We start from the raw sequence: 65,272 nt of genomic DNA on the forward strand, positions 1-65,272 counted from the left end.
AAACAAAGAAGCCTTTCCTACGCACTTGTTGGCTTTGCTCTTGGCACGTGCTCCCCTCCCCCAGGATAACGCAATTTCTGGAAGTGCATTCAGGCTTCAGGAGGATGTGAAATTCCTGAAGAGCTGCAGCTCTCTACCACTAATGTGGACCCGAGGAGAGAGGTGATGGCAAACGTGGTGCTGCCTTGCTTATGAAAAAGAGCATGGTGCTGTTCTCTGCCAACACGTGCGCGCTCTTCTTCCTGACCTGTGGAGCAGAGGCAACGTTGCCGATTCCGACCTTGCGTTCAGCAGGAGCCACGGTCCAAGGGTAGCAGGAGTTGGCAGCACCGTAGCGGTGCAGGAAAGCTCTGCTGCAACTCACTGACGGGGCAGCTTCTCTTGCAAGAACTGTGGTGAGCAACGTGAGCGCTGCAGAGAGCCCGAGCTGCCAGACCCTCGACTGAGAATAGGTTTGGCAGACTGCGAGGCAGCCCTCCTGCACACCACCACTCGAAAGGAGCTGTGCAAAGCAGCACTCCCCAACTGCAACAACTGGCAAGCAAGAAACGTGGGTGTGTTCCCAGGCACTTGAAAGCAAGTGCTCAAACCTTCCCGTTTCTACCAGCCTGAAACCAATACCACGCTAGGGAAACAGTGCGGCGCTAGGTTTCCCGAGGAGCAGAGTCTCACGTAGGTCTCGCAGCAGAATTAATTCTTTCTTTAAATGACGGTGCAGCAAAGTAACAGCTGGAGCTGGGTGCCTCTGGGGAGGGACTCCGGACAAAGACATTTGGGGGTAATGAGACTCCTTACAGTCTCTTCCAGTCTTCTTTATCGAGTCAGCGGTCTCTGTCCCTTGGGTTCTGCATCTTATGCAAAGGTCAACCGTTACTTTAAGCACTAGTGCTAAGCTGGGCTAGAGGTAAGTTAGCCGCCTTTTCTGACGTCCCACGTGTCCCCCAAGAAGGAGCAGTGTGTAGAGAACGGAGGGTCACTTCCCGAGCTGTTGAGGAAGCCGGGAGGGAACTGTTTCTCCCAGGTCCCCCCCAGCTCTGAAGCACCAGGTTTGTCCAACCTCAGAAGGCAGCAGGATGTGTAAGGGGAAGCTGTGCGGGATATTTGCCTAATTCCTGCAGGTCTTTGCCAGAACAAGAAGGAAAAGGGATGTGTGAGTGTGTAACTCTGCGTAAGGATACATGCCAGCTAATAAAGTGAGCGCTGCAGGCAGGCGTGTTTGGTGTGTTGAAAGAGAGGGAAAGAAAGAGGGAGAGGCGGGAGCGGCGGGCAGAGAGGCGGGCTGGGAGCGCGGGGCGGCGGGGGCCGCCGCGGAGGGAGCGCGGGGCGCGGCGGGGGGGCGCGGCCCCCTGGGCCCCCGCGGAGGCGCGCGGAGGGCGGCCGTGAGCTCACAGAGAGCCCCGCGGTGCGTCGCGCTGCGTCGCGCTGCGCTGCGCTGCGCTGGGTCGGGTTGTGTTGGTTTGTGTTGCGGCGGGTGTGTTGGTCTGCGTGGTGGTGTGCTGAGTTGCTGGGGTTGTGTTGTGGTGCGCGCTGTGCTGTGGGGCTGTGTGCGCGGCGCGGCGCGGGCCCGGCAGCGGCGCTCGGCGCGCGTGGGCTCGAGGGCGCCGGCGGGGGCGGCTGGTGGCGGCGGGCAGCATGGTGCGAGCGCGGGCGGCGGCGGCGGCCGGGCGCCGCCTCCTGGTGCTCGTGGCCCTGCTGGCGGCCCTGCGCGCCCGGGAGAGCCGCGCTGCTCGGCGGGCAGCGCCGCGCGCAGGTAGGGCGGGCGGCGGCGGAGGCGGCGGCGGGGCGGCGGGGGCCGGGGGGCGGGAGGCGCCTGCGGGCTGCGGCCGGGGCGGCAGAGCCGGCGGCAGAGCCGGCGGCAGAGCCGGCAGCGAGCGGGCGGCCAGCGGCAGCGGCCCTGCAGCCGCGCCTGGCGCTGCGTGACGGCCGCTCTTCTGGCCCGCGTGGGCTCCCAGCGCTGCCTGGCGGCGAGGGCGATCCGGCTTCCTGGCCGCACGCCGCCTTGGAGCCTCGGGGAGCGGCTGGCGGTGAGTGGTCGCGGGCTGTCCCCGGGAAGACGAGGAGCACTGCTTCTCTCGCGCTGCTTCTGCCTTTGCCTGGCCGGGGGGCTCTTGCGCCCGCGCAGCGGGAACGAGCCTTCGTGTGCCCCGGAGCGGAGGGTTCCCTGTTCGTAGAGCTCCGGCGTCCTTGGTGCATCCCCCTTGCCCCTGGAGGGGAGGATGCCCCTGTTATTTTGTCCCGGGGGTCCTTTGGGGGGCTGTTGGGTAGCGCCTGGAGGGAGGATTTGGGGAGCTGCCAGGTGCCAGCCAACGAGTTCCCCCAGCCCTCCTGCCGCTGGGGGACTCTCGAGCCACGTGGGTGCCCCCCGTTCCCCTTCCGTTCCCTGCAGTTCCCTTCTGCGGAAGCATGTGGCAGCACATAATGAAAGCGTATAATGATTACATACATACATACATACATACATACATAATGATTACAGGTGTTCCTGCAGGCAGTGGCCTTGCAGCTCCTCAGCTGCATCCTGGTTTTGGACCTGTGTGGGATGCCAGTGGTAAGTAGTCAAGAAGCATTCACATCGTGGAACGAGCAGGTTTTTGCAAGATGTTATTCCTGGGACATTTAACTGAGCGCGTCGTTGGCCAATGCTCAGGCACACAAAGGAGCAGAGTGGAACTCCGAAAGGCTTTGAGAGATCTGGGCTGGGTGTTTTGGCTCGCAAAGCGCTGTTGGCCAGTTCCACCGAGCCTGTGCTGCTTGCAGTGCCTGCTGCAAAGCCAGGGGGCAGGATGGGGTGGAGTTTACAGGTTTGGTGAGCGCCAGGGCGTCCTTTCCCCCAGCAGCTCAACATGTGCATGAAGTGAATGAATGGCAGGGAGGGACAGGTGCTAGGGCGTAATTACACGTTCCCATCCCACACGACCATTCAGACCAGAAGGCTGTGCAAATATAAACCAAAAGCTGTTGCCATCTGTGTTTGGTTCCAGAAGTGGCCGAAGCTGATGGTTATCCAGCTTCTCATCTGGATCGCATTGTTGAGCCTCGGGGTCTTCCCAGGGGTACGTAGTCCACTCTTACTGACGTGAAAGAAGAAGAACTTCCTTTGTAATATTTTGTTGACGTGAAATGGTACCTACTATGTCCTCTTCAGGTCCTCTAAGGGCTTTTGAGCCGCGGGGGGACGCCAGGGGTAAGTTGTGAGCGCTTCTTTACTTTGAGAGCTGCCAGGTGCCAGGCAAAAGGTCATCTCTGCCCCTCCGCAGCTTTGAGCCTATTGACCTCCATATATGTCCCATGTCACGACATGCCCCCCCCCCCCCCGCCACTGACTACCATTGCTTTGTGAAGAAGTTGGTAGCTAAGCTTGTAAGGAAAGCGTGCCACCTATGTGTGGGCTTTCTGCCCTGCCTGTAGGCAATGGTTATCGATTTTCTCGGCCGTATCCTGTTCTCGAGGCTCGGGAGGATCCCCGGGGAAAGTGGTCCAGATTTATGCCCTTCACAGAAGAAGCTATTACATGTCAAAACTTTCCTGGTGTGGAGTGTAACTGAATAAGTCCTTGGCTGATCCTGAGACACACAGAAGAGCAGAGTGGGACTCAGGAGGCGTCCAGAGATCTTCCCCAGGGTGCTTTGGCTGGCAAAGCCCCTGTGCTGCTTCCAAAGCCTGCTGCAAAGCCAGCGAGCTTGCTGGAGTTGAGTTTAGAGCTTGTGTGAACTCCAGTGGGTCCTTTTCCCCGACAGCTCCATTCATGCTTACAGCTATACCCACATGGTGCCTGCGCGTGCACCCAGTACACGTTTGCAAGATGCTCACAAGCAGAAGGGCAAGACCAGTGCCTTAGTGTAATTCTAGGTTCCTCGTCATTCACAAGCACTCACGTCTGAAGAAGGCTGTTGAAGTATACATAACGGGAGCTGTTCCCGTCTGTGTTTGTTTCCAGATGTGGCTGTAGATGGTGGTTATCCAGCTTCTCAGCTGGATCCCAGTTTTGAACCTCAGGGTGATCGCACAGGTACGTCATGAATATTTACTTTCTTTGAGAGCTCCCATGTCACATACAAAGGGTCAGCCAGGTACCTCGCCAGCTTTAGATATGTAGACCTATCTGGGTGTCCCTTTGTCCCTTTCCACGTGCTGCCGTTGACTTGAAAATCTACGTTGCCCGCTAATAGGGACGTTTCTCATGTGTTTTTGATTACAGCTGCTTCCCTGCAGAGAGCTTATCCAGCTTCTCAGCTGGATGCCGTTGTTGAGCCTCGGGGTCATCCCAGGGGTACGTAGTCAAGTTTTTCTTACCTGAAAGAAGAAGAACTTACTTTAGAATATTTTGTTGATGGGAAATTGTTCCTACTACTTTGCCTGGAGGTCATCTAAGGGCTTTTGAGCCGCAGGGGGATGCCCGGGGTAAGTTGTGAGCATTTCTTTACTTTGAGAGCTTTGAGGTGCCAGGCAAAAGATTGTGGGAACTCCAAGGTGTCCTTTCCCCCGGGAACGCCCACGCATGCTTAGATCTACACCCACGTGGTTCTTGTGCACGCACCCAGTACACGTTTGCAGGATGCTCACAAGCAGAAGGGCAAGACCAGTGCCTTAGTGTAATTCTAGGTTCCCGAGCACTCACGTCTGAAGAAGGCTGTTGAAGTATACATAACGGGAGCTGTTCCCGTCTGTGTTTGTTTCCAGATGTGGCTGTAGATGGTGGTTATCCAGCTTCTCAGCTGGATCCCAGTTTTGAACCTCTGAGGGGGGCCACAGGTCAGTAATCAAGATGTATTCTCTTCCTGGAATGAGCGTTTGTTTTAGTGTATTTTATTCCTGGGACATTCAACTGAATAAGTCCTTGGCCAATGCTCAGACACACAAAGGAGCAGAGTGGAACTCCAAAAGGCTTGAGAGATCTGTGCTGGGTGTTTTGGCTCGCAAAGCGCTGTTGGCCAGTTCCACCGAGCCTGTGCTGCTTGCAGTGCCTGCTGCAAAGCCAGGGGGCAGGATGGGGTGGAGTTTACAGGTTTGGTGAGCGCCAGGGCGTCCTTTCCCCCAGCAGCTCAACATGTGCATGAAGTGAATGAATGGCAGGGAGGGACAGGTGCTAGGGTGTAATTACACGTTCCCATCCCACACGACCATTCAGATCAGAAGGCTGTGCAAATATAAACCAAAAGCTGTTGCCATCTGTGTTTGGTTCCAGAAGTGGCCGAAGCTCATGGTTATCCAGCTTCTCATCTGGATCACATTTTTGAGCCTCAGGGTCTTCCCGGAGGTACGTAGTCAACTCGTACTTAGGTAATAACCCCAAATGGTGCAAGTGCATTCACCCAGGAAGCGTTTGCAAGATGCTCACAAGCAGAAGGGCTAGACCAGTGCCTTAGTGTAATTCTATGTTCCCCGTCATTCACGAGCGCTCACATCTGAAGAAGGATACGGAAGTATACATAACGGGAGCTGTTCCCGTCTGTGTTTGGTTCCAGATTTGGCGGTAGGTGATGGAGGTTTCTCTTTTGATCTGGACTCCCGATTTGAGCGTCAGGGACATCCTGGAGGTGAGTAGTCAGCAGATGCTCCTTTGAAAGAATAAGCATGGCTTTCCTCAGTTTGTAGGGCCCTCCTGATGAAGGCAAGGTACACAGCACACATCCCGCGACTGAAGGGCAGAAGAACACCTAGGGGGAGCGCTGGTTCAGGCTTCCACTGGGCGGTGGGCTCCTGTGCAGGAGGAGCGTAAACGATCCCTTTTGTGGTGTGGTGCTGAGGGTTGCCTGTTTGTCAAGCTCTGGCTTCCTTGGTGTATGTTAGAGACCCCCCTGGAAGCGGGCACGGAGGGAGTGTGTGTTTGTGCTGGGGGTGCTTGGGGGGGGCTGTTGGATAGTGCCTGGAGGGAGGATGTGGAGAGCTGCCAGGTGCCAGCCAACAAGTTCCCCCAGCCTGCCCACCGCTGGGAGACTCTCGAGCTACGTGGGTGCCCCCCGTTCCCCTTCCATTCCCTGCAATTCCCTTCTGTGGAAGCATGTGGCAGCACGTAATGAAAACGTGTCTGTGTGTGATTCCAGGTGTTCCTGCAGGCAGTGGCCTTGCAGCTCCTCAGCTGCATCCCGTTTTTGAGCCTCAGGGGCATGCCAGTGGTAAGTAGTCAAGATGTATTCACTTCCTGGAACGAGCAGTATTTTATTCATGGGCCATGCAGCTGAAGTCCTTGGCCGAGGCTCATACCTGCAGAAGAACGGAGTGGCCTTGGGGAGGGCTTCAGAGATCTGCGCTGGGTGCTGTGCGTGGCAAAGCGGTGTTTGTCTGCTGCTCTAACCTTGTGCTTCTTCCAGTGCCTTGCACAAAGGCAGCAGGCTTGCTGGGTTGAGTTTAGAGCTTGTGTGAACTCCAGCGTGTCCTTTCCCCCGGCAGCTCCATTCATGCTTACATGTGCACCCGCGTGGTGCCCGTGCACGCACCCAGGAAGCGTTTGCAAGATGCTCACGAGCAGAAGGGCGAGACCAGTGCCTTAGTGTAATTCTGTGTTCCCTGCCATGCACGAGCACTCACAGCTGGAGAAGGATAGTGAAGTATACATAACGGGAGCTGTTCCCGTCTGTGTTTGGTTCCAGATGTGGCCGTAGATGGTGGCTATGCAGCTTCCCAGCCTGATGCCAGTTTTGAGTCTCTGGGGAATGCCACAGGTGAGTCGTGACTCTTTGTTTCCTGTGTCCGTAGCCAAAGGTCAGGCAGGCCCCTCTGCTGCTGTGCGAATCTAGACCTGTCTAGATCCAGGCAGGACAACATCCCTTTCCACGCAGCAGAGTTCCTTTCCAAACCCGTGTACCGCCACAGGCATTGTAACCTTTTCTCCTCCGTGTGTGATTCCAGATATCCCTGAAGGCCGTGCTTATCTTCATTTCCCTTGGACTTGTTTTAGTAGCTTTTCCATCTTTTGTTGCCCTCCTGGTGAAGCCAGGGTCCCCAGCACACATCCCCCCACTGAAGCCTAGAGGCACAGTTAGGGGTAGTGATGGTTCAGGCTTTCCCTGGCCAGGGGGCTCTTTTGTCCATGAGAAGCGTAAAAGAACGTTGTGGTCCGCCGGTGCCAAGACCCCACAATCAGCGACGGTACCACCATGGAATGTAAGATTTCCTGGGAATCCCAAACCCATAGTGAGATTGTCCAGGAGTGCAGAAGCCAATGACGTATGGAATTGTCTCCTTTCCTCCAGGTTTTGGTGGTGAGAAAGAGGCAAAGGCCGCACATCATAAAGACCTAGAAAAGCACCGCTTGATCTTCACTGCCGCGGTGTCGGCTTTCGTATTGCTTGGGGTAGCATTGAGTTGTGTGTCTACTTCGCTGCTGAGGAGGAGAAAACAGTGAGTTATTCCTTTCCAACGTTGTTGCTCCTTTCTATCTTTTAGCAGTGAAGCAGGTGTAGTGATAGTATCGTGGAGTGCCTGGTTAGCTGTTGAGAGCACTCTGTTGAGATGTCTGCTGCAAGATATTTTTACCTGGGGTCTTCCTTCCTAGCAGTGAGTACTCTTTCCTGAAAGGCACTTTCCTGAAAGGCCTTCTCCTTGTTGCAGAAAACGGGCACTAGCTAATACTGCGGCTGCCTCCAACCCCGAAGAGCCACGACCAGAGGAAGGCAGAGGAAAATCAGGGAGAGAAAGGACAAAGGAGGAGCTGGCCATAAAAAATGAAAATCTCAACAACAGCTGGAGTCCGCTTGCGGTGAACTTTGCAACACAGCTTGCCCAGTTATCTAAGGGCAGGAATGCAAATGGTTCGCTTCAGCCGAGATGCCAGAGCAGCTCAGATGGTGGTTATGGCTCTTGCTCGGCTGGCCGCGTTTCCCTGGACTCACCCCAGGCTCATCACTCCAAGTGTGTGTGTTTTCACTACCAACAGGGATATTGTACTTCGGATGAATATTCCGAATAGAATAATAAAAGTGGTGCGAGTCCTTGGCAGTTTTGGTCCTTTCCGTCTGGGTGTAGCGCACAGCGCTTGTGGCAGGGTTGGATGTGGGAGAGGAGCTGTCGGAGAGTGGCACTGCATCAAGGGATGCCCTCGGTCCCGGCATCAGTGTAGTTTCCCAGCTCAGGCTGTCCTGAACGACAAATGAACTCAAAGGCCCGGATCCTATGCGCTCTTTTTAAAGTGAGCCCAAGTTGACTCCGACCTTTCCAGAGGAGCACGGTAAAACAGTGGCCGACTCTGAAAACTCTTTTCACCCCTGTTGCCAGCTTCCAAGAGAGGGAAAGGAATGAAGTCCCTAGGAGGCTCCAGTATGAATGCCATGTCAAGGTGCAGCCCCGCCACCTGCAGTGTCCCTGGGGAAGCTCACACCGCCATGAGAAACCTGGTGAGGGAAGGGCATAGGACAGGAAAGGCAAGCGGTGAGATTTTAGGATGTTTGCAGGTGACCCAGCAACCCTTTGCCTCTGGCATAGGAAGAACCAGCTCCTCCACCTTCCCCGCATGTTCCTCAAGTCCTGCACGATTCGCTCTCCGCGCGGCACTAAGGGGCAGGCATTCAAGCGGCAGGCTCCTCTCACAAGGGTCAGCCAGCTCGGGACAAGGAAAACCACTCCCACAAGTGGCACGTCTCACAGGAAGATGTTCAGGCCCTGGGTCTCAAAGCACAACCCTCCCAAACATTCGGGATCGTTCCCCCGCCGGGCCCGAGGTGACAGGCAGGGAATGTTGCGGTGGCTCGTCAGAGGAACGAGAGGCAAGGCGAGGAAGGAGCTCAGCGTTAGGACACTTGTTGTCAAGGACAACAAGAAAGGCTTCTTCAAATGCATCAATAGCAAAAGGAAAGCTAGGGAAAAATTGGGCGCCCTGCTGAATGGGGCGGGTGCCCTGGTGACAAAGGATAGAGAGAAGGCAGAGTTACTGAATGCCTTCTTTGCATCAGCCTTTACTGCTAAGGCCAGCCCTCAGGAATGCCAGACCCTGGAGACAAGAGAGGAAGGCTGGAGAAAGGAGGACTTTCCCTTGGTTGAGGAGGATCGGGTTAGAGATCATTTGTCCAAACTTGACATCCACAAATCCATGGGCCCTGATGGGATGCACCCACGAGTGCTGAGGGAGCTGGCGGATGTTATCGCTAGGCCACTCCTCATCATCTTGGAAAGGTCCCGGAGCACAGGAGAGGTGCCTGAGGACTGGAAGAAAGCCAGTGTCACGCCAGTCTTCAAAAAGGGCAGGGAGGAGGAGCCAGGAAACTGCAGACCTGTCAGCCTCACCTCCATCCCGGGAAAGGTGGTGGAACAGCTCCTCCTGGAGGTCCTCACTAAGCATATGGAGGACGAGACGATGATCAGGAGTAGTCAGCATGGATTCATCAAAGGGGAATCACGCTTGACCAATCTGATAGCCTTCTAGGAGGGAATGACTGGCTGGGCAGATGAGGGCAGAGCAGTGGATGTTGTCTGCCTGGACTTCAGCAAGGCTTTTGACGCTGTCCCTGGAAGGGACTCCAGAGGTCCCTTCCACCCTTTATCCTCATAGATAAAGTCAGGAAGTGTGAGTTGGATGAGTGGACGGTGAGGTGGATTGATGGCAGAGCAACTGGCTGGATGGCAGAGCTCAGAGGGTCATGGTCAGTGGCGCAGTCTAGTTGGAGGCCTGTAGCTAGCGGTGTCCCCCAGGGGTCAGTCCTGGGTCCAGTCTTGTTCAATGTATTCCTCAACGACCTGGATGAAGGGACAGAGCGCACCCTCAGCAAGTTTGCTGAGGATACTAAACTGGGAGGAGTGGCTGACACACCAGGGGGCTGTGCTGCCAGTCAGAGGGACCTGGACAGGCTGGAGAGTTGGAGGGCTACAAAGATGATTAGGGGACTGGAGCATCTCTCGTATGAAGAAAGGCTGAGACAGCTGGGCCTGTTCAGCCTGGAGACGAGAAGGCTGAGGGGGGATCTCATCAATGTATACAAATATCTACAGGGAGGGTGTTAAGAGGATGGGACCAGGCTCTTCTCCGTGCTGCTCAGCGACAGGGCAAGAGGCAATGGACACAAATTGAAATACAGGAAGTTCCATCTGAACCTGAGGAGAAACTTCTTTCCTGGGAGGGTGTCTGAGCACTGGCACAGGTTGCCCAGAGAGGTTGTGGAGTCTCCTTTGCTGGAGATATTCAGAAGCCCGCCTAGATGTGATCCTGTGCAATGTGCTCTAGACCACCTTGCTCGGGCAGGGCAGTTGGACTAGATGATCTCCAGAGGTCCCTTCCACCCTTGGCCATTATGTGATTCTGTGACACATTCCCAGGCCTCCCCAATCACATAAGCCAAGGCCTATTTCTGCCCCGGACTCCTGGAGAGACAAGGGAAAAGCCCACCTCCTCGCGGGCTGCTCTGAGAAACGCCCCGCGTGCCACCGTTTCTCAAGCAGAGGCTCTAACACACAAACTCCCACCTCCAGGCAACCTAGAGAGCGTGGCCAGGGGAAGGGCAACTTGCAATGCCTCGCACATGCCAGTGCCCGTGGTTTTCGGACTTCAAAGCTGCACTATTGCCCCACCAGGAACTGAGGAGCAAAAGCAAGCCTCACGCCCAGCCCTGGGCTCCCCAGCGAAACAGCAAGTAGCACGCAGCACTCCCTCTTCGCTTCTGGGGCCTTGCAGAGGCACCTTGCGTTATTTCAGCCGGAGGAGGAGGTATGGATCAGCACAAGTAGCTGCATAAGCCTTAGCTAACACAGAGCATGTCCTAGATGAAGGGCCTCAGCCACCACCAGCCCCTTACATCTTTAGTGTAATTCCTGCTGCGATCCCCCCAAATCGCAGCAGCACCTACACACTTTAAGGACTGCCTTGGGCCTCCAGGCAGACGGGCCCATGTGGCCAGAGCACACTGTTCGGTGCTAATGGGAAAGCGGCAGTGTGCCCCTGCCTCTTCAGGGAACGGCAGCTGCAGTCTCCAAGCCTCCAAAATAAGCATGCGTTCAGCCGTGACCTGGGGCTGCGCGATCACGCAGCCAGCACCTCCAGGCCTCGTTAGCCCCTGAAAGAGGCTAGCCCTTTGGCCTGGCGAGTGTGCTGTGCTCAGGGGCACCGCCAGGAGAAGAGCCTGGAAGTCGGGTTGTCTGGGCACTGCTGGATTTGTTTTGGCCCCAAAGGTAACAAAACCTTCAGCTGGAACTGTTCATTTGACTTCTGCTCGTGCTTTCGGCCCAACAAACGGCTTATGCTAGGGCCTGATGTACATTTGGAGCAGTGCCGTTAGGCTAGAGCGAGAGCAAAAGATTGATTTACACAGTACCTAGTCCTGTAAACTGGAGAGATGCAAATGAACTCAGGCACAGAACGAGCTGTGACGAACTTGTCGGCCAGGGGTGACGTCTGTGCAGTGTTTCTGGCAGGTGGATTCTCTAGGGACACATGGCATCACATAACAGCTCCCTCAGGCAACAGGCCCAAAGGCTCCCTCTGGAGCTGTCTTTTTCTAAACGGAATTGCGGAGGGGAGGTAAAGTCACAAGCACATATTGTCAGCAAGACCGAGAACTGCTGGACGATTGCCTGAATGAGAAAGAAAAACCCAAGAGATACCTGAGAACACGTCCGATGTGTTTCACACGGGGATGCGAGGTGCTACATAAGCCTGGCCAAGAGGCAGTGAGAACACACGAAAAGGCAAGCACAAGCACTTATGCCTACATGTTAGCAACAGAGTTACACTGTAGTCTGGCTTTTTGCAAAAACTCAGAAGCTTCATTATGCCTTTCAACTGCTACCATACACACTTCAGTGTCTCCAGCAGAGCCAGCTCAGCCTTTCAAGCAGAGCAGCCCCCTTGCCTGGCCAACACTCTCCGGCCTGTCCCAGGGCTCCCGCGCTGGGGGCTGCAGGGCAACTGCCCCGGCACCACTGCCCCGGCCCTCCCAGGCCAGCCCCACAAGACTTGGGAGACCACGCAGGCCCCGAGCCATGCAAACAGCACACCTGGAGCCAGAGAGGCGCTTCCTGGGACAGGGAAATGACAGTAAAGTACATGCCATTTCCCAGAAACAGCAAGGAAACCTAGTCACTCGGTGAAGTCCCACAGACCAGCCCTGGCAATCGGAGCAGACTCAACAAGAGCCTGTCTCCCAGCGACCTCCAGAGGCAAAGGAGCGAGCAAAGTACCTCAGAGCAGAGGTACAGAGTGCAGCCTTTGACTCTGCACAGGAGGAGGCAACAAGCTCCTAGAAGACACAAGTACTGGGCCAGCGGCTGCATGTCCAGCCTTTCTTCCACAGCCACCTCCTTGCCATGGGATTCGCTGTTTTTCAACGCAGAACTGCCTCAGCCCTGACAGCTTGGTCACTGGCACTTCTCAGACTTCGCAGGGAGCCTGATATTGCAGGTCAGCCACGGAACAAGGGGCAGCCTTGAGAGGAGGAACGTGGGTGCCAGGGATGGGCCAGCCGGAGAGAAAAGCAGGTCCTGCTCTCGGTTGCGTGCTGGAGGAGGTCCTGCACGGAGGGCTCCCGGTAGCCTAAACAAAGAAGCCTTTCCTACGCACTTGTTGGCTTTGCTCTTGGCACGTGCTCCCCTCCCCCAGGATAACGCAATTTCTGGAAGTGCATTCAGGCTTCAGGAGGATGTGAAATTCCTGAAGAGCTGCAGCTCTCTACCACTAATGTGGACCCGAGGAGAGAGGTGATGGCAAACGTGGTGCTGCCTTGCTTATGAAAAAGAGCATGGTGCTGTTCTCTGCCAACACGTGCGCGCTCTTCTTCCTGACCTGTGGAGCAGAGGCAACGTTGCCGATTCCGACCTTGCGTTCAGCAGGAGCCACGGTCCAAGGGTAGCAGGAGTTGGCAGCACCGTAGCGGTGCAGGAAAGCTCTGCTGCAACTCACTGACGGGGCAGCTTCTCTTGCAAGAACTGTGGTGAGCAACGTGAGCGCTGCAGAGAGCCCGAGCTGCCAGACCCTCGACTGAGAATAGGTTTGGCAGACTGCGAGGCAGCCCTCCTGCACACCACCACTCGAAAGGAGCTGTGCAAAGCAGCACTCCCCAACTGCAACAACTGGCAAGCAAGAAACGTGGGTGTGTTCCCAGGCACTTGAAAGCAAGTGCTCAAACCTTCCCGTTTCTACCAGCCTGAAACCAATACCACGCTAGGGAAACAGTGCGGCGCTAGGTTTCCCGAGGAGCAGAGTCTCACGTAGGTCTCGCAGCAGAATTAATTCTTTCTTTAAATGACGGTGCAGCAAAGTAACAGCTGGAGCTGGGTGCCTCTGGGGAGGGACTCCGGACAAAGACATTTGGGGGTAATGAGACTCCTTACAGTCTCTTCCAGTCTTCTTTATCGAGTCAGCGGTCTCTGTCCCTTGGGTTCTGCATCTTATGCAAAGGTCAACCGTTACTTTAAGCACTAGTGCTAAGCTGGGCTAGAGGTAAGTTAGCCGCCTTTTCTGACGTCCCACGTGTCCCCCAAGAAGGAGCAGTGTGTAGAGAACGGAGGGTCACTTCCCGAGCTGTTGAGGAAGCCGGGAGGGAACTGTTTCTCCCAGGTCCCCCCCAGCTCTGAAGCACCAGGTTTGTCCAACCTCAGAAGGCAGCAGGATGTGTAAGGGGAAGCTGTGCGGGATATTTGCCTAATTCCTGCAGGTCTTTGCCAGAACAAGAAGGAAAAGGGATGTGTGAGTGTGTAACTCTGCGTAAGGATACATGCCAGCTAATAAAGTGAGCGCTGCAGGCAGGCGTGTTTGGTGTGTTGAAAGAGAGGGAAAGAAAGAGGGAGAGGCGGGAGCGGCGGGCAGAGAGGCGGGCTGGGAGCGCGGGGCGGCGGGGGCCGCCGCGGAGGGAGCGCGGGGCGCGGCGGGGGGGCGCGGCCCCCTGGGCCCCCGCGGAGGCGCGCGGAGGGCGGCCGTGAGCTCACAGAGAGCCCCGCGGTGCGTCGCGCTGCGTCGCGCTGCGCTGCGCTGCGCTGGGTCGGGTTGTGTTGGTTTGTGTTGCGGCGGGTGTGTTGGTCTGCGTGGTGGTGTGCTGAGTTGCTGGGGTTGTGTTGTGGTGCGCGCTGTGCTGTGGGGCTGTGTGCGCGGCGCGGCGCGGGCCCGGCAGCGGCGCTCGGCGCGCGTGGGCTCGAGGGCGCCGGCGGGGGCGGCTGGTGGCGGCGGGCAGCATGGTGCGAGCGCGGGCGGCGGCGGCGGCCGGGCGCCGCCTCCTGGTGCTCGTGGCCCTGCTGGCGGCCCTGCGCGCCCGGGAGAGCCGCGCTGCTCGGCGGGCAGCGCCGCGCGCAGGTAGGGCGGGCGGCGGCGGAGGCGGCGGCGGGGCGGCGGGGGCCGGGGGGCGGGAGGCGCCTGCGGGCTGCGGCCGGGGCGGCAGAGCCGGCGGCAGAGCCGGCGGCAGAGCCGGCAGCGAGCGGGCGGCCAGCGGCAGCGGCCCTGCAGCCGCGCCTGGCGCTGCGTGACGGCCGCTCTTCTGGCCCGCGTGGGCTCCCAGCGCTGCCTGGCGGCGAGGGCGATCCGGCTTCCTGGCCGCACGCCGCCTTGGAGCCTCGGGGAGCGGCTGGCGGTGAGTGGTCGCGGGCTGTCCCCGGGAAGACGAGGAGCACTGCTTCTCTCGCGCTGCTTCTGCCTTTGCCTGGCCGGGGGGCTCTTGCGCCCGCGCAGCGGGAACGAGCCTTCGTGTGCCCCGGAGCGGAGGGTTCCCTGTTCGTAGAGCTCCGGCGTCCTTGGTGCATCCCCCTTGCCCCTGGAGGGGAGGATGCCCCTGTTATTTTGTCCCGGGGGTCCTTTGGGGGGCTGTTGGGTAGCGCCTGGAGGGAGGATTTGGGGAGCTGCCAGGTGCCAGCCAACGAGTTCCCCCAGCCCTCCTGCCGCTGGGGGACTCTCGAGCCACGTGGGTGCCGCCCGTTCCCCTTCCGTTCCCTGCAGTTCCCTTCTGCGGAAGCATGTGGCAGCACATAATGAAAGCGTATAATGATTACATACATACATACATACATACATACATAATGATTACAGGTGTTCCTGCAGGCAGTGGCCTTGCAGCTCCTCAGCTGGATCCTGGTTTTGGACCTGTGTGGGATGCCAGTGGTAAGTAGTCAAGAAGCATTCACATCGTGGAACGAGCAGGTTTTTGCAAGATGTTATTCCTGGGACATTTAACCGAGCGCGTCGTTGGCCAATGCTCAGGCACACAAAGGAGCAGAGTGGAACTCCGAAAGGCTTTGAGAGATCTGGGCTGGGTGTTTTGGCTCGCAAAGCGCTGTTGGCCAGTTCCACCGAGCCTGTGCTGCTTGCAGTGCCTGCTGCAAAGCCAGGGGGCAGGATGGGGTGGAGTTTACAGGTTTGGTGAGCGCCAGGGCGTCCTTTCCCCCAGCAGCTCAACATGTGCATGAAGTGAATGAATGGCAGGGAGGGACAGGTGCTAGGGCGTAATTACACGTTCCCATCCCACACGACCATTCAGACCAGAAGGCTGTGCAAATATAAACCAAAAGCTGTTGCCATCTGTGTTTGGTTCCAGAAGTGGCCGAAGCTGATGGTTATCCAGCTTCTCATCTGGATCGCATTGTTGAGCCTCGGGGTCTTCCCAGGGGTACGTAGTCCACTCTTACTGACGTGAAAGAAGAAGAACTTCCTTTGTAATATTTTGTTGACGTGAAATGGTACCTACTATGTCCTCTTCAGGTCCTCTAAGGGCTTTTGAGCCGCGGGGGGACGCCAGGGGTAAGTTGTGAGCGCTTCTTTACTTTGAGAGCTGCCAGGTGCCAGGCAAAAGGTCATCTCTGCCCCTCCGCAGCTTTGAGCCTATTGACCTCCATATATGTCCCATGTCACGACATGCCCCCCCCCCCCCGCCACTGACTACCATTGCTTTGTGAAGAAGTTGGTAGCTAAGCTTGTAAGGAAAGCGTGCCACCTATGTGTGGGCTTTCTGCCCTGCCTGTAGGCAATGGTTATCGATTTTCTCGGCCGTATCCTGTTCTCGAGGCTCGGGAGGATCCCCGGGGAAAGTGGTCCAGATTTATGCCCTTCACAGAAGAAGCTATTACATGTCAAAACTTTCCTGGTGTGGAGTGTAACTGAATAAGTCCTTGGCTGATCCTGAGACACACAGAAGAGCAGAGTGGGACTCAGGAGGCGTCCAGAGATCTTCCCCAGGGTGCTTTGGCTGGCAAAGCCCCTGTGCTGCTTCCAAAGCCTGCTGCAAAGCCAGCGAGCTTGCTGGAGTTGAGTTTAGAGCTTGTGTGAACTCCAGTGGGTCCTTTTCCCCGACAGCTCCATTCATGCTTACAGCTATACCCACATGGTGCCTGCGCGTGCACCCAGTACACGTTTGCAAGATGCTCACAAGCAGAAGGGCAAGACCAGTGCCTTAGTGTAATTCTAGGTTCCTCGTCATTCACAAGCACTCACGTCTGAAGAAGGCTGTTGAAGTATACATAACGGGAGCTGTTCCCGTCTGTGCTTGTTTCCAGATGTGGCTGTAGATGGTGGTTATCCAGCTTCTCAGCTGGATCCCAGTTTTGAACCTCAGGGTGATCGCACAGGTACGTCATGAATATTTACTTTCTTTGAGAGCTCCCATGTCACATACAAAGGGTCAGCCAGGTACCTCGCCAGCTTTAGATATGTAGACCTATCTGGGCGTCCCTTTGTCCCTTTCCACGTGCTGCCGTTGACTTGAAAATCTACGTTGCCCGCTAATAGGGACGTTTCTCATGTGTTTTTGATTACAGCTGCTTCCCTGCCGAGAGCTTATCCAGCTTCTCAGCTGGATGCCGTTGTTGAGCCTCGGGGTCGTCCCAGGGGTACGTAGTCAAGTTTTTCTTACCTGAAAGAAGAAGAACTTACTTTAGAATATTTTGTTGATGGGAAATTGTTCCTACTACTTTGCCTGGAGGTCATCTAAGGGCTTTTGAGCCGCAGGGGGATGCCCGGGGTAAGTTGTGAGCATTTCTTTACTTTGAGAGCTTTGAGGTGCCAGGCAAAAGATTGTGGGAACTCCAAGGTGTCCTTTCCCCCGGGAACGCCCACGCATGCTTAGATCTACACCCACGTGGTTCTTGTGCACGCACCCAGTACACGTTTGCAGGATGCTCACAAGCAGAAGGGCAAGACCAGTGCCTTAGTGTAATTCTAGGTTCCCGAGCACTCACGTCTGAAGAAGGCTGTTGAAGTATACATAACGGGAGCTGTTCCCGTCTGTGTTTGTTTCCAGATGTGGCTGTAGATGGTGGTTATCCAGCTTCTCAGCTGGATCCCAGTTTTGAACCTCTGAGGGGGGCCACAGGTCAGTAATCAAGATGTATTCTCTTCCTGGAATGAGCGTTTGTTTTAGTGTATTTTATTCCTGGGACATTCAACTGAATAAGTCCTTGGCCAATGCTCAGACACACAAAGGAGCAGAGTGGAACTCCAAAAGGCTTTGAGAGATCTGGGCTGGGTGTTTTGGCTCGCAAAGCGCTGTTGGCCAGTTCCACCGAGCCTGTGCTGCTTGCAGTGCCTGCTGCAAAGCCAGGGGGCAGGATGGGGTGGAGTTTACAGGTTTGGTGAGCGCCAGGGCGTCCTTTCCCCCAGCAGCTCAACATGTGCATGAAGTGAATGAATGGCAGGGAGGGACAGGTGCTAGGGCGTAATTACACGTTCCCATCCCACACGACCATTCAGACCAGAAGGCTGTGCAAATATAAACCAAAAGCTGTTGCCATCTGTGTTTGGTTCCAGAAGTGGCCGAAGCTGATGGTTATCCAGCTTCTCATCTGGATCGCATTGTTGAGCCTCGGGGTCTTCCCAGGGGTACGTAGTCAACTCTTACTGACGTGAAAGAAGAAGAACTTCCTTTGTAATATTTTGTTGACGTGAAATGGTACCTACTATGTCCTCTTCAGGTCCTCTAAGGGCTTTTGAGCCGCGGGGGGACGCCAGGGGTAAGTTGTGAGCGCTTCTTTACTTTGAGAGCTGCCAGGTGCCAGGCAAAAGGTCATCTCTGCCCCTCCGCAGCTTTGAGCCTATTGACCTCCATATATGTCCCATGTCACGACATGCCCCCCCCCCCACCCGCCACTGACTACCATTGCTTTGTGAAGAAGTTGGTAGCTAAGCTTGTAAGGAAAGCGTGCCACCTATGTGTGGGCTTTCTGCCCTGCCTGTAGGCAATGGTTATCGATTTTCTCGGCCGTATCCTGTTCTCGAGGCTCGGGAGGATCCCCGGGGAAAGTGGTCCAGATTTATGCCCTTCACAGAAGAAGCTATTACATGTCAAAACTTTCCTGGTGTGGAGTGTAACTGAATAAGTCCTTGGCTGATCCTGAGACACACAGAAGAGCAGAGTGGGACTCAGGAGGCGTCCAGAGATCTTCCCCAGGGTGCTTTGGCTGGCAAAGCCCCTGTGCTGCTTCCAAAGCCTGCTGCAAAGCCAGCGAGCTTGCTGGAGTTGAGTTTAGAGCTTGTGTGAACTCCAGTGGGTCCTTTTCCCCGACAGCTCCATTCATGCTTACAGCTATACCCACATGGTGCCTGCGCGTGCACCCAGTACACGTTTGCAAGATGCTCACAAGCAGAAGGGCAAGACCAGTGCCTTAGTGTAATTCTAGGTTCCTCGTCATTCACAAGCACTCACGTCTGAAGAAGGCTGTTGAAGTATACATAACGGGAGCTGTTCCCGTCTGTGCTTGTTTCCAGATGTGGCTGTAGATGGTGGTTATCCAGCTTCTCAGCTGGATCCCAGTTTTGAACCTCAGGGTGATCGCACAGGTACGTCATGAATATTTACTTTCTTTGAGAGCTTCCATGTCACATACAAAGGGTCAGCCAGGTACCTCGCCAGCTTTAGATATGTAGACCTATCTGGGCGTCCCTTTGTCCCTTTCCACGTGCTGCCGTTGACTTGAAAATCTACGTTGCCCGCTAATAGGGACGTTTCTCATGTGTTTTTGATTACAGCTGCTTCCCTGCAGAGAGCTTATCCAGCTTCTCAGCTGGATGCCGTTGTTGAGCCTCGGGGTCGTCCCAGGGGTACGTAGTCAAGTTTTTCTTACCTGAAAGAAGAAGAACTTACTTTAGAATATTTTGTTGATGGGAAATTGTTCCTACTACTTTGCCTGGAGGTCATCTAAGGGCTTTTGAGCCGCAGGGGGATGCCCGGGGTAAGTTGTGAGCATTTCTTTACTTTGAGAGCTTTGAGGTGCCAGGCAAAAGATTGTGGGAACTCCAAGGTGTCCTTTCCCCCGGGAACGCCCACGCATGCTTAGATCTACACCCACGTGGTTCTTGTGCACGCACCCAGTACACGTTTGCAGGATGCTCACAAGCAGAAGGGCAAGACCAGTGCCTTAGTGTAATTCTAGGTTCCCGAGCACTCACGTCTGAAGAAGGCTGTTGAAGTATACATAACGGGAGCTGTTCCCGTCTGTGTTTGTTTCCAGATGTGGCTGTAGATGGTGGTTATCCAGCTTCTCAGCTGGATCCCAGTTTTGAACCTCTGAGGGGGGCCACAGGTCAGTAATCAAGATGTATTCTCTTCCTGGAATGAGCGTTTGTTTTAGTGTATTTTATTCCTGGGACATTCAACTGAATAAGTCCTTGGCCAATGCTCAGGCACACAAAGGAGCAGAGTGGAACTCCGAAAGGCTTGAGAGATCTGGGCTGGGTGTTTTGGCTCGCAAAGCGCTGTTGGCCAGTTCCACCGAGCCTGTGCTGCTTGCAGTGCCTGCTGCAAAGCCAGGGGGCAGGATGGGGTGGAGTTTACAGGTTTGGTGAGCGCCAGGGCGTCCTTTCCCCCAGCAGCTCAACATGTGCATGAAGTGAATGAATGGCAGGGAGGGACAGGTGCTAGGGTGTAATTACACGTTCCCATCCCACACGACCATTCAGACCAGAAGGCTGTGCAAATATATACCAAAAGCTGTTGCCATCTGTGTTTGGTTCCAGAAGTGGCCGAAGCTGATGGTTATCCAGCTTCTCATCTGGATCGTGTTTTTGAGCCTCAGGGTCTTCCCGGAGGTACGTAGTCAACTCGTACTTAGGTAATAACCCCAAATGGTGCAAGTGCATGCACCCAGGAAGCGTTTGCAAGATGCTCACAAGCAGAAGGGCTAGACCAGTGCCTTAGTGTAATTCTATGTTCCCCGTCATTCACGAGCGCTCACATCTGAAGAAGGATACGGAAGTATACATAACGGGAGCTGTTCCCGTCTGTGTTTGGTTCCAGATGTGGCGGTAGGTGATGGAGGTTTCTCTTTTGATCTGGACTCCCGATTTGAGCGTCAGGGACATCCTGGAGGTGAGTAGTCAGCAGATGCTCCTTTGAAAGAATAAGCATGGCTTTCCTCAGTTTGTAGGGCCCTCCTGATGAAGGCAAGGTACACAGCACACATCCCGCGACTGAAGGGCAGAAGAACACCTAGGGGGAGTGCTGGTTCAGGCTTCCACTGGGCGGTGGGCTCCTGTGCAGGAGGAGCGTAAACGATCCCTTTTGTGGTGTGGTGCTGAGGGTTGCCTGTTTGTCAAGCTCTGGCTTCCTTGGTGTATGTTAGAGACCCCCCTGGAAGCGGGCACGGAGGGAGTGTGTGTTTGTGCTGGGGGTGCTTGGGGGGGGCTGTTGGATAGTGCCTGGAGGGAGGATGTGGAGAGCTGCCAGGTGCCAGCCAACAAGTTCCCCCAGCCTGCCCACCGCTGGGAGACTCTCGAGCTACGTGGGTGCCCCCTGTTCCCCTTCCATTCCCTGCAATTCCCTTCTGTGGAAGCATGTGGCAGCACGTAATGAAAACGTGTCTGTGTGTGATTCCAGGCGTTCCTGCAGGCAGTGGCCTTGCAGCTCCTCAGCTGCATCCCGTTTTTGAGCCTCAGGGGCATGCCAGTGGTAAGTAGTCAAGATGTATTCACTTCCTGGAACGAGCAGTATTTTATTCATGGGCCATGCAGCTGAAGTCCTTGGCCGAGGCTCATACCTGCAGAAGAACGGAGTGGCCTTGGGGAGGGCTTCAGAGATCTGCGCTGGGTGCTGTGCGTGGCAAAGCGGTGTTTGTCTGCTGCTCTAACCTTGTGCTTCTTCCAGTGCCTTGCACAAAGGCAGCAGGCTTGCTGGGTTGAGTTTAGAGCTTGTGTGAACTCCAGCGTGTCCTTTCCCCCGGCAGCTCCATTCATGCTTACATGTGCACCCGCGTGGTGCCCGTGCACGCACCCAGGAAGCGTTTGCAAGATGCTCACGAGCAGAAGGGCGAGACCAGTGCCTTAGTGTAATTCTGTGTTCCCTGCCATGCACGAGCACTCACAGCTGGAGAAGGATAGTGAAGTATACATAACGGGAGCTGTTCCCGTCTGTGTTTGGTTCCAGATGTGGCCGTAGATGGTGGCTATGCAGCTTCCCAGCCTGATGCCAGTTTTGAGTCTCTGGGGAATGCCACAGGTGAGTCGTGACTCTTTGTTTCCTGTGTCCGTAGCCAAAGGTCAGGCAGGCCCCTCTGCTGCTGTGCGAATCTAGACCTGTCTAGATCCAGGCAGGACAACATCCCTTTCCACGCAGCAGAGTTCCTTTCCAAACCCGTGTACCGCCACAGGTATTGTAACCTTTTCTCCTCCGTGTGTGATTCCAGATATCCCTGAAGGCCGTGCTTATCTTCATTTCCCTTGGACTTGTTTTAGTAGCTTTTCCATCTTTTGTTGCCCTCTTGGTGAAGCCAGGGTCCCCAGCACACATCTCCCCACTGAAGCCTAGAGGCACAGTTAGGGGTAGTGATGGTTCAGGCTTTCCCTGGCCAGGGGGCTCTTTTGTCCATGAGAAGCGTAAAAGAACGTGTGGTCCGCCGGTGCCAGGACCCCACAATCAGCGACGGTACCACCATGGAATGTAAGATTTCCTGGGAATCCCAAACCCATAGTGAGATTGTCCAGGAGTGCAGAAGCCAGTGACGTATGGAATTGTCTCCTTTCCTCCAGGTTTTGGTGGTGAGAAAGAGGCAAAGGCCGCACATCATAAAGACCTACCAAAGCACCACGTGGTCCTCACGGCCGTGGTCTCGAGTTCCGTATTGTTTGGGGTGGTGTTGACCTGTGTAGTTACTGTCCTGCTGAGGAGGAGAAAACAGTGAGTTATTCCTTTCCAACGTTGTTGCTCCTTTCTATCTTTTAGCAGTGAAGCAGGTGTAGTGATAGTATCGTGGAGTGCCTGGTTAGCTGTTGAGAGCACTCTGTTGAGATGTCTGCTGCAAGATATTTTTACCTGGGGTCTTCCTTCCTAGCAGTGAGTACTCTTTCCTGAAAGGCACTTTCCTGAAAGGCCTTCTCCTTGTTGCAGAAAACGGGCACTAGCTAATACTGCGGCTGCCTCCAACCCCGAAGAGCCACGACCAGAGGAAGGCAGAGGAAAATCAGGGAGAGAAAGGACAAAGGAGGAGCTGGCCATAAAAAATGAAAATCTCAACAACAGCTGGAGTCCGCTTGCGGTGAACTTTGCAACACAGCTTGCCCAGTTATCTAAGGGCAGGAATGCAAATGGTTCGCTTCAGCCGAGATGCCAGAGCAGCTCAGATGGTGGTTATGGCTCTTGCTCGGCTGGCCGCGTTTCCCTGGACTCACCCCAGGCTCATCACTCCAAGTGTGTGTGTTTTCACTACCAACAGGGATATTGTACTTCGGATGAATATTCCGAATAGAATAATAAAAGTGGTGCGAGTCCTTGGCAGTTTTGGTCCTTTCCGTCTGGGTGTAGCGCACAGCGCTTGTGGCAGGGTTGGATGTGGGAGAGGAGCTGTCGGAGAGTGGCACTGCATCAAGGGATGCCCTCGGTCCCGGCATCAGTGTAGTTTCCCAGCTCAGGCTGTCCTGAACGACAAATGAACTCAAAGGCCCGGATCCTATGCGCTCTTTTTAAAGTGAGCCCAAGTTGACTCCGACCTTTCCAGAGGAGCACGGTAAAACAGTGGCCGACTCTGAAAACTCTTTTCACCCCTGTTGCCAGCTTCCAAGAGAGGGAAAGGAATGAAGTCCCTAGGAGGATCCAGTATGAATGCCATGTCAAGGTGCAGCCCTGCCACCTGCAGTGTCCCTGGGGAAGCTCACACCGCCATGAGAAACCTGGTGAGGGAAGGGCATAGGACAGGAAAGGCAAGCGGTGAGATTTTAGGATGTTTGCAGGTGACCCAGCAACCCTTTGCCTCTGGCATAGGAAGAACCAGCTCCTCCACCTTCCCCGCATGTTCCTCAAGTCCTGCACGATTCGCTCTCCGCGCGGCACTAAGGGGCAGGCATTCAAGCGGCAGGCTCCTCTCACAAGGGTCAGCCAGCTCGGGACAAGGAAAACCACTCCCACAAGTGGCACGTCTCACAGGAAGATGTTCAGGCCCTGGGTCTCAAAGCACAACCCTCCCAAACATTCGGGATCGTTCCCCCGCCGGGCCCGAGGTGACAGGCAGGGAATGTTGCGGTGGCTCGTCAGAGGAACGAGAGGCAAGGCGAGGAAGGAGCTCAGCGTTAGGACACTTGTTGTCAAGGACAACAAGAAAGGCTTCTTCAAATGCATCAATAGCAAAAGGAAAGCTAGGGAAAAATTGGGCGCCCTGCTGAATGGGGCGGGTGCCCTGGTGACAAAGGATAGAGAGAAGGCAGAGTTACTGAATGCCTTCTTTGCATCAGCCTTTACTGCTAAGGCCAGCCCTCAGGAATGCCAGACCCTGGAGACAAGAGAGGAAGGCTGGAGAAAGGAGGACTTTCCCTTGGTTGAGGAGGATCGGGTTAGAGATCATTTGTCCAAACTTGACATCCACAAATCCATGGGCCCCGATGGGATGCACCCACGAGTGCTGAGGGAGCTGGCGGATGTTATCGCCAAGCCTCATCATCTTGGAAAGGTCCCGGAGCACAGGAGAGGTGCCTGAGGACTGGAAGAAAGCCAGTGTCACGCCAGTCTTCAAAAAGGGCAAGGAGGAGGAGCCAGGAAACTGCAGACCTGTCAGCCTCACCTCCATCCCGGGAAAGGTGGTGGAACAGCTCCTCCTGGAGGTCCTCACTAAGCATATGGAGGACGAGACGATGATCAAGAGTAGTCAGCATGGATTCATCAAAGGGGAATCACGCTTGACCAATCTGATAGCCTTCTAGGAGGGAATGACTGGCTGGGCAGATGAGGGCAGAGCAGTGGATGTTGTCTGCCTGGACTTCAGCAAGGCTTTTGACGCTGTCCCTGGAAGGGACTCCAGAGGTCCCTTCCACCCTTTATCCTCATAGATAAAGTCAGGAAGTGTGAGTTGGATGAGTGGACGGTGAGGTGGATTGAGAACTGGCTGGATGGCAGAGCTCAGAGGGTCATGGTCAGTGGCGCAGTCTAGTTGGAGGCCTGTAGCTAGCGGTGTCCCCCAGGGGTCAGTCCTGGGTCCAGTCTTGTTCAATGTATTCCTCAACGACCTGGATGAAGGGACAGAGCGCACCCTCAGCAAGTTTGCTGAGGATACTAAACTGGGAGGAGTGGCTGACACACCAGGGGGCTGTGCTGCCAGTCAGAGGGACCTGGACAGGCTGGAGAGTTGGAGGGCTACAAAGATGATTAGGGGACTGGAGCATCTCTCGTATGAAGAAAGGCTGAGACAGCTGGGCCAGAGTGACAGAGCACTGGCACAGGTTGCCCAGAGAGGTTGTGGAGTCTCCTTTGCTGGAGATATTCAGAAGCCCGCCTAGATGTGATCCTGTGCAATGTGCTCTAGACCACCTTGCTCGGGCAGGGCAGTTGGACTAGATGATCTCCAGAGGTCCCTTCCACCCTTGGCCATTATGTGATTCTGTGACACATTCCCAGGCCTCCCCAATCACATAAGCCAAGGCCTATTTCTGCCCCGGACTCCTGGAGAGACAAGGGAAAAGCCCACCTCCTCGCGGGCTGCTCTGAGAAACGCCCCGCGTGCCACCGTTTCTCAAGCAGAGGCTCTAACACACAAACTCCCACCTCCAGGCAACCTAGAGAGCGTGGCCAGGGGAAGGGCAACTTGCAATGCCTCGCACATGCCAGTGCCCGTGGTTTTCGGACTTCAAAGCTGCACTATTGCCCCACCAGGAACTGAGGAGCAAAAGCAAGCCTCACGCCCAGCCCTGGGCTCCCCAGCGAAACAGCAAGTAGCACGCAGCACTCCCTCTTCGCTTCTGGGGCCTTGCAGAGGCACCTTGCGTTATTTCAGCCGGAGGAGGAGGTATGGATCAGCACAAGTAGCTGCATAAGCCTTAGCTAACACAGAGCATGTCCTAGATGAAGGGCCTCAGCCACCACCAGCCCCTTACATCTTTAGTGTAATTCCTGCTGCGATCCCCCCAAATCGCAGCAGCACCTACACACTTTAAGGACTGCCTTGGGCCTCCAGGCAGACGGGCCCATGTGGCCAGAGCACACTGCTCGGTGCTAATGGGAAAGCGGCAGCGTGCCCCTGCCTCTTCAGGGAACGGCAGCTGCAGTCTCCAAGCCTCCAAAATAAGCATGCGTTCAGCCGTGACCTGGGGCTGCGCGATCACGCAGCCAGCACCTCCAGGCCTCGTTAGCCCCTGAAAGAGGCTAGCCCTTTGGCCTGGCGAGTGTGCTGTGCTCAGGGGCACCGCCAGGAGAAGAGCCTGGAAGTCGGGTTGTCTGGGCACTGCTGGATTTGTTTTGGCCCCAAAGGTAACAAAACCTTCAGCTGGAACTGTTCGTTTGACTTCTGCTCGTGCTTTCGGCCCAACAAACGGCTTATGCTAGGGCCTGATGTACATTTGGAGCAGTGCCGTTAGGCTAGAGCGAGAGCAAAAGATTGATTTACACAGTACCTAGTCCTGTAAACTGGAGAGATGCAAACGAACTCAGGCACAGAACGAGCTGTGACGAACTTGTCGGCCAGGGGTGACGTCTGTGCAGTGTTTCTGGCAGGTGGATTCTCTAGGGACACATGGCATCACATAACAGCTCCCTCAGGCAACAGGCCCAAAGGCTCCCTCTGGAGCTGTCTTTTTCTAAACGGAATTGCGGAGGGGAGGTAAAGTCACAAGCACATATTGCCAGCAAGACCGAGAACTGCTGGACGATTGCCTGAATGAGAAAGAAAAACCCAAGAGATACCTGAGAACACGTCCGATGTGTTTCACACGGGGATGCGAGGTGCTACATAAGCCTGGCCAAGAGGCAGTGAGAACACACGAAAAGGCAAGCACAAGCACTTATGCCTACATGTTAGCAACAGAGTTACACTGTAGTCTGGCTTTTTGCAAAAACTCAGAAGCTTCATTATGCCTTTCAACTGCTACCATACACACTTCAGTGTCTCCAGCAGAGCCAGCTCAGCCTTTCAAGCAGAGCAGCCCCCTTGCCTGGCCAACACTCTCCGGCCTGTCCCAGGGCTCCCGCGCTGGGGGCTGCAGGGCAACTGCCCCGGCACCACTGCCCCGGCCCTCCCAGGCCAGCCCCACAAGACTTGGGAGACCACGCAGGCCCCGAGCCATGCAAACAGCACACCTGGAGCCAGAGAGGCGCTTCCTGGGACAGGGAAATGACAGTAAAGTACATGCCATTTCCCAGAAACAGCAAGGAAACCTAGTCACTCGGTGAAGTCCCACAGACCAGCCCTGGCAATCGGAGCAGACTCAACAAGAGCCTGTCTCCCAGCGACCTCCAGAGGCAAAGGAGCGAGCAAAGTACCTCAGAGCAGAGGTACAGAGTGCAGCCTTTGACTCTGCACAGGAGGAGGCAACAAGCTCCTAGAAGACACAAGTACTGGGCCAGCGGCTGCATGTCCAGCCTTTCTTCCACAGCCACCTCCTTGCCATGGGATTCGCTGTTTTTCAACGCAGAACTGCCTCAGCCCTGACAGCTTGGTCACTGGCACTTCTCAGACTTCGCAGGGAGCCTGATATTGCAGGTCAGCCACGGAACAAGGGGCAGCCTTGAGAGGAGGAACGTGGGTGCCAGGGATGGGCCAGCCGGAGAGAAAAGCAGGTCCTGCTCTCGGTTGCGTGCTGGAGGAGGTCCTGCACGGAGGGCTCCCGGTAGCCTAAACAAAGAAGCCTTTCCTACGCACTTGTTGGCTTTGCTCTTGGCACGTGCTCCCCTCCCCCAGGATAACGCAATTTCTGGAAGTGCATTCAGGCTTCAGGAGGATGTGAAATTCCTGAAGAGCTGCAGCTCTCTACCACTAATGTGGACCCGAGGAGAGAGGTGATGGCAAACGTGGTGCTGCCTTGCTTATGAAAAAGAGCATGGTGCTGTTCTCTGCCAACACGTGCGCGCTCTTCTTCCTGACCTGTGGAGCAGAGGCAACGTTGCCGATTCCGACCTTGCGTTCAGCAGGAGCCACGGTCCAAGGGTAGCAGGAGTTGGCAGCACCGTAGCGGTGCAGGAAAGCTCTGCTGCAACTCACTGACGGGGCAGCTTCTCTTGCAAGAACTGTGGTGAGCAACGTGAGCGCTGCAGAGAGCCCGAGCTGCCAGACCCTCGACTGAGAATAGGTTTGGCAGACTGCGAGGCAGCCCTCCTGCACACCGCCACTCGAAAGGAGCTGTGCAAAGCAGCACTCCCCAACTGCAACAACTGGCAAGCAAGAAACGTGGGTGTGTTCCCAGGCACTTGAAAGCAAGTGCTCAAACCTTCCCGTTTCTACCAGCCTGAAACCAATACCATGCTAGGGAAACAGTGCGGCGCTAGGTTTCCCGAGGAGCAGAGTCTCACGTAGGTCTCGCAGCAGAATTAATTCTTTCTTTAAATGACGGTGCAGCAAAGTAACAGCTGGAGCTGGGTGCCTCTGGGGAGGGACTCCGGACAAAGACATTTGGGGGTAATGAGACTCCTTACAGTCTCTTCCAGTCTTCTTTATCGAGTCAGCGGTCTCTGTCCCTTGGGTTCTGCATCTTATGCAAAGGTCAACCGTTACTTTAAGCACTAGTGCTAAGCTGGGCTAGAGGTAAGTTAGCCGCCTTTTCTGACGTCCCACGTGTCCCCCAAGAAGGAGCAGTGTGTAGAGAACGGAGGGTCACTTCCCGAGCTCTTGAGGAAGCCGGGAGGGAACTGTTTCTCCCAGGTCCCCCCCAGCTCTGAAGCACCAGGTTTGTCCAACCTCAGAAGGCAGCAGGATGTGTAAGGGGAAGCTGTGCGGGATATTTGCCTAATTCCTGCAGGTCTTTGCCAGAACAAGAAGGAAAAGGGATGTGTGAGTGTGTAACTCTGCGTAAGGATACATGCCAGCTAATAAAGTGAGCGCTGCAGGCAGGCGTGTTTGGTGTGTTGAAAGAGAGGGAAAGAAAGAGGGAGAGGCGGGAGCGGCGGGCAGAGAGGCGGGCTGGGAGCGCGGGGCGGCGGGGGCCGCCGCGGAGGGAGCGCGGGGCGCGGCGGGGGGGCGCGGCCCCCTGGGCCCCCGCGGAGGCGCGCGGAGGGCGGCCGTGAGCTCACAGAGAGCCCCGCGGTGCGTCGCGCTGCGTCGCGCTGCGCTGCGCTGCGCTGGGTCGGGTTGTGTTGGTTTGTGTTGCGGCGGGTGTGTTGGTCTGCGTGGTGGTGTGCTGAGTTGCTGGGGTTGTGTTGTGGTGCGCGCTGTGCTGTGGGGCTGTGTGCGCGGCGCGGCGCGGGCCCGGCAGCGGCGCTCGGCGCGCGTGGGCTCGAGGGCGCCGGCGGGGGCGGCTGGTGGCGGCGGGCAGCATGGTGCGAGCGCGGGCGGCGGCGGCGGCCGGGCGCCGCCTCCTGGTGCTCGTGGCCCTGCTGGCGGCCCTGCGCGCCCGGGAGAGCCGCGCTGCTCGGCGGGCAGCGCCGCGCGCAGGTAGGGCGGGCGGCGGCGGAGGCGGCGGCGGGGCGGCGGGGGCCGGGGGGCGGGAGGCGCCTGCGGGCTGCGGCCGGGGCGGCAGAGCCGGCGGCAGAGCCGGCGGCAGAGCCGGCAGCGAGCGGGCGGCCAGCGGCAGCGGCCCTGCAGCCGCGCCTGGCGCTGCGTGACGGCCGCTCTTCTGGCCCGCGTGGGCTCCCAGCGCTGCCTGGCGGCGAGGGCGATCCGGCTTCCTGGCCGCACGCCGCCTTGGAGCCTCGGGGAGCGGCTGGCGGTGAGTGGTCGCGGGCTGTCCCCGGGAAGACGAGGAGCACTGCTTCTCTCGCGCTGCTTCTGCCTTTGCCTGGCCGGGGGGCTCTTGCGCCCGCGCAGCGGGAACGAGCCTTCGTGTGCCCCGGAGCGGAGGGTTCCCTGTTCGTAGAGCTCCGGCGTCCTTGGTGCATCCCCCTTGCCCCTGGAGGGGAGGATGCCCCTGTTATTTTGTCCCGGGGGTCCTTTGGGGGGCTGTTGGGTAGCGCCTGGAGGGAGGATTTGGGGAGCTGCCAGGTGCCAGCCAACGAGTTCCCCCAGCCCTCCTGCTGCTGGGGGACTCTCGAGCCACGTGGGTGCCCCCCGTTCCCCTTCCGTTCCCTGCAGTTCCCTTCTGCGGAAGCATGTGGCAGCACATAATGAAAGCGTATAATAATTACATACATACATACATACATACATACATAATGATTACAGGTGTTCCTGCAGGCAGTGGCCTTGCAGCTCCTCAGCTGGATCCTGGTTTTGGACCTGTGTGGGATGCCAGTGGTAAGTAGTCAAGAAGCATTCACATCGTGGAACGAGCAGGTTTTTGCAAGATGTTATTCCTGGGACATTTAACCGAGCGCGTCGTTGGCCAATGCTCAGGCACACAAAGGAGCAGAGTGGAACTCCGAAAGGCTTTGAGAGATCTGTGCTGGGTGTTTTGGCTCGCAAAGCGCTGTTGGCCAGTTCCACCGAGCCTGTGCTGCTTGCAGTGCCTGCTGCAAAGCCAGGGGGCAGGATGGGGTGGAGTTTACAGGTTTGGTGAGCGCCAGGGCGTCCTTTCCCCCAGCAGCTCAACATGTGCATGAAGTGAATGAATGGCAGGGAGGGACAGGTGCTAGGGCGTAATTACACGTTCCCATCCCACACGACCATTCAGACCAGAAGGCTGTGCAAATATAAACCAAAAGCTGTTGCCATCTGTGTTTGGTTCCAGAAGTGGCCGAAGCTGATGGTTATCCAGCTTCTCATCTGGATCGCATTGTTGAGCCTCGGGGTCTTCCCAGGGGTACGTAGTCCACTCTTACTGACGTGAAAGAAGAAGAACTTCCTTTGTAATATTTTGTTGACGTGAAATGGTACCTACTATGTCCTCTTCAGGTCCTCTAAGGGCTTTTGAGCCGCGGGGGGACGCCAGGGGTAAGTTGTGAGCGCTTCTTTACTTTGAGAGCTGCCAGGTGCCAGGCAAAAGGTCATCTCTGCCCCTCCGCAGCTTTGAGCCTATTGACCTCCATATATGTCCCATGTCACGACATGCCCCCCCCCCCCCGCCACTGACTACCATTGCTTTGTGAAGAAGTTGGTAGCTAAGCTTGTAAGGAAAGCGTGCCACCTATGTGTGGGCTTTCTGCCCTGCCTGTAGGCAATGGTTATCGATTTTCTCGGCCGTATCCTGTTCTCGAGGCTCGGGAGGATCCCCGGGGAAAGTGGTCCAGATTTATGCCCTTCACAGAAGAAGCTATTACATGTCAAAACTTTCCTGGTGTGGAGTGTAACTGAATAAGTCCTTGGCTGATCCTGAGACACACAGAAGAGCAGAGTGGGACTCAGGAGGCGTCCAGAGATCTTCCCCAGGGTGCTTTGGCTGGCAAAGCCCCTGTGCTGCTTCCAAAGCCTGCTGCAAAGCCAGCGAGCTTGCTGGAGTTGAGTTTAGAGCTTGTGTGAACTCCAGTGGGTCCTTTTCCCCGACAGCTCCATTCATGCTTACAGCTATACCCACATGGTGCCTGCGCGTGCACCCAGTACACGTTTGCAAGATGCTCACAAGCAGAAGGGCAAGACCAGTGCCTTAGTGTAATTCTAGGTTCCTCGTCATTCACAAGCACTCACGTCTGAAGAAGGCTGTTGAAGTATACATAACGGGAGCTGTTCCCGTCTGTGTTTGTTTCCAGATGTGGCTGTAGATGGTGGTTATCCAGCTTCTCAGCTGGATCCCAGTTTTGAACCTCAGGGTGATCGCACAGGTACGTCATGAATATTTACTTTCTTTGAGAGCTCCCATGTCACATACAAAGGGTCAGCCAGGTACCTCGCCAGCTTTAGATATGTAGACCTATCTGGGCGTCCCTTTGTCCCTTTCCACGTGCTGCCGTTGACTTGAAAATCTACGTTGCCCGCTAATAGGGACGTTTCTCATGTGTTTTTGATTACAGCTGCTTCCCTGCAGAGAGCTTATCCAGCTTCTCAGCTGGATGCCGTTGTTGAGCCTCGGGGTCGTCCCAGGGGTACGTAGTCAAGTTTTTCTTACCTGAAAGAAGAAGAACTTACTTTAGAATATTTTGTTGATGGGAAATTGTTCCTACTACTTTGCCTGGAGGTCATCTAAGGGCTTTTGAGCCGCAGGGGGATGCCCGGGGTAAGTTGTGAGCATTTCTTTACTTTGAGAGCTTTGAGGTGCCAGGCAAAAGATTGTGGGAACTCCAAGGTGTCCTTTCCCCCGGGAACGCCCACGCATGCTTAGATCTACACCCACGTGGTTCTTGTGCACGCACCCAGTACACGTTTGCAGGATGCTCACAAGCAGAAGGGCAAGACCAGTGCCTTGAGAGAGTTGAGTTTCCATCCCACACGACCATTCAGACCAGAAGGCTGTGCAAATATAAACCAAAAGCTGTTGCCATCTGTGTTTGGTTCCAGAAGTGGCCGAAGCTGATGGTTATCCAGCTTCTCATCTGGATCGTGTTTTTGAGCCTCAGGGTCTTCCCGGAGGTACGTAGTCAACTCGTACTTAGGTAATAACCCCAAATGGTGCAAGTGCATGCACCCAGGAAGCGTTTGCAAGATGCTCACAAGCAGAAGGGCTAGACCAGTGCCTTAGTGTAATTCTATGTTCCCCGTCATTCACGAGCGCTCACATCTGAAGAAGGATACGGAAGTATACATAACGGGAGCTGTTCCCGTCTGTGTTTGGTTCCAGATGTGGCGGTAGGTGATGGAGGTTTCTCTTTTGATCTGGACTCCCGATTTGAGCGTCAGGGACATCCTGGAGGTGAGTAGTCAGCAGATGCTCCTTTGAAAGAATAAGCATGGCTTTCCTCAGTTTGTAGGGCCCTCCTGATGAAGGCAAGGTACACAGCACACATCCCGCGACTGAAGGGCAGAAGAACACCTAGGGGGAGTGCTGGTTCAGGCTTCCACTGGGCGGTGGGCTCCTGTGCAGGAGGAGCGTAAACGATCCCTTTTGTGGTGTGGTGCTGAGGGTTGCCTGTTTGTCAAGCTCTGGCTTCCTTGGTGTATGTTAGAGACCCCCCTGGAAGCGGGCACGGAGGGAGTGTGTGTTTGTGCTGGGGGTGCTTGGGGGGGGCTGTTGGATAGTGCCTGGAGGGAGGATGTGGAGAGCTGCCAGGTGCCAGCCAACAAGTTCCCCCAGCCTGCCCACCGCTGGGAGACTCTCGAGCTACGTGGGTGCCCCCTGTTCCCCTTCCATTCCCTGCAATTCCCTTCTGTGGAAGCATGTGGCAGCACGTAATGAAAACGTGTCTGTGTGTGATTCCAGGCGTTCCTGCAGGCAGTGGCCTTGCAGCTCCTCAGCTGCATCCCGTTTTTGAGCCTCAGGGGCATGCCAGTGGTAAGTAGTCAAGATGTATTCACTTCCTGGAACGAGCAGTATTTTATTCATGGGCCATGCAGCTGAAGTCCTTGGCCGAGGCTCATACCTGCAGAAGAACGGAGTGGCCTTGGGGAGGGCTTCAGAGATCTGCGCTGGGTGCTGTGCGTGGCAAAGCGGTGTTTGTCTGCTGCTCTAACCTTGTGCTTCTTCCAGTGCCTTGCACAAAGGCAGCAGGCTTGCTGGGTTGAGTTTAGAGCTTGTGTGAACTCCAGCGTGTCCTTTCCCCCGGCAGCTCCATTCATGCTTACATGTGCACCCGCGTGGTGCCCGTGCACGCACCCAGGAAGCGTTTGCAAGATGCTCACGAGCAGAAGGGCGAGACCAGTGCCTTAGTGTAATTCTGTGTTCCCTGCCATGCACGAGCACTCACAGCTGGAGAAGGATAGTGAAGTATACATAACGGGAGCTGTTCCCGTCTGTGTTTGGTTCCAGATGTGGCCGTAGATGGTGGCTATGCAGCTTCCCAGCCTGATGCCAGTTTTGAGTCTCTGGGGAATGCCACAGGTGAGTCGTGACTCTTTGTTTCCTGTGTCCGTAGCCAAAGGTCAGGCAGGCCCCTCTGCTGCTGTGCGAATCTAGACCTGTCTAGATCCAGGCAGGACAACATCCCTTTCCACGCAGCAGAGTTCCTTTCCAAACCCGTGTACCGCCACAGGTATTGTAACCTTTTCTCCTCCGTGTGTGATTCCAGATATCCCTGAAGGCCGTGCTTATCTTCATTTCCCTTGGACTTGTTTTAGTAGCTTTTCCATCTTTTGTTGCCCTCTTGGTGAAGCCAGGGTCCCCAGCACACATCTCCCCACTGAAGCCTAGAGGCACAGTTAGGGGTAGTGATGGTTCAGGCTTTCCCTGGCCAGGGGGCTCTTTTGTCCATGAGAAGCGTAAAAGAACGTGTGGTCCGCCGGTGCCAGGACCCCACAATCAGCGACGGTACCACCATGGAATGTAAGATTTCCTGGGAATCCCAAACCCATAGTGAGATTGTCCAGGAGTGCAGAAGCCAGTGACGTATGGAATTGTCTCCTTTCCTCCAGGTTTTGGTGGTGAGAAAGAGGCAAAGGCCGCACATCATAAAGACCTACCAAAGCACCACGTGGTCCTCACGGCCGTGGTCTCGAGTTCCGTATTGTTTGGGGTGGTGTTGACCTGTGTAGTTACTGTCCTGCTGAGGAGGAGAAAACAGTGAGTTATTCCTTTCCAACGTTGTTGCTCCTTTCTATCTTTTAGCAGTGAAGCAGGTGTAGTGATAGTATCGTGGAGTGCCTGGTTAGCTGTTGAGAGCACTCTGTTGAGATGTCTGCTGCAAGATATTTTTACCTGGGGTCTTCCTTCCTAGCAGTGAGTACTCTTTCCTGAAAGGCACTTTCCTGAAAGGCCTTCTCCTTGTTGCAGAAAACGGGCACTAGCTAATACTGCGGCTGCCTCCAACCCCGAAGAGCCACGACCAGAGGAAGGCAGAGGAAAATCAGGGAGAGAAAGGACAAAGGAGGAGCTGGCCATAAAAAATGAAAATCTCAACAACAGCTGGAGTCCGCTTGCGGTGAACTTTGCAACACAGCTTGCCCAGTTATCTAAGGGCAGGAATGCAAATGGTTCGCTTCAGCCGAGATGCCAGAGCAGCTCAGATGGTGGTTATGGCTCTTGCTCGGCTGGCCGCGTTTCCCTGGACTCACCCCAGGCTCATCACTCCAAGTGTGTGTGTTTTCACTACCAACAGGGATATTGTACTTCGGATGAATATTCCGAATAGAATAATAAAAGTGGTGCGAGTCCTTGGCAGTTTTGGTCCTTTCCGTCTGGGTGTAGCGCACAGCGCTTGTGGCAGGGTTGGATGTGGGAGAGGAGCTGTCGGAGAGTGGCACTGCATCAAGGGATGCCCTCGGTCCCGGCATCAGTGTAGTTTCCCAGCTCAGGCTGTCCTTAACGACAAATGAACTCAAAGGCCCGGATCCTATGCGCTCTTTTTAAAGTGAGCCCAAGTTGACTCCGACCTTTCCAGAGGAGCACGGTAAAACAGTGGCCGACTCTGAAAACTCTTTTCACCCCTGTTGCCAGCTTCCAAGAGAGGGAAAGGAATGAAGTCCCTAGGAGGCTCCAGTATGAATGCCATGTCAAGGTGCAGCCCCGCCACCTGCAGTGTCCCTGGGGAAGCTCACACCGCCATGAGAAACCTGGTGAGGGAAGGGCATAGGACAGGAAAGGCAAGCGGTGAGATTTTAGGATGTTTGCAGGTGACCCAGCAACCCTTTGCCTCTGGCATAGGAAGAACCAGCTCCTCCACCTTCCCCGCATGTTCCTCAAGTCCTGCACGATTCGCTCTCCGCGCGGCACTAAGGGGCAGGCATTCAAGCGGCAGGCTCCTCTCACAAGGGTCAGCCAGCTCGGGACAAGGAAAACCACTCCCACAAGTGGCACGTCTCACAGGAAGATGTTCAGGCCCTGGGTCTCAAAGCACAACCCTCCCAAACATTCGGGATCGTTCCCCCGCCGGGCCCGAGGTGACAGGCAGGGAATGTTGCGGTGGCTCGTCAGAGGAACGAGAGGCAAGGCGAGGAAGGAGCTCAGCGTTAGGACACTTGTTGTCAAGGACAACAAGAAAGGCTTCTTCAAATGCATCAATAGCAAAAGGAAAGCTAGGGAAAAATTGGGCGCCCTGCTGAATGGGGCGGGTGCCCTGGTGACAAAGGATAGAGAGAAGGCAGAGTTACTGAATGCCTTCTTTGCATCAGCCTTTACTGCTAAGGCCAGCCCTCAGGAATGCCAGACCCTGGAGACAAGAGAGGAAGGCTGGAGAAAGGAGGACTTTCCCTTGGTTGAGGAGGATCGGGTTAGAGATCATTTGTCCAAACTTGACATCCACAAATCCATGGGCCCCGATGGGATGCACCCACGAGTGCTGAGGGAGCTGGCGGATGTTATCGCCAAGCCTCATCATCTTGGAAAGGTCCCGGAGCACAGGAGAGGTGCCTGAGGACTGGAAGAAAGCCAGTGTCACGCCAGTCTTCAAAAAGGGCAAGGAGGAGGAGCCAGGAAACTGCAGACCTGTCAGCCTCACCTCCATCCCGGGAAAGGTGGTGGAACAGCTCCTCCTGGAGGTCCTCACTAAGCATATGGAGGACGAGACGATGATCAAGAGTAGTCAGCATGGATTCATCAAAGGGGAATCACGCTTGACCAATCTGATAGCCTTCTAGGAGGGAATGACTGGCTGGGCAGATGAGGGCAGAGCAGTGGATGTTGTCTGCCTGGACTTCAGCAAGGCTTTTGACGCTGTCCCTGGAAGGGACTCCAGAGGTCCCTTCCACCCTTTATCCTCATAGATAAAGTCAGGAAGTGTGAGTTGGATGAGTGGACGGTGAGGTGGATTGAGAACTGGCTGGATGGCAGAGCTCAGAGGGTCATGGTCAGTGGCGCAGTCTAGTTGGAGGCCTGTAGCTAGCGGTGTCCCCCAGGGGTCAGTCCTGGGTCCAGTCTTGTTCAATGTATTCCTCAACGACCTGGATGAAGGGACAGAGCGCACCCTCAGCAAGTTTGCTGAGGATACTAAACTGGGAGGAGTGGCTGACACACCAGGGGGCTGTGCTGCCAGTCAGAGGGACCTGGACAGGCTGGAGAGTTGGAGGGCTACAAAGATGATTAGGGGACTGGAGCATCTCTCGTATGAAGAAAGGCTGAGACAGCTGGGCCAGAGTGACAGAGCACTGGCACAGGTTGCCCAGAGAGGTTGTGGAGTCTCCTTTGCTGGAGATATTCAGAAGCCCGCCTAGATGTGATCCTGTGCAATGTGCTCTAGACCACCTTGCTCGGGCAGGGCAGTTGGACTAGATGATCTCCAGAGGTCCCTTCCACCCTTGGCCATTATGTGATTCTGTGACACATTCCCAGGCCTCCCCAATCACATAAGCCAAGGCCTATTTCTGCCCCGGACTCCTGGAGAGACAAGGGAAAAGCCCACCTCCTCGCGGGCTGCTCTGAGAAACGCCCCGCGTGCCACCGTTTCTCAAGCAGAGGCTCTAACACACAAACTCCCACCTCCAGGCAACCTAGAGAGCGTGGCCAGGGGAAGGGCAACTTGCAATGCCTCGCACATGCCAGTGCCCGTGGTTTTCGGACTTCAAAGCTGCACTATTGCCCCACCAGGAACTGAGGAGCAAAAGCAAGCCTCACGCCCAGCCCTGGGCTCCCCAGCGAAACAGCAAGTAGCACGCAGCACTCCCTCTTCGCTTCTGGGGCCTTGCAGAGGCACCTTGCGTTATTTCAGCCGGAGGAGGAGGTATGGATCAGCACAAGTAGCTGCATAAGCCTTAGCTAACACAGAGCATGTCCTAGATGAAGGGCCTCAGCCACCACCAGCCCCTTACATCTTTAGTGTAATTCCTGCTGCGATCCCCCCAAATCGCAGCAGCACCTACACACTTTAAGGACTGCCTTGGGCCTCCAGGCAGACGGGCCCATGTGGCCAGAGCACACTGCTCGGTGCTAATGGGAAAGCGGCAGCGTGCCCCTGCCTCTTCAGGGAACGGCAGCTGCAGTCTCCAAGCCTCCAAAATAAGCATGCGTTCAGCCGTGACCTGGGGCTGCGCGATCACGCAGCCAGCACCTCCAGGCCTCGTTAGCCCCTGAAAGAGGCTAGCCCTTTGGCCTGGCGAGTGTGCTGTGCTCAGGGGCACCGCCAGGAGAAGAGCCTGGAAGTCGGGTTGTCTGGGCACTGCTGGATTTGTTTTGGCCCCAAAGGTAACAAAACCTTCAGCTGGAACTGTTCGTTTGACTTCTGCTCGTGCTTTCGGCCCAACAAACGGCTTATGCTAGGGCCTGATGTACATTTGGAGCAGTGCCGTTAGGCTAGAGCGAGAGCAAAAGATTGATTTACGCAGTACCTAGTCCTGTAAACTGGAGAGATGCAAACGAACTCAGGCACAGAACGAGCTGTGACGAACTTGTCGGCCAGGGGTGACGTCTGTGCAGTGTTTCTGGCAGGTGGATTCTCTAGGGACACATGGCATCACATAACAGCTCCCTCAGGCAACAGGCCCAAAGGCTCCCTCTGGAGCTGTCTTTTTCTAAACGGAATTGCGGAGGGGAGGTAAAGTCACAAGCACATATTGCCAGCAAGACCGAGAACTGCTGGACGATTGCCTGAATGAGAAAGAAAAACCCAAGAGATACCTGAGAACACGTCCGATGTGTTTCACACGGGGATGCGAGGTGCTACATAAGCCTGGCCAAGAGGCAGTGAGAACACACGAAAAGGCAAGCACAAGCACTTATGCCTACATGTTAGCAACAGAGTTACACTGTAGTCTGGCTTTTTGCAAAAACTCAGAAGCTTCATTATGCCTTTCAACTGCTACCATACACACTTCAGTGTCTCCAGCAGAGCCAGCTCAGCCTTTCAAGCAGAGCAGCCCCCTTGCCTGGCCAACACTCTCCGGCCTGTCCCAGGGCTCCCGCGCTGGGGGCTGCAGGGCAACTGCCCCGGCACCACTGCCCCGGCCCTCCCAGGCCAGCCCCACAAGACTTGGGAGACCACGCAGGCCCCGAGCCATGCAAACAGCACACCTGGAGCCAGAGAGGCGCTTCCTGGGACAGGGAAATGACAGTAAAGTACATGCCATTTCCCAGAAACAGCAAGGAAACCTAGTCACTCGGTGAAGTCCCACAGACCAGCCCTGGCAATCGGAGCAGACTCAACAAGAGCCTGTCTCCCAGCGACCTCCAGAGGCAAAGGAGCGAGCAAAGTACCTCAGAGCAGAGGTACAGAGTGCAGCCTTTGACTCTGCACAGGAGGAGGCAACAAGCTCCTAGAAGACACAAGTACTGGGCCAGCGGCTGCATGTCCAGCCTTTCTTCCACAGCCACCTCCTTGCCATGGGATTCGCTGTTTTTCAACGCAGAACTGCCTCAGCCCTGACAGCTTGGTCACTGGCACTTCTCAGACTTCGCAGGGAGCCTGATATTGCAGGTCAGCCACGGAACAAGGGGCAGCCTTGAGAGGAGGAACGTGGGTGCCAGGGATGGGCCAGCCGGAGAGAAAAGCAGGTCCTGCTCTCGGTTGCGTGCTGGAGGAGGTCCTGCACGGAGGGCTCCCGGTAGCCTAAACAAAGAAGCCTTTCCTACGCACTTGTTGGCTTTGCTCTTGGCACGTGCTCCCCTCCCCCAGGATAACGCAATTTCTGGAAGTGCATTCAGGCTTCAGGAGGATGTGAAATTCCTGAAGAGCTGCAGCTCTCTACCACTAATGTGGACCCGAGGAGAGAGGTGATGGCAAACGTGGTGCTGCCTTGCTTATGAAAAAGAGCATGGTGCTGTTCTCTGCCAACACGTGCGCGCTCTTCTTCCTGACCTGTGGAGCAGAGGCAACGTTGCCGATTCCGACCTTGCGTTCAGCAGGAGCCACGGTCCAAGGGTAGCAGGAGTTGGCAGCACCGTAGCGGTGCAGGAAAGCTCTGCTGCAACTCACTGACGGGGCAGCTTCTCTTGCAAGAACTGTGGTGAGCAACGTGAGCGCTGCAGAGAGCCCGAGCTGCCAGACCCTCGACTGAGAATAGGTTTGGCAGACTGCGAGGCAGCCCTCCTGCACACCGCCACTCGAAAGGAGCTGTGCAAAGCAGCACTCCCCAACTGCAACAACTGGCAAGCAAGAAACGTGGGTGTGTTCCCAGGCACTTGAAAGCAAGTGCTCAAACCTTCCCGTTTCTACCAGCCTGAAACCAATACCACGCTAGGGAAACAGTGCGGCGCTAGGTTTCCCGAGGAGCAGAGTCTCACGTAGGTCTCGCAGCAGAATTAATTCTTTCTTTAAATGACGGTGCAGCAAAGTAACAGCTGGAGCTGGGTGCCTCTGGGGAGGGACTCCGGACAAAGACATTTGGGGGTAATGAGACTCCTTACAGTCTCTTCCAGTCTTCTTTATCGAGTCAGCGGTCTCTGTCCCTTGGGTTCTGCATCTTATGCAAAGGTCAACCGTTACTTTAAGCACTAGTGCTAAGCTGGGCTAGAGGTAAGTTAGCCGCCTTTTCTGACGTCCCACGTGTCCCCCAAGAAGGAGCAGTGTGTAGAGAACGGAGGGTCACTTCCCGAGCTCTTGAGGAAGCCGGGAGGGAACTGTTTCTCCCAGGTCCCCCCCAGCTCTGAAGCACCAGGTTTGTCCAACCTCAGAAGGCAGCAGGATGTGTAAGGGGAAGCTGTGCGGGATATTTGCCTAATTCCTGCAGGTCTTTGCCAGAACAAGAAGGAAAAGGGATGTGTGAGTGTGTAACTCTGCGTAAGGATACATGCCAGCTAATAAAGTGAGCGCTGCAGGCAGGCGTGTTTGGTGTGTTGAAAGAGAGGGAAAGAAAGAGGGAGAGGCGGGAGCGGCGGGCAGAGAGGCGGGCTGGGAGCGCGGGGCGGCGGGGGCCGCCGCGGAGGGAGCGCGGGGCGCGGCGGGGGGGCGCGGCCCCCTGGGCCCCCGCGGAGGCGCGCGGAGGGCGGCCGTGAGCTCACAGAGAGCCCCGCGGTGCGTCGCGCTGCGTCGCGCTGCGCTGCGCTGCGCTGGGTCGGGTTGTGTTGGTTTGTGTTGCGGCGGGTGTGTTGGTCTGCGTGGTGGTGTGCTGAGTTGCTGGGGTTGTGTTGTGGTGCGCGCTGTGCTGTGGGGCTGTGTGCGCGGCGCGGCGCGGGCCCGGCAGCGGCGCTCGGCGCGCGTGGGCTCGAGGGCGCCGGCGGGGGCGGCTGGTGGCGGCGGGCAGCATGGTGCGAGCGCGGGCGGCGGCGGCGGCCGGGCGCCGCCTCCTGGTGCTCGTGGCCCTGCTGGCGGCCCTGCGCGCCCGGGAGAGCCGCGCTGCTCGGCGGGCAGCGCCGCGCGCAGGTAGGGCGGGCGGCGGCGGAGGCGGCGGCGGGGCGGCGGGGGCCGGGGGGCGGGAGGCGCCTGCGGGCTGCGGCCGGGGCGGCAGAGCCGGCGGCAGAGCCGGCGGCAGAGCCGGCAGCGAGCGGGCGGCCAGCGGCAGCGGCCCTGCAGCCGCGCCTGGCGCTGCGTGACGGCCGCTCTTCTGGCCCGCGTGGGCTCCCAGCGCTGCCTGGCGGCGAGGGCGATCCGGCTTCCTGGCCGCACGCCGCCTTGGAGCCTCGGGGAGCGGCTGGCGGTGAGTGGTCGCGGGCTGTCCCCGGGAAGACGAGGAGCACTGCTTCTCTCGCGCTGCTTCTGCCTTTGCCTGGCCGGGGGGCTCTTGCGCCCGCGCAGCGGGAACGAGCCTTCGTGTGCCCCGGAGCGGAGGGTTCCCTGTTCGTAGAGCTCCGGCGTCCTTGGTGCATCCCCCTTGCCCCTGGAGGGGAGGATGCCCCTGTTATTTTGTCCCGGGGGTCCTTTGGGGGGCTGTTGGGTAGCGCCTGGAGGGAGGATTTGGGGAGCTGCCAGGTGCCAGCCAACGAGTTCCCCCAGCCCTCCTGCTGCTGGGGGACTCTCGAGCCACGTGGGTGCCCCCCGTTCCCCTTCCGTTCCCTGCAGTTCCCTTCTGCGGAAGCATGTGGCAGCACATAATGAAAGCGTATAATGATTACATACATACATACATACATACATACATAATGATTACAGGTGTTCCTGCAGGCAGTGGCCTTGCAGCTCCTCAGCTGGATCCTGGTTTTGGACCTGTGTGGGATGCCAGTGGTAAGTAGTCAAGAAGCATTCACATCGTGGAACGAGCAGGTTTTTGCAAGGTGTTATTCCTGGGACATTTAACCGAGCGCGTCGTTGGCCAATGCTCAGGCACACAAAGGAGCAGAGTGGAACTCCGAAAGGCTTGAGAGATCTGTGCTGGGTGTTTTGGCTCGCAAAGCGCTGTTGGCCAGTTCCACCGAGCCTGTGCTGCTTGCAGTGCCTGCTGCAAAGCCAGGGGGCAGGATGGGGTGGAGTTTACAGGTTTGGTGAGCGCCAGGGCGTCCTTTCCCCCAGCAGCTCAACATGTGCATGAAGTGAATGAATGGCAGGGAGGGACAGGTGCTAGGGCGTAATTACACGTTCCCATCCCACACGACCATTCAGACCAGAAGGCTGTGCAAATATAAACCAAAAGCTGTTGCCATCTGTGTTTGGTTCCAGAAGTGGCCGAAGCTGATGGTTATCCAGCTTCTCATCTGGATCGCATTGTTGAGCCTCGGGGTCTTCCCAGGGGTACGTAGTCCACTCTTACTGACGTGAAAGAAGAAGAACTTCCTTTGTAATATTTTGTTGACGTGAAATGGTACCTACTATGTCCTCTTCAGGTCCTCTAAGGGCTTTTGAGCCGCGGGGGGACGCCAGGGGTAAGTTGTGAGCGCTTCTTTACTTTGAGAGCTGCCAGGTGCCAGGCAAAAGGTCATCTCTGCCCCTCCGCAGCTTTGAGCCTATTGACCTCCATATATGTCCCATGTCACGACATGCCCCCCCCCCCCCGCCACTGACTACCATTGCTTTGTGAAGAAGTTGGTAGCTAAGCTTGTAAGGAAAGCGTGCCACCTATGTGTGGGCTTTCTGCCCTGCCTGTAGGCAATGGTTATCGATTTTCTCGGCCGTATCCTGTTCTCGAGGCTCGGGAGGATCCCCGGGGAAAGTGGTCCAGATTTATGCCCTTCACAGAAGAAGCTATTACATGTCAAAACTTTCCTGGTGTGGAGTGTAACTGAATAAGTCCTTGGCTGATCCTGAGACACACAGAAGAGCAGAGTGGGACTCAGGAGGCGTCCAGAGATCTTCCCCAGGGTGCTTTGGCTGGCAAAGCCCCTGTGCTGCTTCCAAAGCCTGCTGCAAAGCCAGCGAGCTTGCTGGAGTTGAGTTTAGAGCTTGTGTGAACTCCAGTGGGTCCTTTTCCCCGACAGCTCCATTCATGCTTACAGCTATACCCACATGGTGCCTGCGCGTGCACCCAGTACACGTTTGCAAGATGCTCACAAGCAGAAGGGCAAGACCAGTGCCTTAGTGTAATTCTAGGTTCCTCGTCATTCACAAGCACTCACGTCTGAAGAAGGCTGTTGAAGTATACATAACGGGAGCTGTTCCCGTCTGTGTTTGTTTCCAGATGTGGCTGTAGATGGTGGTTATCCAGCTTCTCAGCTGGATCCCAGTTTTGAACCTCAGGGTGATCGCACAGGTACGTCATGAATATTTACTTTCTTTGAGAGCTCCCATGTCACATACAAAGGGTCAGCCAGGTACCTCGCCAGCTTTAGATATGTAGACCTATCTGGGCGTCCCTTTGTCCCTTTCCACGTGCTGCCGTTGACTTGAAAATCTACGTTGCCCGCTAATAGGGACGTTTCTCATGTGTTTTTGATTACAGCTGCTTCCCTGCAGAGAGCTTATCCAGCTTCTCAGCTGGATGCCGTTGTTGAGCCTCGGGGTCGTCCCAGGGGTACGTAGTCAAGTTTTTCTTACCTGAAAGAAGAAGAACTTACTTTAGAATATTTTGTTGATGGGAAATTGTTCCTACTACTTTGCCTGGAGGTCATCTAAGGGCTTTTGAGCCGCAGGGGGATGCCCGGGGTAAGTTGTGAGCATTTCTTTACTTTGAGAGCTTTGAGGTGCCAGGCAAAAGATTGTGGGAACTCCAAGGTGTCCTTTCCCCCGGGAACGCCCACGCATGCTTAGATCTACACCCACGTGGTTCTTGTGCACGCACCCAGTACACGTTTGCAGGATGCTCACAAGCAGAAGGGCAAGACCAGTGCCTTAGTGTAATTCTAGGTTCCCGAGCACTCACGTCTGAAGAAGGCTGTTGAAGTATACATAACGGGAGCTGTTCCCGTCTGTGTTTGTTTCCAGATGTGGCTGTAGATGGTGGTTATCCAGCTTCTCAGCTGGATCCCAGTTTTGAACCTCTGAGGGGGGCCACAGGTCAGTAATCAAGATGTATTCTCTTCCTGGAATGAGCGTTTGTTTTAGTGTATTTTATTCCTGGGACATTCAACTGAATAAGTCCTTGGCCAATGCTCAGACACACAAAGGAGCAGAGTGGAACTCCAAAAGGCTTTGAGAGATCTGGGCTGGGTGTTTTGGCTCGCAAAGCGCTGTTGGCCAGTTCCACCGAGCCTGTGCTGCTTGCAGTGCCTGCTGCAAAGCCAGGGGGCAGGATGGGGTGGAGTTTACAGGTTTGGTGAGCGCCAGGGCGTCCTTTCCCCCAGCAGCTCAACATGTGCATGAAGTGAATGAATGGCAGGGAGGGACAGGTGCTAGGGCGTAATTACACGTTCCCATCCCACACGACCATTCAGACCAGAAGGCTGTGCAAATATAAACCAAAAGCTGTTGCCATCTGTGTTTGGTTCCAGAAGTGGCCGAAGCTGATGGTTATCCAGCTTCTCATCTGGATCGTGTTTTTGAGCCTCAGGGTCTTCCCGGAGGTACGTAGTCAACTCGTACTTAGGTAATAACCCCAAATGGTGCAAGTGCATGCACCCAGGAAGCGTTTGCAAGATGCTCACAAGCAGAAGGGCTAGACCAGTGCCTTAGTGTAATTCTATGTTCCCCGTCATTCACGAGCGCTCACATCTGAAGAAGGATACGGAAGTATACATAACGGGAGCTGTTCCCGTCTGTGTTTGGTTCCAGATGTGGCGGTAGGTGATGGAGGTTTCTCTTTTGATCTGGACTCCCGATTTGAGCGTCAGGGACATCCTGGAGGTGAGTAGTCAGCAGATGCTCCTTTGAAAGAATAAGCATGGCTTTCCTCAGTTTGTAGGGCCCTCCTGATGAAGGCAAGGTACACAGCACACATCCCGCGACTGAAGGGCAGAAGAACACCTAGGGGGAGTGCTGGTTCAGGCTTCCACTGGGCGGTGGGCTCCTGTGCAGGAGGAGCGTAAACGATCCCTTTTGTGGTGTGGTGCTGAGGGTTGCCTGTTTGTCAAGCTCTGGCTTCCTTGGTGTATGTTAGAGACCCCCCTGGAAGCGGGCACGGAGGGAGTGTGTGTTTGTGCTGGGGGTGCTTGGGGGGGGCTGTTGGATAGTGCCTGGAGGGAGGATGTGGAGAGCTGCCAGGTGCCAGCCAACAAGTTCCCCCAGCCTGCCCACCGCTGGGAGACTCTCGAGCTACGTGGGTGCCCCCTGTTCCCCTTCCATTCCCTGCAATTCCCTTCTGTGGAAGCATGTGGCAGCACGTAATGAAAACGTGTCTGTGTGTGATTCCAGGCGTTCCTGCAGGCAGTGGCCTTGCAGCTCCTCAGCTGCATCCCGTTTTTGAGCCTCAGGGGCATGCCAGTGGTAAGTAGTCAAGATGTATTCACTTCCTGGAACGAGCAGTATTTTATTCATGGGCCATGCAGCTGAAGTCCTTGGCCGAGGCTCATACCTGCAGAAGAACGGAGTGGCCTTGGGGAGGGCTTCAGAGATCTGCGCTGGGTGCTGTGCGTGGCAAAGCGGTGTTTGTCTGCTGCTCTAACCTTGTGCTTCTTCCAGTGCCTTGCACAAAGGCAGCAGGCTTGCTGGGTTGAGTTTAGAGCTTGTGTGAACTCCAGCGTGTCCTTTCCCCCGGCAGCTCCATTCATGCTTACATGTGCACCCGCGTGGTGCCCGTGCACGCACCCAGGAAGCGTTTGCAAGATGCTCACGAGCAGAAGGGCGAGACCAGTGCCTTAGTGTAATTCTGTGTTCCCTGCCATGCACGAGCACTCACAGCTGGAGAAGGATAGTGAAGTATACATAACGGGAGCTGTTCCCGTCTGTGTTTGGTTCCAGATGTGGCCGTAGATGGTGGCTATGCAGCTTCCCAGCCTGATGCCAGTTTTGAGTCTCTGGGGAATGCCACAGGTGAGTCGTGACTCTTTGTTTCCTGTGTCCGTAGCCAAAGGTCAGGCAGGCCCCTCTGCTGCTGTGCGAATCTAGACCTGTCTAGATCCAGGCAGGACAACATCCCTTTCCACGCAGCAGAGTTCCTTTCCAAACCCGTGTACCGCCACAGGTATTGTAACCTTTTCTCCTCCGTGTGTGATTCCAGATATCCCTGAAGGCCGTGCTTATCTTCATTTCCCTTGGACTTGTTTTAGTAGCTTTTCCATCTTTTGTTGCCCTCTTGGTGAAGCCAGGGTCCCCAGCACACATCTCCCCACTGAAGCCTAGAGGCACAGTTAGGGGTAGTGATGGTTCAGGCTTTCCCTGGCCAGGGGGCTCTTTTGTCCATGAGAAGCGTAAAAGAACGTGTGGTCCGCCGGTGCCAGGACCCCACAATCAGCGACGGTACCACCATGGAATGTAAGATTTCCTGGGAATCCCAAACCCATAGTGAGATTGTCCAGGAGTGCAGAAGCCAGTGACGTATGGAATTGTCTCCTTTCCTCCAGGTTTTGGTGGTGAGAAAGAGGCAAAGGCCGCACATCATAAAGACCTACCAAAGCACCACGTGGTCCTCACGGCCGTGGTCTCGAGTTCCGTATTGTTTGGGGTGGTGTTGACCTGTGTAGTTACTGTCCTGCTGAGGAGGAGAAAACAGTGAGTTATTCCTTTCCAACGTTGTTGCTCCTTTCTATCTTTTAGCAGTGAAGCAGGTGTAGTGATAGTATCGTGGAGTGCCTGGTTAGCTGTTGAGAGCACTCTGTTGAGATGTCTGCTGCAAGATATTTTTACCTGGGGTCTTCCTTCCTAGCAGTGAGTACTCTTTCCTGAAAGGCACTTTCCTGAAAGGCCTTCTCCTTGTTGCAGAAAACGGGCACTAGCTAATACTGCGGCTGCCTCCAACCCCGAAGAGCCACGACCAGAGGAAGGCAGAGGAAAATCAGGGAGAGAAAGGACAAAGGAGGAGCTGGCCATAAAAAATGAAAATCTCAACAACAGCTGGAGTCCGCTTGCGGTGAACTTTGCAACACAGCTTGCCCAGTTATCTAAGGGCAGGAATGCAAATGGTTCGCTTCAGCCGAGATGCCAGAGCAGCTCAGATGGTGGTTATGGCTCTTGCTCGGCTGGCCGCGTTTCCCTGGACTCACCCCAGGCTCATCACTCCAAGTGTGTGTGTTTTCACTACCAACAGGGATATTGTACTTCGGATGAATATTCCGAATAGAATAATAAAAGTGGTGCGAGTCCTTGGCAGTTTTGGTCCTTTCCGTCTGGGTGTAGCGCACAGCGCTTGTGGCAGGGTTGGATGTGGGAGAGGAGCTGTCGGAGAGTGGCACTGCATCAAGGGATGCCCTCGGTCCCGGCATCAGTGTAGTTTCCCAGCTCAGGCTGTCCTTAACGACAAATGAACTCAAAGGCCCGGATCCTATGCGCTCTTTTTAAAGTGAGCCCAAGTTGACTCCGACCTTTCCAGAGGAGCACGGTAAAACAGTGGCCGACTCTGAAAACTCTTTTCACCCCTGTTGCCAGCTTCCAAGAGAGGGAAAGGAATGAAGTCCCTAGGAGGATCCAGTATGAATGCCATGTCAAGGTGCAGCCCCGCCACCTGCAGTGTCCCTGGGGAAGCTCACACCGCCATGAGAAACCTGGTGAGGGAAGGGCATAGGACAGGAAAGGCAAGCGGTGAGATTTTAGGATGTTTGCAGGTGACCCAGCAACCCTTTGCCTCTGGCATAGGAAGAACCAGCTCCTCCACCTTCCCCGCATGTTCCTCAAGTCCTGCACGATTCGCTCTCCGCGCGGCACTAAGGGGCAGGCATTCAAGCGGCAGGCTCCTCTCACAAGGGTCAGCCAGCTCGGGACAAGGAAAACCACTCCCACAAGTGGCACGTCTCACAGGAAGATGTTCAGGCCCTGGGTCTCAAAGCACAACCCTCCCAAACATTCGGGATCGTTCCCCCGCCGGGCCCGAGGTGACAGGCAGGGAATGTTGCGGTGGCTCGTCAGAGGAACGAGAGGCAAGGCGAGGAAGGAGCTCAGCGTTAGGACACTTGTTGTCAAGGACAACAAGAAAGGCTTCTTCAAATGCATCAATAGCAAAAGGAAAGCTAGGGAAAAATTGGGCGCCCTGCTGAATGGGGCGGGTGCCCTGGTGACAAAGGATAGAGAGAAGGCAGAGTTACTGAATGCCTTCTTTGCATCAGCCTTTACTGCTAAGGCCAGCCCTCAGGAATGCCAGACCCTGGAGACAAGAGAGGAAGGCTGGAGAAAGGAGGACTTTCCCTTGGTTGAGGAGGATCGGGTTAGAGATCATTTGTCCAAACTTGACATCCACAAATCCATGGGCCCCGATGGGATGCACCCACGAGTGCTGAGGGAGCTGGCGGATGTTATCGCTAGGCCACTCCTCATCATCTTGGAAAGGTCCCGGAGCACAGGAGAGGTGCCTGAGGACTGGAAGAAAGCCAGTGTCACGCCAGTCTTCAAAAAGGGCAGGGAGGAGGAGCCAGGAAACTGCAGACCTGTCAGCCTCACCTCCATCCCGGGAAAGGTGGTGGAACAGCTCCTCCTGGAGGTCCTCACTAAGCATATGGAGGACGAGACGATGATCAGGAGTAGTCAGCATGGATTCATCAAAGGGGAATCACGCTTGACCAATCTGATAGCCTTCTAGGAGGGAATGACTGGCTGGGCAGATGAGGGCAGAGCAGTGGATGTTGTCTGCCTGGACTTCAGCAAGGCTTTTGACGCTGTCCCTGGAAGGGACTCCAGAGGTCCCTTCCACCCTTTATCCTCATAGATAAAGTCAGGAAGTGTGAGTTGGATGAGTGGACGGTGAGGTGGATTGAGAACTGGCTGGATGGCAGAGCTCAGAGGGTCATGGTCAGTGGCGCAGTCTAGTTGGAGGCCTGTAGCTAGCGGTGTCCCCCAGGGGTCAGTCCTGGGTCCAGTCTTGTTCAATGTATTCCTCAACGACCTGGATGAAGGGACAGAGCGCACCCTCAGCAAGTTTGCTGAGGATACTAAACTGGGAGGAGTGGCTGACACACCAGGGGGCTGTGCTGCCAGTCAGAGGGACCTGGACAGGCTGGAGAGTTGGAGGGCTACAAAGATGATTAGGGGACTGGAGCATCTCTCGTATGAAGAAAGGCTGAGACAGCTGGGCCTGTTCAGCCTGGAGACGAGAAGGCTGAGGGGGGATCTCATCAATGTATACAAATATCTACAGGGAGGGTGTTAAGAGGATGGGACCAGGCTCTTCTCCGTGCTGCTCAGCGACAGGGCAAGAGGCAATGGACACAAATTGAAATACAGGAAGTTCCATCTGAACCTGAGGAGAAACTTCTTTCCTGGGAGGGTGTCTGAGCACTGGCACAGGTTGCCCAGAGAGGTTGTGGAGTCTCCTTTGCTGGAGATATTCAGAAGCCCGCCTAGATGTGATCCTGTGCAATGTGCTCTAGACCACCTTGCTCGGGCAGGGCAGTTGGACTAGATGATCTCCAGAGGTCCCTTCCACCCTTGGCCATTATGTGATTCTGTGACACGTTCCCAGGCCTCCCCAATCACATAAGCCAAGGCCTATTTCTGCCCCGGACTCCTGGAGAGACAAGGGAAAAGCCCACCTCCTCGCGGGCTGCTCTGAGAAACGCCCCGCGTGCCACCGTTTCTCAAGCAGAGGCTCTAACACACAAACTCCCACCTCCAGGCAACCTAGAGAGCGTGGCCAGGGGAAGGGCAACTTGCAATGCCTCGCACATGCCAGTGCCCGTGGTTTTCGGACTTCAAAGCTGCACTATTGCCCCACCAGGAACTGAGGAGCAAAAGCAAGCCTCACGCCCAGCCCTGGGCTCCCCAGCGAAACAGCAAGTAGCACGCAGCACTCCCTCTTCGCTTCTGGGGCCTTGCAGAGGCACCTTGCGTTATTTCAGCCGGAGGAGGAGGTATGGATCAGCACAAGTAGCTGCATAAGCCTTAGCTAACACAGAGCATGTCCTAGATGAAGGGCCTCAGCCACCACCAGCCCCTTACATCTTTAGTGTAATTCCTGCTGCGATCCCCCCAAATCGCAGCAGCACCTACACACTTTAAGGACTGCCTTGGGCCTCCAGGCAGACGGGCCCATGTGGCCAGAGCACACTGCTCGGTGCTAATGGGAAAGCGGCAGCGTGCCCCTGCCTCTTCAGGGAACGGCAGCTGCAGTCTCCAAGCCTCCAAAATAAGCATGCGTTCAGCCGTGACCTGGGGCTGCGCGATCACGCAGCCAGCACCTCCAGGCCTCGTTAGCCCCTGAAAGAGGCTAGCCCTTTGGCCTGGCGAGTGTGCTGTGCTCAGGGGCACCGCCAGGAGAAGAGCCTGGAAGTCGGGTTGTCTGGGCACTGCTGGATTTGTTTTGGCCCCAAAGGTAACAAAACCTTCAGCTGGAACTGTTCGTTTGACTTCTGCTCGTGCTTTCGGCCCAACAAACGGCTTATGCTAGGGCCTGATGTACATTTGGAGCAGTGCCGTTAGGCTAGAGCGAGAGCAAAAGATTGATTTACGCAGTACCTAGTCCTGTAAACTGGAGAGATGCAAACGAACTCAGGCACAGAACGAGCTGTGACGAACTTGTCGGCCAGGGGTGACGTCTGTGCAGTGTTTCTGGCAGGTGGATTCTCTAGGGACACATGGCATCACATAACAGCTCCCTCAGGCAACAGGCCCAAAGGCTCCCTCTGGAGCTGTCTTTTTCTAAACGGAATTGCGGAGGGGAGGTAAAGTCACAAGCACATATTGCCAGCAAGACCGAGAACTGCTGGACGATTGCCTGAATGAGAAAGAAAAACCCAAGAGATACCTGAGAACACGTCCGATGTGTTTCACACGGGGATGCGAGGTGCTACATAAGCCTGGCCAAGAGGCAGTGAGAACACACGAAAAGGCAAGCACAAGCACTTATGCCTACATGTTAGCAACAGAGTTACACTGTAGTCTGGCTTTTTGCAAAAACTCAGAAGCTTCATTATGCCTTTCAACTGCTACCATACACACTTCAGTGTCTCCAGCAGAGCCAGCTCAGCCTTTCAAGCAGAGCAGCCCCCTTGCCTGGCCAACACTCTCCGGCCTGTCCCAGGGCTCCCGCGCTGGGGGCTGCAGGGCAACTGCCCCGGCACCACTGCCCCGGCCCTCCCAGGCCAGCCCCACAAGACTTGGGAGACCACGCAGGCCCCGAGCCATGCAAACAGCACACCTGGAGCCAGAGAGGCGCTTCCTGGGACAGGGAAATGACAGTAAAGTACATGCCATTTCCCAGAAACAGCAAGGAAACCTAGTCACTCGGTGAAGTCCCACAGACCAGCCCTGGCAATCGGAGCAGACTCAACAAGAGCCTGTCTCCCAGCGACCTCCAGAGGCAAAGGAGCGAGCAAAGTACCTCAGAGCAGAGGTACAGAGTGCAGCCTTTGACTCTGCACAGGAGGAGGCAACAAGCTCCTAGAAGACACAAGTACTGGGCCAGCGGCTGCATGTCCAGCCTTTCTTCCACAGCCACCTCCTTGCCATGGGATTCGCTGTTTTTCAACGCAGAACTGCCTCAGCCCTGACAGCTTGGTCACTGGCACTTCTCAGACTTCGCAGGGAGCCTGATATTGCAGGTCAGCCACGGAACAAGGGGCAGCCTTGAGAGGAGGAACGTGGGTGCCAGGGATGGGCCAGCCGGAGAGAAAAGCAGGTCCTGCTCTCGGTTGCGTGCTGGAGGAGGTCCTGCACGGAGGGCTCCCGGTAGCCTAAACAAAGAAGCCTTTCCTACGCACTTGTTGGCTTTGCTCTTGGCACGTGCTCCCCTCCCCCAGGATAACGCAATTTCTGGAAGTGCATTCAGGCTTCAGGAGGATGTGAAATTCCTGAAGAGCTGCAGCTCTCTACCACTAATGTGGACCCGAGGAGAGAGGTGATGGCAAACGTGGTGCTGCCTTGCTTATGAAAAAGAGCATGGTGCTGTTCTCTGCCAACACGTGCGCGCTCTTCTTCCTGACCTGTGGAGCAGAGGCAACGTTGCCGATTCCGACCTTGCGTTCAGCAGGAGCCACGGTCCAAGGGTAGCAGGAGTTGGCAGCACCGTAGCGGTGCAGGAAAGCTCTGCTGCAACTCACTGACGGGGCAGCTTCTCTTGCAAGAACTGTGGTGAGCAACGTGAGCGCTGCAGAGAGCCCGAGCTGCCAGACCCTCGACTGAGAATAGGTTTGGCAGACTGCGAGGCAGCCCTCCTGCACACCACCACTCGAAAGGAGCTGTGCAAAGCAGCACTCCCCAACTGCAACAACTGGCAAGCAAGAAACGTGGGTGTGTTCCCAGGCACTTGAAAGCAAGTGCTCAAACCTTCCCGTTTCTACCAGCCTGAAACCAATACCACGCTAGGGAAACAGTGCGGCGCTAGGTTTCCCGAGGAGCAGAGTCTCACGTAGGTCTCGCAGCAGAATTAATTCTTTCTTTAAATGACGGTGCAGCAAAGTAACAGCTGGAGCTGGGTGCCTCTGGGGAGGGACTCCGGACAAAGACATTTGGGGGTAATGAGACTCCTTACAGTCTCTTCCAGTCTTCTTTATCGAGTCAGCGGTCTCTGTCCCTTGGGTTCTGCATCTTATGCAAAGGTCAACCGTTACTTTAAGCACTAGTGCTAAGCTGGGCTAGAGGTAAGTTAGCCGCCTTTTCTGACGTCCCACGTGTCCCCCAAGAAGGAGCAGTGTGTAGAGAACGGAGGGTCACTTCCCGAGCTCTTGAGGAAGCCGGGAGGGAACTGTTTCTCCCAGGTCCCCCCCAGCTCTGAAGCACCAGGTTTGTCCAACCTCAGAAGGCAGCAGGATGTGTAAGGGGAAGCTGTGCGGGATATTTGCCTAATTCCTGCAGGTCTTTGCCAGAACAAGAAGGAAAAGGGATGTGTGAGTGTGTAACTCTGCGTAAGGATACATGCCAGCTAATAAAGTGAGCGCTGCAGGCAGGCGTGTTTGGTGTGTTGAAAGAGAGGGAAAGAAAGAGGGAGAGGCGGGAGCGGCGGGCAGAGAGGCGGGCTGGGAGCGCGGGGCGGCGGGGGCCGCCGCGGAGGGAGCGCGGGGCGCGGCGGGGGGGCGCGGCCCCCTGGGCCCCCGCGGAGGCGCGCGGAGGGCGGCCGTGAGCTCACAGAGAGCCCCGCGGTGCGTCGCGCTGCGTCGCGCTGCGCTGCGCTGCGCTGGGTCGGGTTGTGTTGGTTTGTGTTGCGGCGGGTGTGTTGGTCTGCGTGGTGGTGTGCTGAGTTGCTGGGGTTGTGTTGTGGTGCGCGCTGTGCTGTGGGGCTGTGTGCGCGGCGCGGCGCGGGCCCGGCAGCGGCGCTCGGCGCGCGTGGGCTCGAGGGCGCCGGCGGGGGCGGCTGGTGGCGGCGGGCAGCATGGTGCGAGCGCGGGCGGCGGCGGCGGCCGGGCGCCGCCTCCTGGTGCTCGTGGCCCTGCTGGCGGCCCTGCGCGCCCGGGAGAGCCGCGCTGCTCGGCGGGCAGCGCCGCGCGCAGGTAGGGCGGGCGGCGGCGGAGGCGGCGGCGGGGCGGCGGGGGCCGGGGGGCGGGAGGCGCCTGCGGGCTGCGGCCGGGGCGGCAGAGCCGGCGGCAGAGCCGGCGGCAGAGCCGGCAGCGAGCGGGCGGCCAGCGGCAGCGGCCCTGCAGCCGCGCCTGGCGCTGCGTGACGGCCGCTCTTCTGGCCCGCGTGGGCTCCCAGCGCTGCCTGGCGGCGAGGGCGATCCGGCTTCCTGGCCGCACGCCGCCTTGGAGCCTCGGGGAGCGGCTGGCGGTGAGTGGTCGCGGGCTGTCCCCGGGAAGACGAGGAGCACTGCTTCTCTCGCGCTGCTTCTGCCTTTGCCTGGCCGGGGGGCTCTTGCGCCCGCGCAGCGGGAACGAGCCTTCGTGTGCCCCGGAGCGGAGGGTTCCCTGTTCGTAGAGCTCCGGCGTCCTTGGTGCATCCCCCTTGCCCCTGGAGGGGAGGATGCCCCTGTTATTTTGTCCCGGGGGTCCTTTGGGGGGCTGTTGGGTAGCGCCTGGAGGGAGGATTTGGGGAGCTGCCAGGTGCCAGCCAACGAGTTCCCCCAGCCCTCCTGCCGCTGGGGGACTCTCGAGCCACGTGGGTGCCCCCCGTTCCCCTTCCGTTCCCTGCAGTTCCCTTCTGCGGAAGCATGTGGCAGCACATAATGAAAGCGTATAATGATTACATACATACATACATACATACATACATAATGATTACAGGTGTTCCTGCAGGCAGTGGCCTTGCAGCTCCTCAGCTGGATCCTGGTTTTGGACCTGTGTGGGATGCCAGTGGTAAGTAGTCAAGAAGCATTCACATCGTGGAACGAGCAGGTTTTTGCAAGGTGTTATTCCTGGGACATTTAACCGAGCGCGTCGTTGGCCAATGCTCAGGCACACAAAGGAGCAGAGTGGAACTCCGAAAGGCTTGAGAGATCTGTGCTGGGTGTTTTGGCTCGCAAAGCGCTGTTGGCCAGTTCCACCGAGCCTGTGCTGCTTGCAGTGCCTGCTGCAAAGCCAGGGGGCAGGATGGGGTGGAGTTTACAGGTTTGGTGAGCGCCAGGGCGTCCTTTCCCCCAGCAGCTCAACATGTGCATGAAGTGAATGAATGGCAGGGAGGGACAGGTGCTAGGGCGTAATTACACGTTCCCATCCCACACGACCATTCAGACCAGAAGGCTGTGCAAATATAAACCAAAAGCTGTTGCCATCTGTGTTTGGTTCCAGAAGTGGCCGAAGCTGATGGTTATCCAGCTTCTCATCTGGATCGCATTGTTGAGCCTCGGGGTCTTCCCAGGGGTACGTAGTCCACTCTTACTGACGTGAAAGAAGAAGAACTTCCTTTGTAATATTTTGTTGACGTGAAATGGTACCTACTATGTCCTCTTCAGGTCCTCTAAGGGCTTTTGAGCCGCGGGGGGACGCCAGGGGTAAGTTGTGAGCGCTTCTTTACTTTGAGAGCTGCCAGGTGCCAGGCAAAAGGTCATCTCTGCCCCTCCGCAGCTTTGAGCCTATTGACCTCCATATATGTCCCATGTCACGACATGCCCCCCCCCCCCCCGCCACTGACTACCATTGCTTTGTGAAGAAGTTGGTAGCTAAGCTTGTAAGGAAAGCGTGCCACCTATGTGTGGGCTTTCTGCCCTGCCTGTAGGCAATGGTTATCGATTTTCTCGGCCGTATCCTGTTCTCGAGGCTCGGGAGGATCCCCGGGGAAAGTGGTCCAGATTTATGCCCTTCACAGAAGAAGCTATTACATGTCAAAACTTTCCTGGTGTGGAGTGTAACTGAATAAGTCCTTGGCTGATCCTGAGACACACAGAAGAGCAGAGTGGGACTCAGGAGGCGTCCAGAGATCTTCCCCAGGGTGCTTTGGCTGGCAAAGCCCCTGTGCTGCTTCCAAAGCCTGCTGCAAAGCCAGCGAGCTTGCTGGAGTTGAGTTTAGAGCTTGTGTGAACTCCAGTGGGTCCTTTTCCCCGACAGCTCCATTCATGCTTACAGCTATACCCACATGGTGCCTGCGCGTGCACCCAGTACACGTTTGCAAGATGCTCACAAGCAGAAGGGCAAGACCAGTGCCTTAGTGTAATTCTAGGTTCCTCGTCATTCACAAGCACTCACGTCTGAAGAAGGCTGTTGAAGTATACATAACGGGAGCTGTTCCCGTCTGTGTTTGTTTCCAGATGTGGCTGTAGATGGTGGTTATCCAGCTTCTCAGCTGGATCCCAGTTTTGAACCTCAGGGTGATCGCACAGGTACGTCATGAATATTTACTTTCTTTGAGAGCTCCCGTGTCACATACAAAGGGTCAGCCAGGTACCTCGCCAGCTTTAGATATGTAGACCTATCTGGGCGTCCCTTTGTCCCTTTCCACGTGCTGCCGTTGACTTGAAAATCTACGTTGCCCGCTAATAGGGACGTTTCTCATGTGTTTTTGATTACAGCTGCTTCCCTGCAGAGAGCTTATCCAGCTTCTCAGCTGGATGCCGTTGTTGAGCCTCGGGGTCGTCCCAGGGGTACGTAGTCAAGTTTTTCTTACCTGAAAGAAGAAGAACTTACTTTAGAATATTTTGTTGATGGGAAATTGTTCCTACTACTTTGCCTGGAGGTCATCTAAGGGCTTTTGAGCCGCAGGGGGATGCCCGGGGTAAGTTGTGAGCATTTCTTTACTTTGAGAGCTTTGAGGTGCCAGGCAAAAGATTGTGGGAACTCCAAGGTGTCCTTTCCCCCGGGAACGCCCACGCATGCTTAGATCTACACCCACGTGGTTCTTGTGCACGCACCCAGTACACGTTTGCAGGATGCTCACAAGCAGAAGGGCAAGACCAGTGCCTTAGTGTAATTCTAGGTTCCCGAGCACTCACGTCTGAAGAAGGCTGTTGAAGTATACATAACGGGAGCTGTTCCCGTCTGTGTTTGTTTCCAGATGTGGCTGTAGATGGTGGTTATCCAGCTTCTCAGCTGGATCCCAGTTTTGAACCTCTGAGGGGGGCCACAGGTCAGTAATCAAGATGTATTCTCTTCCTGGAATGAGCGTTTGTTTTAGTGTATTTTATTCCTGGGACATTCAACTGAATAAGTCCTTGGCCAATGCTCAGACACACAAAGGAGCAGAGTGGAACTCCGAAAGGCTTGAGAGATCTGTGCTGGGTGTTTTGGCTCGCAAAGCGCTGTTGGCCAGTTCCACCGACCCTGTGCTGCTTGCAGTGCCTGCTGCAAAGCCAGGGGGCAGGTTGGGGTGGAGTTTACAGGTTTGGTGAGCGCCAGGGCGTCTTTCCCCCAGCAGCTCAACATGTGCATGAAGTGAATGAATGGCAGGGAGGGACGGGTGCTAGGGTGTAATTACACGTTCCCATCCCACACGACCATTCAGACCAGAAGGCTGTGCAAATATAAACCAAAAGCTGTTGCCATCTGTGTTTGGTTCCAGAAGTGGCCGAAGCTGATGGTTATCCAGCTTCTCATCTGGATCGTGTTTTTGAGCCTCAGGGTCTTCCCGGAGGTACGTAGTCAACTCGTACTTAGGTAATAACCCCAAATGGTGCAAGTGCACGCACCCAGGAAGCGTTTGCAAGATGCTCACAAGCAGAAGGGCTAGACCAGTGCCTTAGTGTAATTCTATGTTCCCCGTCATTCACGAGCGCTCACATCTGAAGAAGGATACGGAAGTATACATAACGGGAGCTGTTCCCGTCTGTGTTTGGTTCCAGATGTGGCGGTAGGTGATGGAGGTTTCTCTTTTGATCTGGACTCCCGATTTGAGCGTCAGGGACATCCTGGAGGTGAGTAGTCAGCAGATGCTCCTTTGAAAGAATAAGCATGGCTTTCCTCAGTTTGTAGGGCCCTCCTGATGAAGGCAAGGTACACAGCACACATCCCGCGACTGAAGGGCAGAAGAACACCTAGGGGGAGTGCTGGTTCAGGCTTCCACTGGGCGGTGGGCTCCTGTGCAGGAGGAGCGTAAACGATCCCTTTTGTGGTGTGGTGCTGAGGGTTGCCTGTTTGTCAAGCTCTGGCTTCCTTGGTGTATGTTAGAGACCCCCCTGGAAGCGAGCACGGAGGGAGTGTGTGTTTGTGCTGGGGGTGCTTGGGGGGGCTGTTGGATAGTGCCTGGAGGGAGGATGTGGAGAGCTGCCAGGTGCCAGCCAACAAGTTCCCCCAGCCTGCCCACCGCTGGGAGACTCTCGAGCTACGTGGGTGCCCCCCGTTCCCCTTCCATTCCCTGCAATTCCCTTCTGTGGAAGCATGTGGCAGCACGTAATGAAAACGTGTCTGTGTGTGATTCCAGGCGTTCCTGCAGGCAGTGGCCTTGCAGCTCCTCAGCTGCATCCCGTTTTTGAGCCTCAGGGGCATGCCAGTGGTAAGTAGTCAAGATGTATTCACTTCCTGGAACGAGCAGTATTTTATTCATGGGCCATGCAGCTGAAGTCCTTGGCCGAGGCTCATACCTGCAGAAGAACGGAGTGGCCTTGGGGAGGGCTTCAGAGATCTGCGCTGGGTGCTGTGCGTGGCAAAGCGGTGTTTGTCTGCTGCTCTAACCTTGTGCTTCTTCCAGTGCCTTGCACAAAGGCAGCAGGCTTGCTGGGTTGAGTTTAGAGCTTGTGTGAACTCCAGCGTGTCCTTTCCCCCGGCAGCTCCATTCATGCTTACATGTGCACCCGCGTGGTGCCCGTGCACGCACCCAGGAAGCGTTTGCAAGATGCTCACGAGCAGAAGGGCGAGACCAGTGCCTTAGTGTAATTCTGTGTTCCCTGCCATGCACGAGCACTCACAGCTGGAGAAGGATAGTGAAGTATACATAACGGGAGCTGTTCCCGTCTGTGTTTGGTTCCAGATGTGGCCGTAGATGGTGGCTATGCAGCTTCCCAGCCTGATGCCAGTTTTGAGTCTCTGGGGAATGCCACAGGTGAGTCGTGACTCTTTGTTTCCTGTGTCCGTAGCCAAAGGTCAGGCAGGCCCCTCTGCTGCTGTGCGAATCTAGACCTGTCTAGATCCAGGCAGGACAACATCCCTTTCCACGCAGCAGAGTTCCTTTCCAAACCCGTGTACCGCCACAGGTATTGTAACCTTTTCTCCTCCGTGTGTGATTCCAGATATCCCTGAAGGCCGTGCTTATCTTCATTTCCCTTGGACTTGTTTTAGTAGCTTTTCCATCTTTTGTTGCCCTCCTGGTGAAGCCAGGGTCCCCAGCACACATCCCCCCACTGAAGCCTAGAGGCACAGTTAGGGGTAGTGATGGTTCAGGCTTTCCCTGGCCAGGGGGCTCTTTTGTCCATGAGAAGCGTAAAAGAACGTGTGGTCCGCCGGTGCCAAGACCCCACAATCAGCGACGGTACCACCATGGAATGTAAGATTTCCTGGGAATCCCAAACCCATAGTGAGATTGTCCAGGAGTGCAGAAGCCAATGACGTATGGAATTGTCTCCTTTCCTCCAGGTTTTGGTGGTGAGAAAGAGGCAAAGGCCGCACATCATAAAGACCTACCAAAGCACCACGTGGTCCTCACGGCCGTGGTCTCGAGTTCCGTATTGTTTGGGGTGGTGTTGACCTGTGTAGTTACTGTCCTGCTGAGGAGGAGAAAACAGTGAGTTATTCCTTTCCAACGTTGTTGCTCCTTTCTATCTTTTAGCAGTGAAGCAGGTGTAGTGATAGTATCGTGGAGTGCCTGGTTAGCTGTTGAGAGCACTCTGTTGAGATGTCTGCTGCAAGATATTTTTACCTGGGCTCTTCCTTCCTAGCAGTGAGTACTCTTTCCTGAAAGGCACTTTCCTGAAAGGCCTTCTCCTTGTTGCAGAAAACGGGCACTAGCTAATACTGCGGCTGCCTCCAACCCCGAAGAGCCACGACCAGAGGAAGGCAGAGGAAAATCAGGGAGAGAAAGGACAAAGGAGGAGCTGGCCATAAAAAATGAAAATCTCAACAACAGCTGGAGTCCGCTTGCGGTGAACTTTGCAGCACAGCTTGCCCAGTTATCTAAGGGCAGGAATGCAAATGGTTCGCTTCAGCCGAGATGCCAGAGCAGCTCAGATGGTGGTTATGGCTCTTGCTCGGCTGGCCGCGTTTCCCTGGACTCACCCCAGGCTCATCACTCCAAGTGTGTGTGTTTTCACTACCAACAGGGATATTGTACTTCGGATGAATATTCCGAATAGAATAATAAAAGTGGTGCGAGTCCTTGGCAGTTTTGGTCCTTTCCGTCTGGGTGTAGCGCACAGCGCTTGTGGCAGGGTTGGATGTGGGAGAGGAGCTGTCGGAGAGTGGCACTGCATCAAGGGATGCCCTCGGTCCCGGCATCAGTGTAGTTTCCCAGCTCAGGCTGTCCTTAACGACAAATGAACTCAAAGGCCCGGATCCTATGCGCTCTTTTTAAAGTGAGCCCAAGTTGACTCCGACCTTTCCAGAGGAGCACAGTAAAACAGTTGCTGGCTCATGGTGCCGGCTAAGCAATGTGCCAACATTTGCACGCTCTTCTTCCTGACCTGTGGAGCAGAGGCAACATTGCCGATTCCAACCTTGCATTCAGCAGGAGCCACGGTCCAAGGGTAGCAGGAGTTGGCAGCACCGTAGCGGTTCAGGAATGCTCTGTTGCAACTCACTGACAGGGGCAGCATCTCTTGCAAGAACTGTGGTGAGCAACGAGAGTGCTGCAGAGAGCCCGAGCTGCCAGATCCTCGACTGAGAATAGGTTTGTCAAATGTCACGTCTACAACCCAAGATGGTTGCTATGTTCCTGTTTCACAGTGCCTTATCCAAAGGTTAACTGTTAGCTCTGTCCATTGTGTTCTGTATCTTGGAGGGCTGGTTCTAGCTGGTTTTGCAGTCGCATCCTCAGCAATGTCTTTCAAGCTCATTTCCAATTCACTCCTGCAGCCTGCAGGCTTCACCTGCTTCAGGCACTAGTGCTAAGCTGGGCTAGAGCTAAATTAGCTCCCTTTTCTCACAGTCCTCCCTTTGGTTGTTAGGAGCATACCTGCCAGATATACACATAGGTGATTAAATTGAGGCTGAATATTGAGTTGTGTGCATAGTCTAGCACATTACTATTTTCTACCTGGAGGAGAATGTGAAATGCTCTTTCTTCTTCTTCTTCTTCTTCTTCTTCTTCTTCTTTTTTTTTTTAAGTTTCTCTTGACTAAGGAATAGTTTTTACCTTTGTTCGTGGAGTGTGAGAGATATTTCGACTTTAGAGATGGCCCCACTCAAGGGGAGATCCTTGTGTACAGGCCCGTTGTTCCTCAGGAGAGTTCAAATGGCTGTCCTGAGCGAGGTCTATTTATACTACATGGATGATGTGTACCATGAGTCAAATCAGGTATGATCTCGCCACGGTGCATATTTGGGAGTCACGTACCTTTCGAATTTGAGGAGGAAGTTGGTCATTCGCTCTCAAGCGAGGACTTCTCACCCGGGCTTTTTTGCTAGCCACTTACTATCAGTCATTTGCATGTGTCGAGATTATTGCTGACCACTTGGGAAAGCAGAGCCCTCCTTCCTCCTCTCATCCACCTTTAGTTCCACTGTGTGGGGCATTGACTCTCCTTGGCAGGAGCTTTCACCCATCCCATCCTGAATGGTGTTTTTTGGGCTAGATTTAGTAAGAATTGCCAATCTTGTTTCCCCCAAACTGGAGATCTATTTCTTGCCCCATTCAAGGTTTCCCATTGACAGAACCATTGTGTGGCACGGGCCTGCACACCATAAGAGTCTACCCATATGATTTGTGCTCCTTTCTGTGCTGCCAAAACTACTGCTCTAATTCTCCTACTTGTGCCCTGCCTTCACCTTCTTCTATTACTTGCCACTGGCAATATCTAGTGCAGCGGCTTTACATTGCCATACACCATATATCCTTTTTGCTGTGGCATCAGTGAACCAAGTGTTTTCTGTTGGTGTATCCTCAGGGAGGGGCGGTGCATTCACAATTCGTGAAGGTTTAAAAGGTTGTGGTAACACCAAGGGGCCTGTATCTGCAGGCATCTGTAATTTGGAAGCCTTAGTGTGTCCTTCAGTTCACTGCGTATTTTCTGCACACCTGTTAGGTAGGCCTACCATTTTCTGACCGTGGGTTTTTGTGCAACTCCTTGTGGGGGAGCAGTCCCCTTATATTGCTTCTAGCAAATTAAAAGGTCCTCTAGTTGCACACATTGTCCCTAGTGTATTTCTCAACTTGTTGAACTGCCCGGACTAAAGGGAAAAGTCCTTTTTCCCATTCAGAATATCATTGTTCTGTTTCCTTAAATGCGGTAGAGCTAAATAATGAAGGTCTTTTGGTTTGACTGGGGCCGCTTTGGAACAGGTTACAGTAAGTAGCATACTCAGCGAAACCCCATTCGGTTCTAATAGGGTTGCGGGGGGGGGTGTACTGGTCCCAATGACTGATCTGTTTTTAATTCTTCAGGTAGAGTGAGAGCGCCTCTTTGTGTCCTACTTTCCACTCCCAGGGTTTGCCTTTCCTTAAGCGTGACTACAATGGACGAGCAATGGCAGAAAAGCCAGGTACATGCTTCCTCCAGTAGCCTAAAGTTCCCATTAACTGTTGTAACTCCTTCCTTGACTGGGGCATTTGCAGCTCTTCAGTTGTTCTTGAAAAAAAGGTGTCTGGCGGAATCACTGCGCTGCCTGCTATCCACCAACTACCTAAAAATGTTGCTTCCCTACTTGGTCCCTGACAATTTTCAGGTGGAACCTCAACTCTACTTCATTTAGGGCTTGCCATACTGCTGCTGCCGCTGCCCCCACCTTCTCAGGGGAAGTTCCTCTGATCAGGATATCATCTACGATGTTTTGGTACAGTTTTACATCTTGAGGGAGTGGGGCTGCCTGTAAAAGTTGAGCAAGTGCAGCATGAGCAATCTTGGGTGAAAGTTGATACCCCAATGGGGGGTCTGTGAAAGGTATGTTGTACTCCCTCCCAAGTGAAAGCAAGCTTCTCCCCTCCTGCAAGGGGGCCATGAAGAACATATCCTTCATGTCTAGCGCCGCCATCCATGGGTGTGCAGCTGCTTGTAACAGAGCTGTTAAGTTTGCATTATTTGGAACAGCAGCTGTTCATGGGGCTCTATTAGCGTTCAGGCACTGATAACGAGTTCTCAAACACCACTTGCCATCTGGTTTCTGAACTGGCTAGGTAGGTGAGTTATGCGGGAGGTGAGTTTTGGAGATCATTTGTCGTTCCTCCAAATCAGCTCTGCCTTCAGAAATTCCATTTCATACCACAACAGAAATCAGATATTGTGGTAGTACGTTAGTAATTTTTGAATCAGGGAGCGCAGGGGCTGTGCGAAGTACACGCACTGTAGCCTCCCTATTTCTACTGGCGTTGGGGGCAAGGTTTGATCTGAAGGATCACACAGTGCAGTCCAGCAGGTGCCAGCTTCGTCCTTTTAAAACCTCGAAACTTGAAATATTTGCATTGTGATCTTTAACTGCAAAGCCAGTGGTCGACATGTGCCTCTTGCCTGGGAGCCATAAATTCGCCCTTGTCGATTAGGCACACAACACTCGCTCCGTTCACTCTGGTAATTTTCACTCTCTGATGTCTGGGGCACACACCTAGCTTCTTGGCGTCTTGTGTTAGTACTGAAATGTGTGCTCCCGTATCTATTAAAACTTCACCAATTGTCGGTGCGGACCAACGGGAATCAGGATATATGGGCCATTACCACTTCTCCACTGATAAGCCTCCACTTGCTGCACAGGCAGACCCAATTGCCTTCCAGGCATTACTTTTTTTTTTTTCCCCTTCATTCCCTGCTATTCCTCCCTATGGGGGAGGGGGAGGAAGGGGTTGTCTCTCTCTCTCTGAGAGCTGGCACTGAAAGAGTCAAAGTAAGCTCCCCTCTTCGGCTGTTCTCTTGTTTCTGGGAGGCTTCCATCAGACTCCAGATTACTCCAGTAGGTTGACCTTGGATGGTGAGGCTTCACGCTGGGAATGCCTAGGGCTAAGGCTTTCCTCCACAATCCATTTCTCAGTTCTTGAGATTCTGCTCACAGGTCTTCAGGCTTATTTCCCTTTGATTTAGCTTCTGTTCCCTGGGGGGTACCTGCATCACTGGTCTCTCCCTATGATCTCTTTCCTGGGGCTCCGGGTTTGGTTTTTCAGCTGTTGGATTGTCCCAGCCCATCTCAGGGCTGTTGTTAACGATGCCGTGCGTTAATTCTGCTCATGGAGGGAGCTGCCTGCGGTTTCAAAGGCAGCAACAACTCCATTGCCTTTCTACCTTCTCTTTCTTTCTTTAGGTCCTGCTCCTTTCTATTCCTATTCTTTCTTTCTTGATGTGCAGCTTCTAAGCAGGTACCTAGCGTCTTGCAGATAATTCCTTTCCCTTTTCTATCTGTTGCGTGGCTCCTAGTTACCTTTAGGCCCTCTTCAACAGCTTCCCCATTATGCTAATTACCATAAGCCCATTCTTCTGAGAAGGGACTTGGGTTCACTCCATGCCTCCCTAAATACTTGGTGATACTGCTACCCAGCACATAGGTATAGGAGAAAATAGCTGAGCGCACCTTTCTGCGTCTTCCCTCAACCTGGGCATTTTGCTTCCCCACAATGCTAAATCACCCAGGCTCCAGGGTTGGTTAATAAATACATGCAGCACTTGAAGGGGTCAGTTGGTTCCCCCTGCTGTGGCTGGCTGTAATGCTGCTGGATGAGGTAAAACATTTGAAATCATAGGATAGAGTCCAGCAGCTGGTAGAGTGGAAAGAGGAGAAAGAGAGGGCGAGGGAGCGACAGCTAAATCTTTAGGAGGTGAGAGTGAAGAGGGAAGAGGGTGGAGCGGATGCTGCGGGTGCACTCCTCGGGGCACTTGCATCTTCTACAGCGAGAGTCACAACAGCCCTCCCACTTGGTCTCTGCAGCAACTGACATAGGGCTTTGGCAAAAGAGCCCCTCAAACTCCGTCTAAAGACATTTCAGTTCAATAGCCCTGCGTTATGCATCTGTCCTGCCTGTCCATGGGAAGTATGGTGCTGGGGTGACACTCATCTGCTGGGTTAACCTGAGATTTCCTTAATAGTCTCTGTCTTCCTACGAAGACCACGAGAACTTGCCCTTCTAAAGGAGTCCGGTCATTAGCATGCCTTGGATAGTCTCTTATACTGTACAGCCACTGAGTGGACTGCCAGCTGCATTAGCAGAGGCTACATGTTTGGCTTGCTCTGGCGATGCTTGTCTTGTGTGAACAGGGTGGTTTAGCCAGGGACCGCCCTGGGCCCAGGGAGTCCCTTGCATCATGTGACACTCCAGCTCTTCCTCCTTTGGTCTCTCTGTAGGGCAAAAGGGGTGTGACTGCCTCACAAGAGGAAGAGGGGAGCAAGAGGAGGAAAGCATGTCAAGAAGCAGCAGTCAGAATGTGCTCATAGCTTCCAATCCTTGCTCACTTGTTCCAGGTGCCCCTTTGATTATTACTATCATTATTTTGGATGGATGATGAGCTTTGATAGGTAGAAATCCATTTCAGATGAGATGTACCTTCTGAGGCTTCATTTTCTGCTGCTCTGTTTAGTAGTCTGTATGCACCAGTCCTCAGCAGGCAGTAAGTTTTGGGAACATATATAGCTAGGTGTATCTGAATGGAGGATGGATGAGCTACGCCTCCCATCTCTGGAAAGCTGCCCATTCACAATACGTGAGAACTACTGCGAGAGTACCGACAGCTGTTTAGTCTCCCCAGGGGAGACCAAGCGCTTGCTCCCCTGCCACAGCGGGAGAGTCTCTTCAGTCAGGTCTCCGTCTTCTCCCCGGCGGGGAACCAATAGTTGTGCTTTGGTGTAATCTGAGAAAATCAAATTCCTACTGCGTTCCATTTGCTTTCTCAGCCTTTGCAAGTCATTGCTGTTAAGGACTTGCAGGAAGTGTCCTTTTTTCAGGCCCTCCAGCTTAAGTCTAAGGGCACGAGAAGGGGCGATGGGTGAGCAGCTGCGGCTGTCAGGATGACTTGCCAGTGGGTCTCTGTGGTGGCAGGAGGAACTCAGCCTGCACCACCTGAGTCATGAATTCCCCAGTCGCGTCACGACCATCCTCCGTTTCGGGCTCAGTGTAACTGAGTAATGCAAATTATGCTGTCTGTGGCTTGAAGGCTAATTACAAGAGATCTGAGGAGAGTGGAGGAAGAAGCAACTGTGGATTTGTAGTCTCAGACTTTCAACGAAAAGAGTGCAAGCAACATTCACTCTACTTTGGTCTCTTGGGGGGCTGCAGGGGTCTTTTTCTCTTGTGATGCTCTGCAGGTTTTCAGCACCGTCTGATCGCACAGTCAGTGTCGTTTTTGGCTCTGTTTTCAAGGAGTTCATTGTGCCAAGTTCTTTGATCTTGGGTTAGCAGCTAGTATCACAGTTACCATGCAAGTTTAGTGGCTGTTTTGTGGGGTATTTGGTTTGGCTAAAAAAGCATTACCAAGCTGGTTT

At 55.1% G+C, this 65,272-nt stretch overlaps 6 protein-coding genes across 17 annotated transcripts in view; all 6 read left to right on the top strand.

Annotated features, from left to right (window-relative positions):
* The first annotated feature begins 1,618 nt into the window (after positions 1-1,618).
* LOC138064441 (uncharacterized) lies at positions 1,619-7,931 on the top strand. The gene is made up of 13 exons (XM_068927026.1): positions 1,619-1,750; positions 2,477-2,548; positions 2,982-3,053; positions 3,146-3,184; positions 3,938-4,009; positions 4,199-4,270; positions 4,681-4,752; positions 5,186-5,257; positions 5,466-5,537; positions 6,045-6,116; positions 6,591-6,662; positions 7,194-7,341; positions 7,552-7,931. Exons 1-13 carry the CDS (start codon positions 1,633-1,635, stop codon positions 7,907-7,909), a joined length of 1,311 nt encoding a protein of 436 aa, XP_068783127.1. The 5' UTR covers positions 1,619-1,632; the 3' UTR covers positions 7,910-7,931.
* Positions 7,932-14,071: 6,140 nt separating this feature from the next.
* LOC138064447 (uncharacterized) lies at positions 14,072-22,591 on the top strand. Of its 4 annotated transcripts, XM_068927035.1 has the most exons (18): positions 14,075-14,206; positions 14,933-15,004; positions 15,438-15,509; positions 15,602-15,640; positions 16,393-16,464; positions 16,654-16,725; positions 17,136-17,207; positions 17,642-17,713; positions 17,806-17,844; positions 18,599-18,670; positions 18,860-18,931; positions 19,342-19,413; positions 19,847-19,918; positions 20,127-20,198; positions 20,706-20,777; positions 21,252-21,323; positions 21,854-22,001; positions 22,212-22,591. In XM_068927035.1, exons 1-18 carry the CDS (start codon positions 14,089-14,091, stop codon positions 22,567-22,569), a joined length of 1,638 nt encoding a protein of 545 aa, XP_068783136.1. In that variant the 5' UTR covers positions 14,075-14,088; the 3' UTR covers positions 22,570-22,591. The 4 variants fall into 4 exon arrangements, with proteins under 4 accessions (XP_068783160.1, XP_068783136.1, XP_068783142.1 ...); XM_068927041.1 differs by lacking the exon at positions 19,342-19,413; XM_068927049.1 differs by lacking the exons at positions 19,342-19,413; positions 19,847-19,918.
* A 5,942-nt stretch (positions 22,592-28,533) lies between these two features.
* Positions 28,534-34,341, top strand: LOC138064450 (uncharacterized). 3 transcript variants are annotated; one of them, XM_068927074.1, is made up of 12 exons: positions 28,541-28,665; positions 29,392-29,463; positions 29,897-29,968; positions 30,061-30,099; positions 30,852-30,923; positions 31,113-31,184; positions 31,597-31,668; positions 31,877-31,948; positions 32,456-32,527; positions 33,002-33,073; positions 33,604-33,751; positions 33,962-34,341. In XM_068927074.1, the coding sequence occupies exons 1-12, from the start codon at positions 28,548-28,550 to the stop codon at positions 34,317-34,319; spliced, it is 1,239 nt and encodes a 412-aa protein (XP_068783175.1). In that variant the 5' UTR covers positions 28,541-28,547; the 3' UTR covers positions 34,320-34,341. The 3 variants fall into 3 exon arrangements, with proteins under 3 accessions (XP_068783184.1, XP_068783175.1, XP_068783194.1); XM_068927083.1 differs by lacking the exon at positions 31,113-31,184 and having other exon boundaries at positions 28,534-28,665; XM_068927093.1 differs by lacking the exon at positions 31,597-31,668.
* Positions 34,342-40,280: 5,939 nt separating this feature from the next.
* LOC138064452 (uncharacterized) lies at positions 40,281-46,594 on the top strand. 6 transcript variants are annotated; one of them, XM_068927101.1, is made up of 13 exons: positions 40,281-40,415; positions 41,142-41,213; positions 41,646-41,717; positions 41,810-41,848; positions 42,601-42,672; positions 42,862-42,933; positions 43,344-43,415; positions 43,850-43,921; positions 44,130-44,201; positions 44,709-44,780; positions 45,255-45,326; positions 45,857-46,004; positions 46,215-46,594. In XM_068927101.1, exons 1-13 carry the CDS (start codon positions 40,298-40,300, stop codon positions 46,570-46,572), a joined length of 1,311 nt encoding a protein of 436 aa, XP_068783202.1. In that variant the 5' UTR covers positions 40,281-40,297; the 3' UTR covers positions 46,573-46,594. The 6 variants fall into 6 exon arrangements, with proteins under 6 accessions (XP_068783202.1, XP_068783228.1, XP_068783222.1 ...); XM_068927127.1 differs by lacking the exon at positions 45,857-46,004 and having other exon boundaries at positions 40,284-40,415; XM_068927121.1 differs by lacking the exon at positions 43,850-43,921 and having other exon boundaries at positions 40,284-40,415.
* Positions 46,595-52,736: 6,142 nt separating this feature from the next.
* LOC138064454 (uncharacterized) lies at positions 52,737-59,038 on the top strand. 2 transcript variants are annotated; one of them, XR_011137703.1, is made up of 14 exons: positions 52,740-52,861; positions 53,588-53,659; positions 54,092-54,163; positions 54,256-54,294; positions 55,048-55,119; positions 55,309-55,380; positions 55,791-55,862; positions 56,295-56,366; positions 56,575-56,646; positions 57,153-57,224; positions 57,699-57,770; positions 57,958-58,211; positions 58,301-58,448; positions 58,659-59,038. XR_011137703.1 is itself a non-coding variant. In XM_068927157.1 (12 exons), the coding sequence occupies exons 1-12, from the start codon at positions 52,744-52,746 to the stop codon at positions 59,014-59,016; spliced, it is 1,239 nt and encodes a 412-aa protein (XP_068783258.1). In that variant the 5' UTR covers positions 52,737-52,743; the 3' UTR covers positions 59,017-59,038. The 2 variants fall into 2 exon arrangements, 1 of the variants encoding a protein (XP_068783258.1); XM_068927157.1 differs by lacking the exons at positions 55,791-55,862; positions 57,958-58,211 and having other exon boundaries at positions 52,737-52,861.
* A 6,232-nt stretch (positions 59,039-65,270) lies between these two features.
* Positions 65,271-65,272, top strand: part of LOC104137785 (gamma-tubulin complex component 3) — a 1,991-nt gene continuing 1,989 nt past the window's right edge. The window contains exon 1 of the mRNA XM_009688074.2: positions 65,271-65,272. This exon is cut by the window's right edge and continues 146 nt beyond it. The gene's annotated coding sequence lies outside the window, so the exon portion shown is untranslated.

The sequence above is a fragment of the Struthio camelus genome, chromosome 1 (genome assembly GCF_040807025.1).
Source record: "Struthio camelus isolate bStrCam1 chromosome 1, bStrCam1.hap1, whole genome shotgun sequence".
Classification (NCBI taxonomy): domain Eukaryota; kingdom Metazoa; phylum Chordata; class Aves; order Struthioniformes; family Struthionidae; genus Struthio; species Struthio camelus.

Coding starts and splice junctions, on each gene's coding strand:
- LOC138064447 (XM_068927035.1), top strand. CDS start 14,089: ATGGTGCGAGCGCGGGCGGCGGCGGCGGCCGGGCGCCGCCTCCTGGTG. Junction 17,714..17,805: donor GCCTCGGGGTCTTCCCAGGG/GTACGTAGTCAA, acceptor TGTCCTCTTCAG/GTCCTCTAAGGGCTTTTGAG. Junction 22,002..22,211: donor CTGCTGAGGAGGAGAAAACA/GTGAGTTATTCC, acceptor TCCTTGTTGCAG/AAAACGGGCACTAGCTAATA.
- LOC138064450 (XM_068927074.1), top strand. CDS start 28,548: ATGGTGCGAGCGCGGGCGGCGGCGGCGGCCGGGCGCCGCCTCCTGGTG. Junction 31,185..31,596: donor GCCTCGGGGTCGTCCCAGGG/GTACGTAGTCAA, acceptor GTTTGGTTCCAG/AAGTGGCCGAAGCTGATGGT. Junction 33,752..33,961: donor CTGCTGAGGAGGAGAAAACA/GTGAGTTATTCC, acceptor TCCTTGTTGCAG/AAAACGGGCACTAGCTAATA.
- LOC138064452 (XM_068927101.1), top strand. CDS start 40,298: ATGGTGCGAGCGCGGGCGGCGGCGGCGGCCGGGCGCCGCCTCCTGGTG. Junction 44,781..45,254: donor GCCTCAGGGGCATGCCAGTG/GTAAGTAGTCAA, acceptor GTTTGGTTCCAG/ATGTGGCCGTAGATGGTGGC. Junction 46,005..46,214: donor CTGCTGAGGAGGAGAAAACA/GTGAGTTATTCC, acceptor TCCTTGTTGCAG/AAAACGGGCACTAGCTAATA.
- LOC138064441 (XM_068927026.1), top strand. CDS start 1,633: ATGGTGCGAGCGCGGGCGGCGGCGGCGGCCGGGCGCCGCCTCCTGGTG. Junction 4,010..4,198: donor ACCTCAGGGTGATCGCACAG/GTACGTCATGAA, acceptor TTTTGATTACAG/CTGCTTCCCTGCAGAGAGCT. Junction 7,342..7,551: donor CTGCTGAGGAGGAGAAAACA/GTGAGTTATTCC, acceptor TCCTTGTTGCAG/AAAACGGGCACTAGCTAATA.
- LOC138064454 (XM_068927157.1), top strand. CDS start 52,744: ATGGTGCGAGCGCGGGCGGCGGCGGCGGCCGGGCGCCGCCTCCTGGTG. Junction 54,295..55,047: donor GCCGCGGGGGGACGCCAGGG/GTAAGTTGTGAG, acceptor GTTTGTTTCCAG/ATGTGGCTGTAGATGGTGGT. Junction 55,381..56,294: donor GCCTCGGGGTCGTCCCAGGG/GTACGTAGTCAA, acceptor GTTTGGTTCCAG/AAGTGGCCGAAGCTGATGGT.